Source organism: Perna viridis, chromosome 10 (genome assembly GCF_037379345.1).
Source record: "Perna viridis isolate PV_CMFRI_1.1 ecotype Kerala chromosome 10, ASM3737934v1, whole genome shotgun sequence".
Taxonomy (NCBI): Eukaryota; Metazoa; Mollusca; class Bivalvia; order Mytilida; family Mytilidae; genus Perna; species Perna viridis.
In genome coordinates, this window is record NC_142454.1 from 5,263,722 (window position 1) to 5,335,810 (window position 72,089).

Genomic DNA, 72,089 nt, shown 5'->3' on the forward strand with positions numbered 1-72,089 from the left:
ATACCGTTCATCCATATTGGTATTTGTGTACCACAACGGAATCCTCCATATACGCATTGAGTAGGCATTCTCTCTCCTGATTTGCTTATAAATCTAACCCAGCCACCAGCAAGGGTATTATCACAATTTTGTCCGCCGCCATTAGCAACTGATCGTGTAAAATCATTCGGTGAATCCAAAATCTTGTAATTATTACATGGTGACCCTTTTGCAAAAAACAAAAATCTTGCAGATTTTATTTTTATTTAATAAGAAAGGAAAAACATAGCAACACCCACCAGACAATTTATCAGAATCAAAGACCCCAAGCCAAATTAAAGTCAAGTAAACAAACAAGACACTGTTCATATACTGAGATATAAAATAGGAAAAATACATATGCCATGTTTGCATGGATTACTGGAGAAGAGAAGTATCGAATCATTATATAGAGTAAATAAAGGACCTCGGATATATATTTGACAGTGTATCATTGTATTAAACTTGAGTTAGAGGCAAATAAGTGTCAAGCTCTAATTAGGGCACAGTTATCTCTTTCAGTAATAAAAAAAAAACACTTTAACGCTAACGATACATAACGAAGGAAAACCAACCAAACAAACATTCTTTTGCGACATTAAAGCTTAAAAACACATTTCATAGTAAGCAATAAGAGTGCTGGAATATAATTGACTACTTGTATTTTACTAGACAACAGTGTCAAAACTTTGTCAGGGATGACATTTGCTATTGCTTGAAATTGCTCTCTTTTCTATTATTATCATCATTATTCCAATAATTTTAACCAGACTCTTAACATATTACAGAAAAAAAAGAATTGCATCTAAGAAGGTTCACATTGAGAAAGGTGCACAGTACTTTTGTTTCGTTGGGTGTAAGATTTAAACTCATTATTGAATTTTTTTTAAAGTGTTGAAACAAATAGGCTTCTGGAACAAGGTTATGTTGCTACAAGATTGAAGTCATCACTACAGACGTTTTATGGTCGTCATCATGATCGTTATGGTGTGTCCATCAGCACCATGAAAACTGATTTATTCAATGGGTCATGGTTTTCCTTTCCTCGTTTATCTGCCCCGGACTTGACTTTTTATGAACAACTCGGCGGGTGTTTCTAGAAAAGCAGAGGACGCTTACCCTACCGGTGCACCTGGTCCATGCTCCCAGTTTTTAGTGGAGTCCGAGTTGCTCATTTACTTTTGTTACTTTGTATGTATGATTTTAGTTACTTTGTGTTCTTTGTTGTGTGTGTCTGTTTTACATGTCTGGTCTTAGTCCCTGGATTGCATTCTTTTGGTTGCTGCTGTAGCCTTGGTTCCCGTGGTTGCTCTTTCATTCCCTTACATTTTATTCTTGAGTTTTAGGAAGAAATTAGGTTATCATACTTTTCCAAAATTTAGTAAAATAAAAACAAATATATGACATAATTCATGAAAAACAAGTAAATGAAAATCATATGATTTACATCTCTCTTAAATTAAAAATTAATCACATAAGAATTATCCAATAGAAAACTCACCGTATAACAGTCTTCCCAAACTTAAAGTCAGGAACAAGGCATGTACACGTACATCCATATCAGTACGAACAAAGCTTGCGATAGAAGTAAATGGACCAACATAACGGAAGCATGTTCAAGTGCTGTGAAAATATCAATAATTTCTACCTAAAATACCTTTGTTATCAACGACAAAATATCAATAAATATTAGATTTGTTTTTAGATTTCGGCTTATCATGATGTGCGCTATCTGATCGCGACAAAAAGTAGAACGCGTTAGTTCCTTATTTATTTCCTTGAAACAAGGCTATAAATTTAAATTTTCGTTGTAGCTAGATAAAAATAAGAGGGTCAATATTACTAAAATGATATATGTCGTTAGAATAAACAAATAACCTATCATTTTCTTTCTGTAGATAAACTTCGTTGAATCTTTACCAAAATACAAAGAAAAAGAATCAAAGTAATAGACCGGAATGAGGTAATCCTGGTTGGGTTAAATGGGGAATGAGGCAAAAGATAAAAAAGACAGGGTAGACAACGAATACAGCAGGAAGCAGAGGTGATCAGCACACATGTTTTCATGCTTTAATTACGCAAATGAGATCAAATGAGATAATTATAATTATCACAAATTAATTAATTATTAAAAGCGACGTAAAAGTTGGTTGACAGATAAAAAATATTAGGCTCATGAACACCTGAAAAACAATTATTTGTCGATTAACGATCAACCTCTTTTGTAACCATGTTTACGAAGAACGATACTGTTTTAGCGCCGAGAAAAATCAAATTGAAAATATAAACATAAACAATCAATGAGATAGACTTTTCATGATTTAAAAAAAAAGGAAAACAGTTCGTTACTGGTATAAAAATATGTGATCAAAAATTAACATATGACCTCATTAGCATTGCCCTTGCTTTCAGCCCGAGATATTAATATCGGCCTCGTCGGGTTTTAAACAATCATGAATTAATATATAAGTACTATATGAAATAATCAGTTTGAATTATATCTTTATTGAAGTTTCACCATTAGTTGCTGAAGTACCAGTCCATATAAAATTAAGAAACTACTTATGATAAGGTAATTCATGTTGTAGAAAATCCATTGATTAGACGATGTTTTGTTTGTCTACATTTGCTATATTTTTAAGTGAAACTAGTTCTTTTTGTATTTTAATCTGTACCTTTGAGAAGACTACAGTTTAATATCCCACTTAAACAAACCAAATCAAGAACGATAACTCTTTTAAAGTGCTTATTTCATATACAATCGATATAAATTTAATCTCAAAAGCGGAATCCCCAAATGAAAAAACATGGCTTGTTGTGTGATCTATAACGGTTTCCGAACAAGAAATATAACTTAATTCGGTGGGTTTTTGACATGCATGAATCAAATCCAGTCTGAATTTTATAAAGACAAAATAAAATATTAAATGTCAATTTTAATATTACACAAATTGTGCATTAAAGTTAAAAAACCAAATTCAATTATTTAAAAAAATAAACATGAAGAGATACATATTCAAGGACACTGCTTGAATGTGTTTTCTAATTTAAAAGCTTTGAAAAAAGCTTGATTGATTGATTGTTTGTTGGTGTTAAATGCCCAAGCAACAATATTTCAGCGATGAACATGAAAAAGATGATGAAATAAAAAATGAGATAGGACTCCAGGATAATAAAATGAACTAATTTTAATTGCCACTGTATATAGGGATAGGGGGTAGGGTAGGAATATTCAGCCTCATGCGGCGGAGCGCAAACGTCTCTTCGTCTCTTCTCCAGTCGAATGTCACAGTAGGGTTCTTTCACGTGCGTGGAACGTGGCATTTTTCCCAACACGATGCACCACTATGGTTTGCGGTCAGGTTTTCCGTATAATAGCCTAACGACTCCAGCATGTAATATGCCAGTAGTACCCCCATTTCACCACCTCGGGCACACAACCCAGTTGCTCGTTGGCAGAGCGAGCTAGTCCCTGGTCAAGGTTCTAAGCAATATTTAGTCGCCCTTTACCACAACCTTAGCGCTGCTGTAGTCCTATTCTTTTTATAACAGGAACCGCGCGGGGCTCTTGAATACAGAACAATCTCTTATGATGATTAAGCACATTATATATATTAATTGGTTTGTAGGTTCAAGCTAGTTTATAACTGGCTCGTCAGTAAACAGTTGTTAGTCATTGTTTATGCACTTGTTAAACTTATATTCATTTTCTCTATTTCTCTTATAATAAGGGACTTAACTGTGTATTTTTTTCCACAGTGGCCAGATTTTTTAGAGGGGTTGTGATCACGCCAATATACCTTATTGCGCTGCATTTTGCGCCTGTCCCAAATCAGGAATTTCTTGCCTTTGTATGAGTTGTTTCGTTTTCAGTTTCAATTTACATTTGTTATGCTGGAGTCCAATAGGGCATACCTTTTGTTTTTCCTTTGTATTATGTGTTTTAGGACTTGCTGCACCCTGCCATGAGGTGTTAGGGTTTCTTCGTTGCACATCACGGTAGTGTTAAAGTCTCTTTGCCATATTCAACATATCCATTATCGTTATATTACAATATACATGTGCCTCTCAAACCCAAGAACAACGAGGTAACGAGCACGTAGATAATGTATTCTCAGAATGCACTGTAAAGCAGTGTTGAGTCACGCTTTACTTCCTAAGAGCAGAAAGACATAGACAACCCAATATTGTCGTATTCATTTGTTTGATTTGTTCTCTCTGTCTAATCTAGTCTTGTCTATCTTTTATTAACTTACTCTGTAAAGCATTGTTGAGTCATGCTTTACTTCTTTATAGAAAATATAATTTGAAGGTTTTCATTTCTATTTGTTCGGTTTGATATATATATCCTTTTATCAATTATTTGAACGAACGACGGAGACAAGATAAAACAGACAAAACCAAGGTAATTCCTATTAACTGATTTTTGCCTTATCGGACAAGTACATGCGACAAATATATTTACTTTAAAATTTTATCCACTTCTCACATCAAACTGATCAATCGAGGTTTATTGCCCATTAAACCAATACCGCTAATACATTTTTGAAAACAGATTTATTATTAAACTATTGAAAGAGTAATCAAGGCAACCAAGTTTCTAGAGGCAATCGGAAGAATGTTAACCAGGGACAACAGGTAAACAAAACATAGAACATAAAATAACCAAAATGATACGTACAAAGAAGAAAAATAAATGCGCACCAAATCACTCCACAAAATTTGGAGCATGGACCAGGTGCACCGATAAGGTCATCGTCCTCTGCTTTTCTAGAAACACCCGCGGAGTTGCTCATAAAAAGTCATGTCCGGGGTAGACGAAAGAGGAAAGGAAAACTATGACACGTTGAACAAATCAGTTTTCATGGCGCAAATGAATACACCGTAGGGTTCTACGAGTACATGATGACGACCATAATGACGAAATTTATACCAATTATTTATTATTCAATAACTATTCCAAGAACTTTACTTTTGATATAATTTGCACGAACTGTCTTATCTGAAATTTAAAAATAGACTTAATAAAGTACTAAGTGCTTCCTCGTCAACTTGACCACAAAATCAATAAAGATAAATAAATTCTATAAATTGTGCCCTTGTCAGATATTGAATGTATTTCTACACTCTATTGCAACATGCAACAGTTAACTAACTATGCTAAATCGTACAATATACTTATATTGTCTTTTCTATTCATAACTGTTGAGGCTGGTGCGACAGGTAAGACACGTAAAATACCATTTATTCTGAGACAATGATTTGTTGTCAAAATATGATTATTGCACAGACGGCGTCTGTCTTTGCATGATAAATGCAAGCCAGGCATATACGCAAAACAATAAGAGAACACAAAACACTTTTCTTTATGATTTGTTTGAAAAATAATTTGCAATTTTTAAATTTGAATTGAATATTAATGAATTTACGTTTTTTTCTTAGTAATGTTGTTTGCTTGCTTTTGCTATTGCCGTCAAATAATCTTTTGATTTCGTTTCAATTTCCTAAATATTTATTTCTTTTTGATAAAAGTTATATTGAAGTTTATTTTTCTATTACTAACACTTCTTACTACAGTTGGTGTCATTTAGTCAAATCCATAAAGCAGAAGGGCCTTTCTTTTCGCAATAAAATGTTTAACATTTTTTTTTACGGTTCAAACATTGACGCATGCATTTTCCTTTTGTCATTTGAAATGCATTCTTTCGGTTTTAATTCAAATGTATATTAAAACTCGAAAGCAAACTTTTATTTGCAACTACGTTCTTTGTAAAGACTAAAAACTATGGATTTAAATGTGTACATCACGATGATTTTTTAACAACATAATAACAATGTACAAGGCTGTGAGTTTTTTTTAAGATTTGTTTCTCATGTTGCTTGTTATAATTTAGATCCATGTGAATCAGAAAATTATGGTATCATTGATGACTGGAAAAGGTCGGTGGCATATGGTTCAAACAACAACATGACATTATGTGATAATATACTGACACCTGGTTGGTTCAGAATAACAAGTGGTGCAGGAGAGAAAATGCCAACACAATGTCCAACTGGCGGTTTTCGATGTGGCACGGAAAGATCAATATACTTATCCCGGGGTGAGTTTAAAATGAGTTTGCTTTAAAAACTTTCGTTCTGTCATATTTTAATCGTTACAAATAAACGTTATCAAATTTGACGAAATGCCCATTGCGCTGAACCAGTATATTTGTGGTTCAAAGGACCAAACTCCGGTATAGGGAATATCACATCAAACAATTCCAAACTTATAAAGCTATAACAGGCAAACCTGCGACCTATATAATATAGTTCGCGCAAATAGATATGTAGAGACAAAATCTTGGCAACATTATGAGGGAAATCTTTCAATGATATTATAGCCTCAATTTGTTTCCTGCTGCAATATAAGATACCCCATGTAAATTTCTTTACATAGCTCAAGACCAACACGGTCAGTCATACTTACTCAGTAACCTCTTCAATTACACCTTATATATTTGAAAAGTTTTTAGGTTTGCGATCGTGCGGAATCGCAACCATAACATGATATCCGATAGAAAGTCCTATCAACTTTTGTGAATCTGGTCCATTAATTTGCTTGATGTTCTGGTTATTACTCGTTTTCGTGCATTTACAATATAATCTGTGTTTTACACAGTCTGTTTTCTTGTGTAACTAAAATTAGACTTATATGTATTCACATCAAGCAGTTACTTAGTAGTATGATTGATATGTCACTATTTTAAAAGTTGTGATATTCATTGAAAATGTCGGTTTACAAAATATTTTCTTTGAATTTATGCTGTTTTTTTTTACCCTTTTATCGTGGTAACATAATTTTCAATTCCCACGATAATAACTATATATGATTCGCTTTAGGTGGATTTTCTGATATTTAGCATTGATTACAACAACAAAAAATACAACATAACCACATGTATATGAATGCATATATCAGGATTTTATATGTTTATACAGATGGTCTCAAGACTAGTGAGACAACATTTCCTACTAATCCAGGTCAGGAAGTTGACAGGTTTGCTTATTCAGCTAACTACGATGGAAATTGTAAAAATGAAAAACTAAGCATAAAAATTAAGAAATGTAAAGATTTTTTGCTGTACCACCTTCAACCAGTGTCTACCTGTCCATCCGCATATTGTTTTGGTATGTTAACATTTTTGAAAAATATAACCAACTAAAAATAGTATTTAAAATAACCAATAGAAGCAAATATTTCCTTTCAAGCGTTTATGTTTATCAGTGTTCTAGCTAGGAATTGAAAATAGGGGACCTGAGGAATAGAACACTCAGTCAGCAATATCGTCCTTATTATTATTTTTTTTTTTATGTTTGTTTTCCTATTGCATAGGTCATATTTTGCAAACTGAATAAGTTTAATGTATTTATTTTGGGCCTAAAAAGTCATAAAACTTGCGTTGTTTAAAACAAAAAAAATAATGTGTTTTTTATTATCTGCATTAAAATCTCCTCAGCATTTGCTCTTTAATTATTTAAGGTGATCAGCTACCATGCCCCGATGGGAAGTCTTCAGATACAGGATTTGGACCAAACTGTTTCGGTAAAATAAATTTCATCAGATTGTATCTTGTGACTTTCTACTTAGTGAATTTTAGATTCGATATAGATAAATGAAAAAAACATTATCATTTGATTAATCATGGATCTTATCACCATTATTTGTATCACCATTATTTGTTGAGGTATGAAAGTATATGGCTCACATCGGTCATCATGATCACTTATACATGACAGACAGTCCAGCTTAAAGCTTTACTAGAATGCGTGTTAATGCAAGTACATTGAATAAAAAACTGTAATCGCTAAATGAAACAATGTGATTAATTAATGATCAATATACTACAGTGTAGTTATCGTAAGAATGAATATATATATTTGATTAATTAAGGTGTTTTTAAGGAAAGTATTTCAGGTCAATTAATTCTACTCTTTGTTCAACAAACATGTATTATTGTTGCTATCTGTTACATAACGTGAAGAAGGAATGCAATTTTCTTCCTTATAAGTTGACAATCAATAATTCACTAAACTAATATTATATTCCTGCTAGCCTTTCCGGATATAAAAGTAATGCCAAAGGCGAGTGTCTCTGCAGATCTTGTACAAAATGAACAACGAAACCAATTTAATTTGGAAATGGTCTATAGCAAAGTAGGCTTCCACTGTAATCTGGACAGTTTGGACAACAAATACACTTATATTTTTTCATGGTTTATAAACGACGAATTGATTCCCCAGGCGAAAACAAAAGAATTGACAAAACTTGAAATTAAAAACGGCGACAACATATTACGTTACGAACATTGGGAAACAAAGTATCGCCCGAATATGCTTGTAAAATGTGGAGTACAAATAAAAGAGGTTGGATTTAAAGCCCCAACACCAATCAAGTACTCTGAACAATTCTTTGCCGGAATAAAGGTATGATATTACTTATTACTGAAAACAACCAATAAATTACTGGTTAAATGAAGTAAACAACAAATAAAGCACAACCAAGACAAACACACAAACAAAACAAAAAACAACAAAACAACAAAAACAACAACAAATTCAGGAACAATAAAAACAAAAAAATATATACATGCAGTAAATGAAAATCAAAATAGATTTTATTTTATAATTTTATTATAGTCAAATGCTATGTACCTTTTTACTTATAGGTTGAACAAACGAACGATAGACAATTCTATGTTACAGAGGGCAAGTCAACAACAATTCCCGTTACCATTACAATGCCTGTTGCCTGTAGCTGGCCAAAAAATAGGTAGCTTAATGGTTTAGCAAAATAGCGCATTTTATGAAAGGAAATGGAATAATTATTACACCACATGACAGGCTAACGCTGGCCCGAAAACTTAGTTTTATACAGGTAGAGCAAAAAATTTGCGCCTATTTACCTATTTAAGTAAGTTAAAAACAAACTAAAGGTGAAAGCGAAACAAGAAATACAAAGGCGACAGACTTGGGATAGACGCAAACAATGCGGCGGGGCTAAAGTTCTTTGACGTTATCACAACCCTCCCCTTTTGAAATGTTTCCACCGTTGAAAAAATAACCACCCCTAAAATCAGTTCAAAAAGGTGTAAGTCCCTTATTACAACGGAAATAAAGACAATAAATATAAATTACACACATGTAAAAACTAAGGATTACTAGTAGTTAATTGATATACCAATTCCAGATCAGCAAACAAAACATCATGTCCCCATCGTATACGTATTTCCTGTCCAAAAACTGCTCTTTAAGAGGTAGACGTAGAAAATATTAGCAGTGATAAGACATATACTGCCACCATACTCTTTAAAGAAGAGATTGTGGAAAACCAAAAAATCCTCATTTTGGTCTCTCTAACAGAGACGATGATTATGATTCATCGTCTATGTACTGGATTCCTAAACTCCACAAGAATCCATACAAAAACCGTTTCATGGCTGAATCTTCAGAATGTACCACCATAACATAAACTTTTAATTTCTATACTCACAGCAGTCAAAGAGGGTCTACAGTCCTACCATATTTGTTACTCCCGTGATGGTATAAATTCAATGTGGACCCTGAACAATTCGAAAGATCTTCTGGAGAGTATCTGTTCAAGATTATTATAAGAATATAATAGCATCAAAATCTATGATTTTTCAACATTGTATACGTCCATTCCTTATACTCAGTTAAAATTCCGACTTAAAAATAGTTTAAATCTTTTTTTTCTTTCAAAAAAAGATGGTACACCTAGATACAAATATATAGTTCTTGGTAGAGATTCCTCATAGTTTGTGAAAAATAATTCCAAATCATCTTCCAATTATACAGAGAAAGATGTTTACAATATGCTGGAATTTTTAATCAAAAACATATTTGTCCAATGTGGTGGACGTGTTTTTTTCCAACAAACAGTCAGCATTACAATGGGCACAAATTTTGTTCCTGTACTTGCTGACCTATTTCTTCAATCTTATCAGGCTAATTTTATAGCTGATCTGATCCAGAAGAAAGAATATCGTTTAGCTAGATCCTTTAATCTCACTTTTCGCTATATAGATAACGTATCATCTTTAAACAATCCTTATTTCGGGGATTTGCTACATCGCATCTACCCCAAAAACACTTTAGATAAATGATGCTACAAACTCGGTGAAGTCATATTTTGACCTGCACTTAGAAATCTATGCTTAGGGAAAATTATTGAACAAATTATGCGACAAAGACGATGACTTTTAATTCCGTATTTTCAACTTCCCTTTCATATGTGGCAACATCCCTTCGGCACCACTTATGAAATATTCATATCACAATACATACGTAATGCTAAAGCTTGCAAAAACTACACAGACTTTCTGTATCGCGCTAGATTTCTATAAAATGAAAACTATGACCCGTTGAATAAATCAGTTTTCATGGTGCTGATGGATACACCATAACGATCCACGACCATAAAACTTCTGTAGTGATGACTTCAATCTTGTAGCAACATAACCCTGTTCCAGAAGCCTATTTGTTAGAGTTCTAGCGCGATAAAAAAAATGAACACTCCATACGCAGGAGCCGAAGGGATGTTGCCACAGATGAAAGGAAAGTTGGCAATTCTGAAGGAAAAGCCATCACGTTTGTCGTAGTTTGGTCAATAGTTTTCCTTTATCATTGATTTCTAAGTGTAGGTCAAGATATGAGGCTGACTTCACAGTGTCTATAGTATCCTTTATTTCAAGTTCTTTGCGATGTACCAAATCCCCAAAATTAGGATTGTGTAAAGATAATACGTCATCTATATAGCGGAGACTGAGATTGAAGGATCTAGTCCAACGATATTCTTTCTTTCTGATCAGATCAGCTATAAAGCCAGCCTCATAAAAGTGAGGGAATAGGTCAGCAAGTAAAGGAGCACAATTTGCTCCCATTGGAATGCCGACCGTTTGTTGAAATACACGTCCACCATACTGGACAAATATGTTGTTGATTAAAAATTCCAGGAATTTGTATACATCTTCCTCTGTATATTTGGAAGATGATTTGGAATTATTTCTTACAAATTATGAGGAATCTCTACCAAGAACTATATATTTGTATCTAGGTGTACCATCTTCTTTGGAAAAAGAACGATGTATAATGTTTTTAAGTCGGGATTTTACCTGAGTATGGGGAATAGAAGTATACAGTGTTGAAAAATCATAGGTTTTAATGCTATTATATTCAGATAATAGTCTGAACTGATTGTCTCCAAAAGATCTTTCGAATTTTTCAGGATCTACATTGAATTAATACCACTACGTGAGTAACAAGTGTTGTGGTAGGACTGCAGACCCTCTTTGGCAGTTGGTATAGAAGTTAAAAGTGTTAAAAGAGGTTTGGTGGTACATTTTGCAGATCCAGCTGTGAAACATTGTTTGTATTGATTCTTGTGAAGTTTAGGAATCCAGTACATAGACGGTAAGGCACAATCATCGTCCTAGGTAGAGAGACCAAAAGAGGATATCACAGATTTATGGTTTTCCACAATCTTTTCTTTGCACAGAGTGGTAGCAGTGTAGGTCTTATCACTGGTATTATTTTCTACGTCTACCTCTGATAATAAACATTGGATATAAAACGTTTTGCAGACAACAACAATGTTGTTTTTGGCTTTGTCTGCTGGTACGACAACATATTTGTCATGTATAGTAGACAATGTTTTTGCTACATCGGGGTCTTTGAAAACTGATGTAGCTGTGGCACTCATTGATCTACTTAAAACTTTCATTCGTTTCAAAATTAAAGACCTCACGGCCGTTAACCACTCTGACAGAGAATCAATGTCTTCTTGTTCTTGTTTTATCCATTTTCTTTCATAGTCCTCGACAGCATCCATAAGAACTTTAATGTTATAAATCCAATTTATGGAGCGTGGTTCACAGTACTTGGGACCTTTAGAAAGGATATTACGCAGAGATTCGTTTTCGATATTGGTTAAATCTCCCGTAACGATGTCACCAGAAGGACCATATTTTAATGGAGAGGTTTTGCAAGAACAGTCAGATGGTTTAGCCTTGAAATCCTCAATCTCGAGGTTCTGCAATAGACTTTTATGTAGTAGAGTGAGAGGTATAGAATAAAGTTTGGTTCTAATGTGATGAAGTCCAAGAGGTTTTTGTATGAAAGGAAGGAGACCATCTATGGAGACATCTTGTAACTTAGGTGACATATAGTGGCGATGACCATGACTTGACTCCTTTCCCGTCTTTAAGTCAAATAAATTCATCACATTTATGCTATTGTTATATTGGCTTGAAAGGTTTCCTATAAAGAATGCATTCGATTTTAAAGATATCTAGATGTTTGTGAATCATTATAGTACAAACTTTAATTTTAATTAGTTGCACAATTTTAAGTTGAGGGTTAATTTCATTTATTAAGGTTAGATTTGAAAAAAAAACGTTTTTTTGTTAACCTAAATAACACGTACAAAGAAACAAACGTAAATAAGTGATATGGACTCGTTACATTTAAACTTGGAATATGGACAAAGTGTACCGTTTGGGTAAGTGTCTGCTTCTCTTAAAACAACCACCGTGTTGCTGATAAAATTCTTTGCCCGGGCTAGATTAATAAATTAATGAAAACCAAGACACTGCGAACAATTAAACTCTCATGAGGAAGATTGATACACCATAACGATACACGAAGTCATGATGACGACCATAAAAAATTTGGAGCAATTAATTTAATCTTGCAGCCACACAAGCAAAATTATAAAAAGACTAGCACGGTTCAAAAAGTCCTCATATTTCGGCAAGCTCTGGCATAACGCGTGCGTTTCAATATAAAAAAAACTCCATGTGTAGCTACTGATGGGGAGTTGCCACAGGCGAAACGAAAGGAAAACTTTTTTGCTTTTGTCGTATAGCTTGTTCATGAGTATTGTGTCCTTCGACTTTTAAGAGAAGGTCTAGATGTGAGACCGATTTCATTCTGTCTGTATATTGTCCCATGTTATTTATAAGGATAGATGTGCTGTATAAACTTCTAAAACTAGTTGCTTAAATAGAACAGGTCATCTAAATATCGGGAACTGAGATTTAAGTATTGAATCCTAATTTGATCAATCACTTTTTTACCTAGTCATTTGAAAAACGCAATTCAGAGTGGCTGCATGGTTAGTTTACTGACCGGTATTCCTCATTATCAAAAAGATCCCAAAATGTGCAACAATGAGTTGAAGAAAACAAGTTTGGAGTTCTCCCCACAGACCTGTGGAGTTCATTTCTCCCATACCGAATGGATTGCTGGAAAAAGGCGAAAAGAAATTGAAATACATGGCAAATCGGACGGCCAGATAAATATGAAAAATAGATTTACAGTTTTGCGTTTGTATAACTCAGACAACGTTCAGCCCAAGGAAGATCTCAAAGTTTGGACAAACATACAGCTTCCTGAAATAAGGGTAAGGTGTAATATACAATTGAAGTCATTCTAAACCGCCTTTTTTCATATTTAGCACAATTTGGAAACAAAACATCAGTTTTAAGTTGGTGTGTACCCAATAACCACCAACAATAGGAAATATATTATCTTAGCGAAATCAGATTTAGGCGTGTTTTTTTCTCTTGAGTGATTAATTCTTAAACGTATTATTAATATCAAAACTAATTTTTTTTCTGCATTAATATGGAGCCTTTAAAAGGGTTCACAATAATTAAGGGAAATAAATATCAGCAAAACGTTTTATTTTGTGACATTCTGATGTCAAACCCATAGCATCGAAATGATAAAGAAAAAATCTGTTAATGATGCTTCTGTATATTCATTGATATTAGTGCCATGAAATATGTGATTTAAATGTCTTGACAATTATATATTTTGCTTCTTTCGTGTAACTAAACGATAAATAAGATTTCAAGAGATTTAAAAGAGCAAACTCTTACAAAAATAAATGTTAGGTTCCCATTATGTAAACGGTGAAACAATTTAAAAGATTGTATGTCCCAAAAGGTATTCACAAACCTAGTAATTAGTTCTGTCTGACCCTGATTCATATCAAATGTGCCCATTGAATAAATGAAATACCTCAACATTGTTGCTTCATCCCTAGTATTGCGGATGGAAGAACCTCTAAGTGACGGATTTGGCTTCCTATTTCGAAAGTTTTAGTTTAGAGTACGTGTACACAATTAATGTTTTAGTTAAGATCTTTTTCCTAATCCAATTATAATAACAGCTGATAAGTAGCTACTCCTTGAAATAAATATCCAACATACTAAAACTTTCTATATTTCTATATGATTGTTTTGTACTAACAAATTTAAAGTAATTTTCCTTTGTAACGAAAAAGATTGCAATCAACATATCTATCGTTGATTGTTGTTTTCTCAGTACAAAAGCTTACAGCGCAGATAGAAGTTTTTACATCCATCATGTTTAAAACTCATGTTTTATTTTAATTAAGGTACAGGTAATTGATGATGATCAAGCAACAAGAGGAAGAGCCTGTAGGTCAGAAAATGATCCTCATATGAGAACATTTGATGGGAAGTAAGTTTGTGTACATTACTCGCATCAAATAAAATTCAGAAAAAAAAATAATAAATTGCAAGTATGAGGGTTCGAACGGGAATTGTATATAACACTTTGAATGTGGTATTTTTAAAATTGGACACTATCATCATATGAATTCAGTATCCTAAGCATGCGTTTATTTTATTGTCATACCCATATGGTTTCGTTTTTCGATTTGGCTGTGTTGCAAAGTACTTTAATATATATAAAATATTTATAACGTACATTTTTATTCACATGTACGTACTTCTTTTTCTCTGTATATAGTCCCTCAAGCCTATTTTTATTACGTTGCTCATCAATTAATGCTTGTCTGGTTTGCCTTATAATTCAATTTCTTTTAATTGTGCAAAAAGTATGCATTTAAGAACAAAAGTGAAAATGAGGTAAAATGATATGATGTAACACAACATTTAGTTAGTATTTAAACATTTAATTACCCACTTTGTATTTCTAAAGAAATCCGTCAATGCATTAATGAATGACATGTGTCGAATTAGTATGATTAATTTATATAAACATTCGTATAAATAAAAAGACAAAACTGTTCTATACAGGACATACGAATTGCAAAGACGAAATGGCCAGATAGAAGGTGAATATATTTTATTTCACCATGACAGATTACCAATTCAGGTATTTTCTTTATTTTAAAATTACATGTAAATGCTATATATGTTTACAGAAAAATCGTGCTCCAAAACCAAACCGTGATTGACATTGTCTATACCAATCATATTGTTACGTCCCTTCTTTACATTTTCCTAAGCTGTGCTATCAGAACACACTAGTTTAGTTAAGAAATTTGTTGCCTTATATTGCTTGGTTGATGAATCTGCACGGAAACATTATTTGAACTTTATAATTACCTTTTTGAAACATCATGAGTGCAGTATTTGCATGCCACATGGTAATCGGATACGCATGTATAACTAAAACATTACATTTGTAGTGGTAATCTTACGTTGAAATTGTCATAATTGCCCTGCTAACAAATTTAGAAGGAACAAGATACGTCTAGGGAATATAATCCTTTCTTGTTATTTTATTTTTGTTTGATTTGATAAATATATATGTTATTATTACATATCTTAGGTTCACGCTTACTATCGGGCATGTTATTCTGGTGTTTTGTGTAACTGTGGTGTTGCGGTTCGGAGTGGAGATAGTACTTTCGTTGCTAACTTCTGCAAAACAACTTACAGGAGCAGTACTCGAGTTAATCGATATATAGTACAACGATTATGCGACGACCACAGTCTGGTTGTAACAGAATCTGGAAACTCATACACGGTTACTTAAATTATGCTTTTTACATTTACATTGAATATAAAATAAGAGACTTTTCGAAAGAAATTTTCAACATTTACTAAAGTACGACGGTTCACTATTTATACCCTGTGATAAATCAAAATTATAAGTTTTATACCTCATTCTTATTTGCTTTTTCTATTTTCTTTCATACCAAAATTTAGTAAAACTACTTCACAAGGATACTAAGACAAGTGTGTAAATGCGTCCTTCCTTTGCCTTAGGACAGATTAAGAAGTGTCCATATAGAGACCACGCACTTTTTATGATATGAATGGCACATGGTAAATTGTATCAAATTCGTTACTATGTAAATGTATATGTCAACAAATTATTGACCCCTCTTCAGAATTTCATTTACAGTACTCAAACTTTTCGTAACTCTCCTGCGTTAACGGTGAACAGATTGTAGATTTAAATGAAGTACCAAATGTAGAAAAACATACTATTATAAACATATTTTTTTTATATTTTTTTTTTTTTTGATGAATTCTCTCCCGTTAGAGACGTGGCCAATGAATGTAGTTATAAGATAATCAAAAATGTCCGCTTAACGAAGGTGTCCGTTTTCTCATGTTCGAATGCACGCTGAAAAGTGTATTTTATTTCCTTTGTTAGATTGAATTGCCAACAAAAGCAACAGTAACATTTTCTCATGGACGGGTTGACAGTTTTTATGGAATAAATGGTATAAATATTGTTCCATCCATTCTTGATCGTGGTCATGTTACAGGTTTATGCGGCATATACAATAATGACATTCATGACGATTTAACTCCAAGAAATGACAACCAGCCAAGAGATGAGAGACAATTTGCTTCATCGTGGCTGTAAGATTACTTTTATAACAGAATTTATAAGTTTAAATGCCATTGAATACAATACATAAACCTCCTGATATTTATAAATATTTACATAATCAAAAGGGTAATCAAAGGAACCAAGGTTATAGCTGTAATCAAAAGAATGCAATCCAGGGACAAACACCAGACATGGAAAACAGACATTCACAACAAAGAACATAAAGTAACTAATATCATACATACAAAATAACAAAAGCAAATGACCATCTCGGACTCCACTAAAAACATGAACCAGTAGGGTAAGCGTCCTCTGCTTTTCTAGAATTACCCGCCGAGTTGCTCATAAAAAGTTATGTCCGGGGTAGACGAAAGAGGAAAGGAAAACTTTGACACGTTGAACAAATCAGTTTTTATGGCGCAGATGGATACACTATAACGATCCACGAGTTTATGATGACGACCATAAAACTTCCGTAGTGATGACTTCAATCTTGTAGCAACATAACCCTGCTCCAAAAGCCTATTTGTTAGAATTCTAGCGCGATACAAAAAGTCTGTGTAGTCACGGCAATGTCTAGCATAACGTATGAGTTGTGACATGAACACTCCATACGCAGGTGCTGAAGGAATGTTGCTACAGATGAAAGGATTTTGAATGAAAAGCCATCATGTTTGTCGTAAAGATTGGTCAATAGTTTTCCTTTACCATCTATTTCTAAGTGTAGGTCAAGATACGTGGCTGACTTTACAGTGTCTGTAGTATCCTTTATCTCAAGTTCGTTTTGGGTAGATGCGATATCAAATCCCTGAAATTAGGATTGTTTAAAGATAATACGAAACTATGATTGGTGAAAGATAACAGCGGAAACTGAGATTGAAGGACCTAGCTAAACGATATTCCTTCTTTCGGATCGGATCAGCTATAAAGTCAGCCTCACAAGAGTGGAGGAATATGTCAGCAAGTAGAGGAGCACAATTTGTTCCCATTTGGAATGCCGACCGTTTGTTGAAAAAACGCGTCCACCTCACTGGACAAATATGTTGTCGATTAAAAATTCCAGCATTTTGTAAATATCTGCTTCTGTATATTTGGAAGATGATTCGGAATTATTTCTTACAAAGTATGAGGAATCTCTACCAAGAACTTTATATTTGTATGTAGGTGTACCATCTTTTTTTGGAAAAAGAACGATGTATAATGTTTTTAAGTCGGGATTTCAATTAAGTATCTGGAATAGAAGTAAATAGTGTTGAAAAATAATAGGTTTTAATGCTATTATATTCAGATAGTAGTCTTGAACTGATTGTCTCCATAAGATCTTTCGAATTTTTCAGGATCCATATTGAATTAATACCACTACGGGAGTAATAAGTGTTGTGGTAGGACTGCAAACCCTCTTTGTCAGCTGTGAGTATAGAAGTTACAAGTTTTGATAGAGGCTTGGTGTTACATTTTGCAGATCCAGCTATGTAACGTTGTTTGTATGGATTCTTTAAGTTAAGGAATCCAGTACATAGACGGTAAATCACAGTCATCGTCCCTTGTAGAACCACCAAAAGAGGATATCACAGATTTATGGTTTTCCACAATTTCGTCTTTGGAGATTGTGGTAGCAGTATAGGCTTTATCACTGCTATTCTTTTCTACATCTATCTCTGATAATAAATATTGAATGTAAAACGTTTTGCAGACAAATACAATGTTGCTTTGGGCTTTGTCTGCTGGTACGACAACATAATTGTCATGTATAGTAGACAATGTTTTTGTTACATCATGGTCCTTGAAAACTGATATAGCCTTGGCACTCATTGACATATTTAGAACTTTCATTCGTTTCAAAATTAAGGACATCACGACCTTTAACCACTCTTACGGAGAATCAATGTCTTCTTGTTCTCGTTTGATCCATTTTCTTGCGTAGTCCTCCACGACATCCATAAGACCTTTAAAGTTATAATTTCAATTTATGAAGCGTGGTTCACGGTACTTGGGACCTTTCGAAAGGATATAAGGCAAAGATTCGTTTTCGATGATGGACAATCTCCCGTAACGACGTGACTAGAAGGACCTCAACCTCGAGGTTTTGCAATAGTCTTTTATAATTGAAAATTTTGGATGCAATGAATGAAGTATAGGAATATGAAATAATTGGTGTGGATTTGTCTTTGAAATATGGTGGAAATTTGTTGGTGACGTTTTTGTGATGGAGAGTGTCAGCTAAATTAATTGCATCTATACCTTTGTTGACAAACGGTAGTGGAAGAAATGATCGTTTGTCTTCATTCTTCATCTTAAAAAAACGTCAACCGTTTCATTAGAAGTACCTGTGTTAGTCTCTCTAGGGCAGTGGGTGAACAAAAAAACAAATAAAAAACCTTTTTTTTTTTATTACGTGACAGTAATTTGACTTCTTGTATCGATAGAGTAGTTTATCTCGTTGGACCTTCAAAGAAACATAAAATGCAAGTAGTCTCATTAAAACAAACTGTAAAATGAAAATATTTTTGGGGGGCTTCGTTCTTACACTTTTCTTGAACTTTCTTCCGATATAGGAAAATTCGTTTGTGATATGCTAGCATAGTCGTTTTCGAATGTGTTTGCCTTATGAATGAATAAAAAAATCAATATACACGTAGATGATAATATCTCTTCGAGGAAAAGAAAGATTTAAATGCCACAATTGAAAACACAATAGCTTAGTCTGAAGCAAATCAGATCGTTTTTTTCGCCCCATTTTCGTTAACTTTGTGCTTCCTTAGATTCCACCATTGATAAAATATGACAATCATAAAAAAAACTCTGCATTGACATTGCGTTTAGAAATTGATTTGTGTTTATATTATTCATTCAACTTAACACATTTTTATTCAGATGAATGAAACAATGTATAACTACAAATGTTTGCGTTAACAAGACAGAGTTTTTGTCAAGGTTGCAATGCACGGCCGCATGTATAGATATTAAAATTTATAACCAAGCGTCAAATGTCTTATGGGACTCTATATTTTTATATTAAAAGTACATTGTGAATACTTTATCCCTTGACAAAGCAATTACAAAATCACCAACGAAACATTAAGAAAACAGTAATACTATAATACCAATTAAATTAACAATCAATTATCAAAACGTTTGGTTTTTTTTTTTCAGCGCCAAGAAAGAGGAAAGTTTATTTGGCAATACTTTACCACCACCAATCTACCTTGGACAAGAATACTGCACTTGCACGACACCGGTTGAAAAGTTCCCTCACGGTGAACCAGAGTATAATTGTGGATGGACAGTTGGTATGGAAGGATGCAGACAACAAAAGACGCAAACAGCAATGGTGACCGCATCTTGTAAAAATCAGAGGAGGATAAAACGTTCTTTAATGAATGACAGATATACACGATCTGTAGACGAAGAAATTTCTGACGAGGATGAACAGCCGCCACTATTTGAAATGATCGACGAAGCCAATGTACCAATAACTGTCAGTATAATTAATGTTTTAACTTCGTCCATTGATAAATAAATCTTGCATAAGGAAAGAGTTAACAAAATGCAATATTTACCTAAGGTATTAAAAGAAAAATTTAATAATCTGAAAGCTGAAAAGTGTGCGTCTTATAAAAATCATTATTGTTTTTTAGATTTCTCATCACATTCGCATCCTGTTTTGTAATTCATATAATTCTTTATTTAGTCAAATTATTTGATTGGGTTTATTGTGAGTAGTCACAAATCGCCATTGACTATGTAAGTTTTACAATATGCTTTATTTTCATTAATCAATCAGAACAAAATCATATTTTAATGTGGGTTGTCATCTTTGATTAAGATGAACTATGTTGTTCGCGGAATACAAAGATGGTCTAACATAATAATCCGTGAACGGAAAAAACCTAAACGTCTAACCCAATATGCTTGAATGATGCGTTTGTGTCCAGTGTTTTGGTATAGCATTGAAATTTGAAACAAAACAACTTACTGCGTAATAAAAGTCTGAAAAGTATATATGTCCTTTTCTGTTAATATAAAGTAACTCTGTATTTTTCTTCATATGTCTGAAAATTCTCGTATTGTATTAACTGATTTTGTCCAATAAATTCTAGTCTCAACTAGTCTCTACATAACCTGTCCTAATCCAGTCTTGAATTGTCCTATCTAGTCCTTACTTTCACACGTTACAACATGTCTTGACCACACTATTTCGGTCCTTATTTAGCTTCCACCTGAATCATGGCAAAATAAATGGACAGAAGACACTGCAAGAAAACACTGTACGGACAAGGTGACGGGGTCTCCAGCGTTCGGACCATGTTCGTCAAATGTTCCAATCAACGCTACCGATTATATTGAATCGTGTGTATTAGATATAAAGGTATGTGCATTGTGAACATATGGTTTGATAACCTGATTAAAATATTATAATACAAATTTAAGCATTTTATTTTAAGGTATTTTATTTTCACAATCTGTATGGACTTCATTGGCCAATATTTTTATTTCATTAAATTAATTTTCCTAGTGATACTCAATTTTTAACGTTTTTATAGTTTTTTAATTAGTTAATAAAATGTTTTATAAATTTTGCGTACTAAATGTTCAAATAAAGCGTTAACTCGACGTTCACTTCCACAATAATTTGTGTCAATGTGTCTTATGAAGGCTTCCGGAAGTGATGTCTGGTTAAAGGCAACGTTACAGAATTTTGGACAGGCATGCAAACAGGAAGCAGGACGAACAGAAGTTCTTATGATCACTAACAGCACCAACTCAACAGGAGTAGAAAAATCAATTTTTGCAATAATTGAAGAATCAACCTGCCCAGATAACTGTTCTGGCCATGGATTATGTGTCGACGGTGAGTAGTAAATTCATTCATTTGCAATAAAATACGTGGTCACATAATGTTAACATTGAACATTGAAACCAGGGTATATCTATTACAGGTACCTGTGAATGTTATGATGGTTATTTTGGTGACGACTGTAACTTAAGTAAACAAACACTTCCTGTTCTAGAAAAAGATGCATTTGTTGGAGAATGTGACAATAGACTTAAACCATGTAAAAAGTTCATTATACCAGGATATGATTTTATCCGAAACAACCTTACTTGCAAATTTCATCCGTTTGTGGTAAGTGATTTTGGTGAATTTGTCCAAATATTGATTTAAGATCGAAGCAACAAATTTCGTCAGTTTTAACAATTTCTTTTCTATATCAAGATAACGTTAATTTTAACAACATATATTGTTTTCACAAGGAATAGTTTGCATTGATATTATATTTTTCACTTTTATTAACGTAGACTATGCTGCTTAAATTATTTTTTATAATGTGCTTCTGAAACACACTTTGTCCTCAAAGTTTGACAATGTAAAGAACATACACGCCGAATATTTATAATTCATCATAATATTTTGTGTTTTATGTAGATAAAGAAGAATGAAACTGGTGCATCAATAACGGTTGAAGAAGAAACTTTCATTGCAAGTGGTATTTATAGGAGTTCGTTCTTCATGCTTTGCGAACTTCCACCATCCAGACGAAGGCGCTCTTCGAGTTTCAAAATCCTGGCATCAGGCTATCATATATCAATTTCAAATGACGGCCATAAATTTACAGATAATGTTACGATGCTAGTTGTCGACTCACTGTGTGTTAAATGTAATATATCAACTCATAAATGTGAAGAACTGGTAAGTTTAAGCAAAACATATCGTTATATCCTCCATGTCTCACGTATCCATTGTTAGCATCGAATGAAAGTCATTAAAACTTAATCATTTTTACTCATGCCAATATTTACCTGTATCATATCGCTTAAAATGGTTGAAAAAAGTTAATGGAACAAGGAAGAATGTTCTCTTTCTTTCGAGATCTGCGTTACAATAGAACAACTTACAGATATAATGTCACTACACAAAAGAAAGCAAGAACGACATAAATATGAAGCAAGAAAGACAAAAAGTAAGGTATTTTCAAAAAGGTACATGTACGCCAAAATAATTGTATGATTGCAGAAATATAAAGTGTGTACGTACGTGTTTAAAGTTACGACTACTACTGTGTTTAATTTTGTTTCAGACAACCTGTCCAAAAAAGATAGGTAAGTTACATGTTATCGTTTAATATTTTTGATGTTTTGTGAAGATTGATGGAACTTAATTTTTTGTTGGAATTTCATGAAGAAAAAATACCTGCAGACTATTACAAGTATAAGTCATGAAATGAGTTCGATTATGTAAATTAGTTTATTTTTCAAAATAAAAGAGTAACCAAAGGAACCAAGGTTATAGCGGTAATGAAAAGAATGTAAACCAGGGACAAAGACCATACATGAAAAACAGACATATACAACAAAGAACATAAAGTAACTAGTAACTAAAATAATACAGGTTTTTTTTAAAGAAAAATCAGAAAAGAGTAATAGTATACTGATTATATGTGTGGGGATTGCATCAGCAGTTATAGCCGCAGTATTGTTCATCATAATTGGCTGTGTTGTCATAAAAAGACAATCTAAAAGGTATATATATTTTTTTTCAATTTTATGGGTGGAAGAAAACTTCAAAAATAAAGCAAAAATTAAATGGAAGAATATCTCCACCGAAGTTTGCTGATTTAATTTTGCTTACAACTATACCCTAATTTCACAAAATATTTAACGAGTTCGTCACAGGCATGTAAGGTAGGCCTTTTCCTCATTTGAGTCAAATGCAGTGTAGAAAGGAAGAATAATGGTAACAACTCACTGGAAAATTCAGCAATTGTTTTCATATGTTAATAAAACAACATAATACATACGTTAGGACCACATATTCACCTTTAAACGCACACGAACAATATATTTACAGGATTAACAAGTTCATTGATGGTAATTGTATGTTTTTAATAGAGTTTCATTATGAAAATTGTGTATTATTTTTATTTAATTTGGGAACAGTTAAACTTAGTATAATTATACACGATTCCAATATTGCCATATCTATGTTTTCATACCTTTTTTTATATCTTAAATCATTTTGCTATTTGATGAAAATAATTGTTTATATAATCTACTTTTAGGAACAGAAAAATCTACGATTCTTCACCATCATTAAAAGATCTTAAACATTAACCATTGTGCGGACGTCTTGTTTAATAGAATAAGCAAATAACTATATATGTACTTGATATGTCCGTCCTAAAATGAACCGATATTTATTTTCTAACTCTGTAACTATTTATTTCTTTCATTATTTAAAAACAATAATGTGAAATACATGTATCTAAAATTTGTGTTTTGCTGTTGTTTAAGTGTAATTGGTCAAGTTTGAACATAATTCGAACAGAAATAAATCTAAAAAAAATATTCACAAATCATACAAGACTAGCAAATTGAAACGTTATTGTCATGAGTTTTTTGTGATTTATTACATGTATTAGCCTGTGGTCAAGCTCATGATGTCTGTAAAAAATATTTCCAAAGGAAAAATAAATGTTTGCTGTATTAGCTGGGTCTTGTATACTTATGACCAGAAAAAAACATGAAATCGGGAGCTTAAAAAATACATCAAGGTAGCTTCATTCTCGTATAGTTTTTAAATGCGACTGAGAACCACACCAGTCTCAATAAATATTATGTATCTTCGAAAATTAAATGCAAATCGAGTCTTTCCGAGATATGGGGTGGTCAAACCCTGGCACCCTAATGTTAACGAAAATGCCGTAAGCAGTTAATCAATACCGGATAATTCCACCAAAAGACATATCAGACCATGGCAACAGATAGTACCTAAAGAATACCGGACACTTCGGCTCATAGACATTTATACCATGACAAGTTTAAGAATGCATTAGAACAATAAAAAGTGTATATCATAACAAACTTTACCATTTTAAAAGTTTATAAGGATGATGTTTAATACAAGTCATATGAGGGCTGACAAAATTCATTAAATGTGTTTTGAATTCATGATTTTTTCGAGAGCGTTTAAGGTTTCTCCTGCCTCATATTATGAATTGAATATGTTTAATTTTACTTGACTTTTTATGAGAAACTCGGTGGGTGTTTCTAGAAAAGCAGAGGACATTTACCCTACGGGTGCACCTGGTCCATGTTCCCAGTTTTTTTGCTTTTGTTACTTTGTATGTATGATTTTAGTTACTTTATGTTCAGTGTTGTGTATGTCTGTTTTCCATGTCTGGTATTTGTCCGTGGATTACATTCTTTTGATTACTGCAATTAAATTGGTTCCCTTGATTACTCTCTCAAAGGGAAAAAACAAACTCTGGAAGTGGTCATTAAACAACCCGGTCAATCTCATATAAAATTTGAAAATACACGTAAAATTATGGAATTGCATTAAATTAAAAAACTACAAACAACTACTCCTCCATAGAGGATATCTACAATTTTTTGATATCGTGTCCGCATTGTAAACTTCACAGGTGGTCGCTGCAGAGTGTCCGTATGGAATTGCAGTTCATTACTCCTTGAAAAACTTGCTTGTTGGAAATGAACATTTTATATTTTAAAAAATATGAAGATTATGCTGGCAGTAGAAGATTTTATAAAAAAAAAGTATCAACATATTTCAGTAGTACATATTGATTTATTTATTTAAAGCGGATGGAAGTTTAAATGTGTTGACATACTTAAATATGTATATTTTTTGCATTTATATAAATTTAGAATAATTCCAAGTGATACTGCTATATAACAGTTAGAAAGAGACGGAAATAAAATTCAGTTTCCTATGCACTTTTTCAAAAGTGATGAAATACACATAAACATTTTTTAGATTTCTTAAAAACTTGGCTCAAATTTCATTACAATCGATATTTTCTTGTTGAAAGGTGTAATAATAAAGTATATTTGATACGATCTGACAAACATATATTTTCTCACAACTGAAATAAACATGATATTACGACTTCTCACTAAAACAAAAAATATTAAAAAAATATATAAAATTGTTTTTGTTTTCAAAATAGATTACAGTAAATATCTTTGATAAGAACACAAAAGATATTATTTTTTTTTGCGTTGATGTCATCTTTCTAAGAATATTATAGAGTTATCCTTCTTTATATGTTTATGTATTTCTTAATTCCTTTGTTGTGTAGGTTAGTTACTTTATGTTCTTTGTTGTGTATGTCTGTTTTCCATGTCTGGTCTTTGTCCCTGGATTGCATTCTTTTGATTACCGCTATAACCTTGGTTCCCTTGATTACTCTTACATATTAACTAATTGTATGTTGCCTTGTATGGAGAGGTCATATATAAGCTTTAAGCTTGCTATCCAATCAAATCCATTTTGTTGAATGTAATATGTTAAAAAAACTAATCCTTTCGGTCTTAATGATAATATCACGGGTAAAGGGAACGTATATCAGACATAACCTAATAGAGTTGGTAAAAAACTCTCCTAGTCGTGATCATAGTCATACTCCCAATTCAAACTGGAAATGTATTTTTTTATAGGGGCGTCTCAAAATTGAAAACATATGAAAACTAAATCGGGCACCACCTGAATTTTGATTGACAAGGTACACAGCCTTATACATTTATTATATGATTTCCTGCTAATTTAAGATACACATGTAGTGATCGAAACAATAAATTTCGGTACAGACGACTTGAACAATATGAAAACAAGCATGGGTGCAATAAAGGGCCTGTCAGTCGACTCCCACCTGCACCACAAAATAAGATTTTTCGAAAAGATACAATACAAAAAATATCTACCTTGACACTGGAACCCCGTCTGAGAAGCGGAACCAAGAAAATCTTTCTATTAGAGAAAAATGGTAATTTCGTACAACATTTATGCAAAAATGAGGAAATAATAGACTTAAAATCTATGTTAATGTCGTCATTATGAACTCGTGAATCGTTCCGGTGTACACATCTGCAACATGAAAACTTATATGTTCAACGTGTTATAGTTTTTCTTTCCTCTTCTGTCTACTCTGGACTTGACTTTTTATAAAAGAGTAATCAAGGGAACCAAGGTTATAGCGGTAATCAAAAGAATGTAATCCAGGGACAAAGACCAGACATGGAAAACAGACATACACAACAAAGAACATAAAGTAACTAAAATCATACATACAAAGTAACAAAAATAAATGAGCAACTCGGACTCCACTAAAAACTGGGAGCATGGACCAGGTTCACCGGTAGAGTAAGCGTCATAAGGAATTCGGCGGGTATTTATAGAAAAGCTCCCAGTTTTTAGTAGATTCCGAGTTGCTAAGTTACTTTTATTACTTTATATGTGTTAGTTTTCCTATTTTGCGTTCTTTGTTGTGTGAGTCTGTTTTACATGCCTGGCTTTTGTTCTAGATAACATTTTTGTTTAATTTCTAATAGACTCTTGGTTCCCTAGTTCAACGGTTCCCTATTTCAACATCTCGTGATCTGCCCCCTCTGTCTACAAATGATTAAGTAATAAGTGCTTCTCCAGACTTGATGGTGTAAATTTAATCAGCAATTTTCACTCAATTCTAGTTTATTTTCTTTTTTGAAAAAAAAAAATAATATGTACAATAAATACGTTGCGTTCAATTTGTGAATACCATTGCACGAATATATCGTCCAATTACAGGTTCAAATTCAGACCCCGCCACGCCCATATAGTGTGGATGACTTTTTATGTATAAACTCGTTACTTATTTTAAATAAATTCTACCCCTAAAATTGTCCTACCACGCTTCGCTGGACCTTTAATTATATGCATATATATGTATATCCCAAATCTAAAATAATGAATCATCCAATGAATTTTTTTTAGAAAATGTTCAAGCTTAGATCGGCATTGCGTACACCCGTCTTTCTAGCCGCAACGTATAATAGAATATATTTGTCTGTTTGTCTGTCCAACGCTCTTACTTAGCGAAATTTAAAAACACTCTCATAAATTTCCCGCTCTGTTAGTTTGATTCAATGATTGAGCTCCCGATATATATTAAAATTTCCGACAATAAAATCACATTTTTGGATACTACTACGTTTGTAAAAGACGGGAAAATATCAATTGATCTTCACAGCAAACCAACTGATAGTCACCAAAACTTATCTCCCAATAGTTGTCATCCAAAACATTGTACTAAAAGCATGCCATACAGCCAGGCACTTCGAATTCGGCGCATTTGCTCATCTGACGATACTATCAACAAACGTCTAGATAAACTCCATGGTCATTTGTTATCGCGTATATATATATAACCTCTATGTTTTTAGTTATTTCTAAATATAAAAAAATGAAGAAAATGATATTGAGAAAACTGATAAATTAATTCTCCAAAGCTTTCGTATTCTTTGTCTCAAAAAGAAGAGTCATTTTATTTATTTATTTATTTATTTTTTGCGTTCCGTTTTTTTTTTTTATAATTTTTTTTATATTTTTTGTTTTATTTTTTAATGTTGTTTTAGCGTCTTATCCTATAAATTATGAATAGGGATAATGAATAATGGATAGTTTGAGCTCAGCTTGTCCTTTTTCGTGTACCACCTGCCAAGTCCGGGACCCTTAAAAACAATAATACCAACTTCCATTGAACTATGTGTAGTAGTTTCCGAGAAGAAGATTTTTTCACGTAATAACATCAAAAACAGCTTAAAATGTCCAAAAAGGCAATAACTCCAACATATGTAAAAAAGTCGTCAACAAAATCACATCACAGATAGATCTCATCATGTTTAACACTTGTACCCAGACGGAGTTTGATTTAACTTAACAGTTTTGGAGATGTATGAAAAAAAATGCTGTCTGACCCCTATGTTTTATTTTTAGTAACGGCGGCCATGTTTTTTTCACCGTTCATAAGTCGAAACAGGCATTTTGTTAAGGATACCCTAAAATACCATAATTGTTTTTATTGAATTCTGAATAGTAGTTTCTGGGAAGATTTATAAAAGTAATAACATCGTGCGTTTAAACGTACGCTTCTAGCGCTTGTTTAAACGAACGCTCCCATCGTGCATTTATCGTGCGTTTAAATGAACGCTTCCATCGTGCATTTATCGTGCGTTTAAACTAACGCAAAACGATGTATAAACGCACCATAAACGATGCACGAACGCTAAAATGGGAAACGTCATCGTCTCAAGGAGGGTAACTAGTCGTTTGTATTTTTGCTTTGTTATCATTACATTATTGATGCACGAGTAGAACACAAGTTTATTTTCACACATTGAATGATATGATCTGATTCGTTGGCAGACCAATTTTGACGTACTAATTATTTCTTTTTAAATTAAAAAAAAACAAATCCTTGATTGAATTGTCGTATTTCACATGTTTAACAATTATGATTGATACACTTGAATCCGTGTTTTTATGAGTTCTCACATGTCATGTCAAGGTACTATGCTTTTGTAGCATAGCGTGCTGAGAAGGATCAAATTAAAATCATCTTCTCCGTCCGTTTGTACGTCCGTCCGTCCCTTGCATTTATCCGTAGAGATATATCTGCTTCTTTTGACGGTTTGGGAATGTTGAGGTGCTTTGCAGATTTCTTTTGCATAATAACTTGTACCGTATCTCTTTTTAACTTCACATTCCACTTCATTTCTCAGTAGATGTCCACGAAAAATATTGAGAATTAACCAGTTGATGCGTAAAATGTTTGTTCTCTGGCTGTACCTGTTTATGGCATTGGCAAAGTCATACCTATAATTTCATGTTTTACATATAAAATGATTTTAGGTTCATGTAAACGTTTTCTTATATATGTAGACTATAGTATCTATATTTTACATCATTTATTCATATATACGACATAAGACATTAATATTGCTCGGCTGTCTTGAATATTATAAGTTAACTTATAGTTCTTTCTCGGTCTTTGCAAACAAAGACAACAAAACAGTTTTTTTTCACTTAACATTGTGAATCGAATTCCCCCCAAACAAATGACATAATTGACATCGTTCTGGATATTGAAAAACATGTAACTGGAATGGCTGAGACTGGTACGGAAAAGTACAGGAACAATTTCTGTATTTCTGTGCAATTACTTATCAGTTACTTCCTGAATAACCATGCACTTGCACAAATTAATAAACAATACTAAATAAAACAAAGTTCTTTACACAATGTATATCAACTACCAAGCTGTCTGATTCATTGATACTTTTGCCATGAATTATTAACAACGAGGATAATTCGTTTGTCAATTACTAGGATGAAAATTTTCATTTCGCTTCCAAAAGGATTTTAAAGTTATTTTGCATGACATGTTGCCAATATTACTTTCTAATTTAGTACATGGATTTCGTCATTCGTGGAAAGAAAGGAGAGAGTTGTCTCTGCAATTAGCATCCAAAAGCACTTTATATGTATGCAGAAGCTTTAATTTGCATTTCTCTAAATGACAAACAAAAAATGTCATAATTTACTTTCAAATTGTTAACGTCTTAATGGCAATCACCAAACGTCTTCAACTTCTGTTACTGTTACTTTTGGGCTCATGATCTTCACACACATCATTTTCGGGATTGGTTGATTTTAATCCAATCTCTGTATACTATTGCCGACTTCAGATTTGCATGACATATCAGACGCGATCAATTTTATTTCCAGACAGAAATAAAATTTTTGGGAATAACGTTTCATAGAAATAGTCATATGAACCGAACACTCATTGAAAAATAGAATTGTGCATCAATGGATAACCCATAATCTATAAATTTTATGATATACCATAGTGTCGCGTTTTATGTGAATTAATAGCATTTATTGCAATTATTAATTAAGACGGAGTAATACCTTGAGCTATAGGACAATGAATCAAGTAAGCGTAGGACAGAGTCTGAGAATTCGGCCGTTAACGCAACTGAAACAGGCGAGTTTTTAATCGACTTTTATGAGGTTAGGCAGGAAACAAGTGACTTGGGTAAAATAACACCCCAAGCATTTAATCGAATAGGGTTTTTTTGCAAAACGAACCAAATTTAACAGAAAGCATATACGATCCAATCTGTAATATCATATCCCGTAAACTAAATACAATAGTCTGGAATAATAAATTAGTCGATCTTAACGTACTAATTTAATCACCAAGAGATTAGTAAATTTTAACTTACTAGGTTTTAGAGTGTACAATCAATTTTTATTTTTTTAATGTACTTAAGACTTTGGAAAGACCATTCATAAAAGCAATACTATACATAGTTGGCATGTCTTCATCGCTTGAAATTTGAAGCGGGAACATACTTGTAAAATGAATGGTTAATGAGATATTTTAAGTTTGTTTTATTACCTGGTTGCGATGGAAAGAATAAAGCATGGGAATTTCAGGCAATCTTACACAATCTATAATTTGTATATAAATGAGCTGTCCCGTACTACCATACATCATGTGCTAAAATACAGCCCTAGATTAATCCTCCGAGGATCAGCAAAAGCTATACTTTGTGCATGCGGTGTTGCTATAGATGTCACAGCGGAAAGAGTTTGAGTCCCGCAGAGGGAACGACCAAGAATTGAAACATTTCAAACCCTTTAAGTTAACATTATCGTCCATGTATCAATTTGATCCGATGGAATAATGTACCGAATAGAGTTGTCAAATTCTGAGACGTTTGTGATATGTTAGAGCTGTTAAATGTATCTATATATATAAATCTGAGACGTATATATATATTAGACCTCTCTATATATATATATATATATACAACGTCTCAGAATGTGACGACTCTATTCGCTACGCTGCTCCATCGGATCAAATTGATACGATTCATATATATATATATATATGGGCCCATCAGTTCTACTTGATTTGAAAAAAGACACATCAATTTAGACAATTGAAATAGTGTACTTATAACTGAAGCACAGATGTTCTTTACAAAAGAAATCTTCAATCAGTACGTTTACTATGTTTATTATAGGTTTAGTGACTGAGTTCAAAAGCCACATGCATACTCAGTATATGACTAAATTTTGTTTTGTATGAAAAAGGCTATATTTTAAGTTCTATGCAAAGTTAGTATTTTCGCATATAAATCCAAAGGAATCGTCACATCTTCTGTCATACCATTTTGGCTCCATGCTTTCCTTAAAGTGATATCTCAAACAATCAGTGCTGCCATCTTTGTTGTCTGGTTGACCGAGTTCCCAGTTACTATAAGTTAAGGCCTTACCATCAACCCACTTAAAGATGTTGTCTTCGTCTTCTGTACATCCCAACCAAAAGGAATTACATTCAGTCTTCACTGTGTGACAATAAAAAAAATTAATTAAATGTTATATAAATCAAATAAATCAATCATTACGCCATCGGTCATAATGCAGGGAAATGTAAATAGTACACATCATTATTTTCACTGTGAAGATGTTGTGCATTTCCAATTTCCAATAGAAAAGTCCATGTAAATAGGCATCTAGCATTGTTCATCTCATATTCCTTCGCCGCCCGAAATACAGCTATTGATTCACTATGTTAATAATCATCATATTAAAGGGATAGCGTTGTGGTTAACGTGCCGGGCGGTGGTGGGCAGGGGGAGCCGTAATAGATGAGTTCGAGTCTTATTATTTTTACACATAATCAATTTCCAATATTAATTTGGAAAGATGTTGTACATTTGTAGAAAAATCTATGTATGATTTGTTGTCAAAATAGAATACCTTATATTCAAGACACACTTGTAAACCTAATCAGTAATTCATTTGATATTAAATTTATGACATGTACAGTATCGTTAATTTATAAATAGCCTTACAGTATGTTTTTAATTATAATAACCCAACTCTTGTTTAGCTGTAGAAGATGTATTCAACACATGTTTAAAAGTAAGAAGTTTTGTTTTTACCGGTCATCCGTCCACTCATCTTTGCAAAGACACATAGAATAAAAAAAACAATTTGATGAAATAGTGTTTGATATAAAACTTTATGTCTAATTTATTTTTAATTTTCATTCCAATCTTGTAAGGGGTGATAATTGATGGAATCCTATATAGAAAAGAGTGGTAACTATTTTTTTTAAATAACAAGAAAAGAAACTTCTTAAATAAAAGAATATCAGATGTGTTTATTCTTTTTTTTTAATTTCAAAGACCATTGTCTGCAAACTGAACCAAGATATCTTCAAATTAAATGAAAGTAAGATCGTAGATGACAATTTTAATCTATATATTCCTATATCGTCTCAATGTACAGTTAAAAAAATCTAAACAAAGACTTGATGATACCTTTACCCTTCCTCCCTAAAGTATATCTTAAATCCTTTAAGTCACTCAGATGGGAAAACAATAAAATGTGGTGCATGGGATTGGGGCATCATATGATAATGAATGTGTAAAGGTTTCATCAACTCGATTAAGCAGTTTTGGCCAAATTGAAGAGAAGAAGAGCCTCATTGTCATCTAATGACAAAGTCTATGTTATGCATCAGGAAACCCTAAAAGTCATTCAGATGGAAATCAATATAGAAGGTACACAATGTCATGTAACAGATATGCGTTGAAATCTCATTAAATTATACTCATTGGCTTTGAATCATGGCGTATTAGAAGGGGGACCTCTTGGAACGGACGAAACGGACAGAATGATCACTGTATAATCTACTTTACAGAGGATAAAATTTAATTTGTATGATCTACCTTGGAAACTAGGGCGTTAATCAAATGTTAACAAGTATGTTTATGTGTTTTGAGAAATATTTATGTTTTTTGTTATATTTTTTTATATTTGTATTTGTATTTATGTTTCGTGCTATTTTCAAGTCCTTTATTCGAACAAAAATTGTCCGTTTTTGCAACGTATTTGTATGAATCAAAATATTTAAAAAAAAAAAGCGTTTCTGTATATTCAAAGGGATATTACCATATGCTTCAACGACAAGTGGTTTCAAAACTGACTCCTTCCCTGCACTGTCCAATATCAGCAAGTTTCCCTCTTCGAATTCACAAAATTCCTTTGCAGTTGTCCAATTATACCGCGGATATGTTACTATTTTAATACAGGCATCTGCCTGCCACACATATGTGTATTCTTGGAGTTTACATTCTGAAATTTCAAAAATATATTTATCAATACTGTAAAGAATTTGAAATATGTTCGAATGTACATTCTAAAAATGAATAAGTTTGTAAATAATATACAAAAATGAACAAATATTTAACTATTAGGTGGAGGTCATCTGTTTGACTTGATAAAGAACAAAGTGTTTTTCAAGTGTAAAGAAGGATAACTGTCACAGTATCAGCCGATAATTGTTGAATTTAGATTTGTCCGAGAATTTTTTTTTCAGGTCTGAGAAAACGTAAGTCTAAAATTTCATCAAAAAATTGTGCATTCATGTAGGCGAAAAAACGTTGGAATATCCAGTATTTCTAACTTCCTACGTCGCTGTTGAAAAACTATTACCGTAAAACTTAAATTATTCATAGAAATCGAAATGAAGTATAAATTAATACATATGTTTGAATCTTTCTTATGAAATAATAATTCAATTCTTTTTGCTACATGCTTCATCATTTTATATATTTTTATATTTAACATAAACCTTTATTTCTCCTGTATAAATTCCTAGGATGATCTACGTTAATGGTAATATTATCATTTCGAACGACGACTTTGCATATTAGGTCTGTATCATTATATGTCATCCCGATGCATGCTGTATCATGCTGGCAAATTCGTGCACATCGTAGAATATCATTGGCGATATATAAAGTCTGAACACTACCAATAAGTACTTCAGGGTAGGTACTTAGTCTTTGCAGTTCTAAAATAAATATTGTCTTGAATTAAAACAGAACTCCTTCTCATTTTTTTTACAAATAACCAAACAGCAATATTGATATTTTAATTGAAATTGCATTGTTTCTGATTTTGTAAATAATATGATTATATAAGTAGTCGAAAACTGCTAGACCAATTAGACCCAAACTTAGTATAAATGTTCCATAGGATATTTTGCGTAGAACTGATGTGGGAATTTTTTATCTGTCGGAAATCATGGCCTCCGTTACTAAAAATAGGACATAGGGTGTCATGACGTAGCGTACGGTGTTGGTGTCATTTTGGCAACGTCGAAATTGGCAAAATATGACGTCTTTTTGTATTGCGACGTACATCGTTCTATAATTGTTATATCTAAAAAGAAGTGTGCTTATTCAATTTTTTACATACAATAACACACACGACATGTTTATCATTTAATTACCCAATTCGATATTCATTTTTCGTACGTTTTGGTCAATTGAAATGATCAGATTGCATCCAGATATGGTAAATAGTTTGGCATCAACCATTTAAAAATGATTTGAAGAAATTTTATCCTATGAGAAAAATGTTCGGAATTATGAAAACAAATTTCGTGATACGCTAAAACAAAGGTAAGCCCCCCTCATTAAAACAGAAAGCCAACAAACCTTAAAGCAAAAAAGACAGTAGCCCCCACCCCTCGAAATCATATTGTGAAAGCGTATAAAGTGAGTCTCTTCTATTTGGTCTCTAATGTAGATGTATGTTGATATTTCCGAATACATGTATTCGTTCCGGACCTTTATAAGTCTGTTGCTAAATATAAAACATTGCTAAACATTTTGAGAAAACGAAACCTTGGCAAACCTCCCTCTTTGAGAAAATCTGAGAGAGCAATATCCCGTTTTTATTATACGATGAAAAAATTTGCGGTCGCATAGTATGTTATGGCGGAGTCGTCGTCCGCGTCGTCGTCGTCTGGGGACACCTCGTTTCCGTGCGATAACTTTAGTTGTGGTTGGCAGATTGTTCTTAAATGTTGATATGATTTTACAAACAACTAAGAAGATTCCTATTTAATTGTGAATTTGTTGCCCCTGCCGCTTTAGAAAAAAGGGCCAAAAAGGAAAACAATACGTATTTTATTGAAGCTCATGTAGTTTTTTTTCGTTTTTAAATATCCTACTTTCAATGTGTTCTTTATTTAATTCGGCTAAACAAATGCACAGCAGATTGTAAGTGTTTTGGACCGTTTTCAAGTTATAGGGGTTCAGATCTAGGATATCTCTTACGGTTTTCGAGTTATAAGGGGTCAAAAAGGCCACATCAGAATAAATATTTTTAGTGTTTTGTTTTTGATCCGAAATGAAAATAAAATTCAAAATATGTATTTTTGCAATATTTGTACAGCTTATTATATCATATAGCTAAAATAGTTGTTATTTAACAATATTTCACTAGCAAATGTGCAAGCGTGTCCACATTTCAAAATACTTTGATGCTTAAAATTGACGTTAAAAGAGTTTTTACGTCGCAAAACAGAACGTTACTTTGGAAACGTCAAATATGCGCTTTGTGACATTTTTGTTAGACACGGTTTTATATATATATATATATATATATATATATATATATATAGAAAGGTCTGAAAAATTCCCAACGATGTTAGAACTGTCAAATTTGCGATGCAAATTTTTTGTCGTTCCCTCCGCGGGACTCGAACTCTTACCGCTTTGACATCTATGGCAACACTGCCCAGCGCCCTAGACCACTCGACAAGCTAGGCTATATAAAAAATATAGCTTTCGCTGGCCGGGTCATTCCTTCTCGTAGGATTAATCTAGGGCTGTAACTTAGTACACGATGTATGGTAGTACGAGACAGTTCATTTAGATGTTATTATGTAGGATAGAGGATCAAATTAATGATGCATGTCACAACAAATCAATATTATACAACGTCTCAGAATGTGACGACTCTATTCGCTACACTGCTCCATCGGATCAAATTGATACAGGGAAGATATGTAAACGTATAGAAAGGTCTGAAAAATTTCCAATGATGTTAGAACTGTCAAATTTTCGATGCAAATTTTTGGTCGTTCCCTCCGCGGGACTCGAACTCGTACCGCTGTGACATCTATAGCAAAACCGCCTGCACTAAGTCCAGCGCCCTAGATCACTCGACAAGCTAGGCTATATAAAAAATGTAGCTTTCGCTGGCCCGGTCATTCCTCCTCGTAGGATTAATCTAGGGCTGTAACTTAGTACACGATGTATGGTAGTACGGGACAGGTAGGTATGGTAGGGCGCTGGACTTAGTGCAGGCGGTGTTGCCATAGATGTCACAGATCATAGATGCCATAGATGGCAACGCAAATTTGACAGTTCTAACATCGTTGGGAATTGTTCAGACCTTTCTATACGCTTACATAGCTTCCCTGTATCAATTTGATCAAATTGATACAGGGAAGCTATGTAAGCGTATAGAAAGGTCTGAACAATTCCCAACGATGTTATATATATATATATATATATCATCCATTTGTTAAGCCAGAAGAAAAAATGAAATGATAAAAAAAACCGGTGGCGGGGGTTGAATACATTTTTAATTATATATAGAAATCGACTCAACACCATTTGCCTTTTTGAACAATTCCTTCGAATTTCGCATGGTGTACGCGTGAATGAACAAACTATACAAATTTTAGATGTTGTGACCTTTTGGTTACACACAGGCAAAATGCTGCGCTTAGATACATGTTCAACCAAGTAACATTATGTTTAGAATGTGCTATCTGCAGCACATATACATGTAAAATACAAAATTTCATAGTTATTAGTTCACTCAAAGCTAACGAAAAATGCTTTCGATAAAGACTTGGTAGCACAAACTGCGTAAAACGTCGGGAAAAAGACAACGTGACACCACAACATACGGACGTATTTATCTACTATTATTTTTTAGAGTAAACATAATGTTCTGAATATGAATACAGTCCTTTAAGCGTGAATATACTTTGATGAAAATACTATTCGTTGTTATATTTTACAACCGTAAGGAAGGAAGTAGCCAATGGCCAAAATGGAAAAAAATAAGATTTGCGACATAGTGGAAATACGGACAAAAAGGCTTTTAACAAAATGTCTGATTGAATATTTTATGTATATTTTCATTGGGGTTATGTAATAAATTTCCAATATAGTTAATAAAAGTCCCGATTTAAAAAAAGTTGTACGCATATTTTAAAAAATGTGTGTAACATTTTGTCGTCGAATCGGTTTCTTTCCATTTTTACAATGTCCACATCAAAGGGGAGACATTTGTGATATTGTAATATGCTTTGATCTTATCATAACGTCATGACAAATATGATATCGTCTGCAGCAAAAACTGTTCTTTCAAAAAACGTTTCTTGTATCAATGAGTAATCAAGGGAACCAAGGTTATAGCGGTAATCAAAAGAATGTAATCCAGGGACAAAGACCAGACAAGGAAAATAGACATACACAACAAAGAACATAAAGTAACCAAAAGCATACATACAAAGTAACAAAAGTAAATGAGCAACTCGGACTCCACTAAAAACTGGGAGCATGGACCAGCTGCATCGGTATGGTAAGCGTCCTCTGCTTATCTAGAAACACCCGCCGAGTTGCTCATAAAAAGTCAAGTCCGGGGTAGACAAACGAGGAAAGGAAAACTATGACCCGTTGAATAAATCAGTTTTCATGGTGCTGATGGATACACCATAACGATCCACGAGTTCATGATGACGACCATAAAACTTCTGTAGTGATGACTTCAATCTTGTAGCAATATAACCCTGTTCCAGAAGCCTATTTTATTAGAGTTCTAGCGCGATACAAAAAGTCTGCGTAGATTCGGCAAGCTCTGGCATAACGTATGAGTTGTGATATGAACACTCCATACGCAGGAGCCGAAGGGATGTTGCCACAGATGAAAGGAAAGTTAACATTTCTGAATGAAAAGTTATCAAATCATCATCAAAATACGCAAAGAAACAATTTAGATATATTGGTGAAATGGGAAGCAAGCATTTCTTAATGTTACCCATCCACATATGAAAATGGACGTTCTTGTGTTTGAATAATGCTTTCCCTCCACAATTAACGGCATCTTTCAAAGGTTTATGATTGTAATCCTAAAACAACAACCATTGTCGAACATTTTAATATCTGTATTGCCTTTGATAACTCAAAAGCAATATTTCGGTTTTCGTAACCAGCCCCGGTTCAATCGAATGTGACACCAACAACGTACGCAACGTCCATACAGAAGTTTTTCCCATATTTCGCCAAAACCATTAGGTTAGGCAAAATTCTGAAAGCGTAAAGGTGTTCAACATATTCAACAGCATTTCACAAATCCGAAATTAATAGCAACTTTTCACTGGTAGAGTTTGTAATTGACGAAACCAAATTGATTTTTTCAACTGTTGAGTATATATTTGTGACTATTGAATCATTAAAAATAAGAAACTGTAAGTATTTCTGAATATGTTCGTACAAAATCATCAGTAAGAAAAGAAATACTTACCAAAGTTAATGCAAAATTTCAATATCAAATCAAGCAGAAATAGTCTCAACAGCATAGTGATATATAATTGTGGCATTTGAGTAGGAATGTTTAAACATGTTCTATGTTCGATAAATGGAAAAAGGATTCCGTTGACTATGACTAAAAGCATATACTCTGTACAATACACACGGTAATAAACTGTATTTGCATTGTCAAAAGGGATTCAGTAAACAGAACCCAATATACACTTAAATGGATGGTCAATGTTTGTACTACAATTGTTTTAGAACGAAAAAATCAATTCATAGACTTCTGTCATTGAAATAGCTGTATTCAGATTTTTACCCGAGGAAACATTATATTTTTTCTACTGTTCCATTCTTCCAATATTGTATTTCATATTTAGAAGAAAAAATTCATAATTGAAATGTTACTAAGATAAATAATAATTGTAAAGCAATAAATTAAATGTAAGATGCGGTGGTTTAAAATCAAAGAAAATATTTAGAAGTATATCTAAGTTTTAAAAAGCATTAACAAACAAAAAATACAAAATAATCTCAGCAATCTGTAACCCTCCCAAAAGAAAACCGCTTAAATACAAGCAGCATGTTTATGTAGACTGAGACGGCAGTGTAAACAGTATGTCATTTTTCAGTCGACATTGCTGCCATATACCTATTTCAAAACATGTACGACCAAAGAATTTCATGTTTACAGAGTACGCTTACCCTACCAGTGCATCTGGTCAATGCTCCCTGGTTTTAGTGCAATTTGGATTGCTCATTTACTATTGTTACATTATATGTATAATTTTGGTTATTTAATGTTCTTTGTTGTGTGTGACTACTTACCATGTCAGGTCTTTGTTCCTGAATTATTTTCTTTTGACTTCCGCTAGAAACCTGGTTCTTTTAATTACTCTTTCCTCAAATAAAAAGAGCTCTCAAGTAAATTTACTATATGACGGACCATTGTTGAATATTTGTAAAGAGCTTCCTTACATCATACTTAAATGATTTGGAACAGATCTAAGAAGGTATTTTAACAATTGCATTAAATGTAATTATGAGACTGCTGACATGGGGGCACTGGCTTCAATTAATGAGGATAATTTACAGTGTCTTCAAACTCTAAGTAATCTTAACTTCAAGCTAAAACATGAAGGTAAAATTGTCACACACTTTATCCTCAATAAGTTTCTGAAAATTGCAGACAAAATGTGAAGAAAAACAGTGTTTTGTACATACAGATTAATTTAAAACAACAAAATGTCTATTCATCAGAAGAAGAATAGATAAATTAGAGTTATGTATTAAAAAGCACTAATGGTGATATTGGATATTAGTTAAAGATAATGTGTTTGTATCAGAAATATCGATTATATATTGTTCAGATGCTCAATTAGACCCAAAAAGAATCAGTGGTTTTCATTATCATCAAATCAGCATTGCAATCGATTTAAAAGTCTTAATGACACCCAAATGAAACCCTTGACCAACATTCCCCCTTTTTTCTTTTGTTTATCGTGAAAAGAATTTCAGTTATAGGAGCAAACAAAGCGATTGCATAAGTTGTGGAATTAGTGACTTCCTTATCAATGATTTAATTGATTTTTAATCTACAATATTTTTTATATATTTTTTATTTCTTACAAAATTATCCTTATATTACAAGCACAACAAAACAACAAATGGAGTCACGTATATAAATGTGGTTCGTAAGTAGACATCAGTTACTTTACATCTTTAAAACAAGTTACAAGTGAACAACGTAAAGACAATAAAATAAACATTTGCCTTCTAATTCTGTAGCTGTTTATATTATTTTGTGTATAGATAATCATCTAATTATCACATCAACATGTTTTTCTTAATCGAGATTTATTGTGAATTACGTGCAATCATTAACGGAAATCGTAGTACGCAAATTTTGGCACACAGATTCGCCTTATCACGTTCCAAACTTTTTAAATTGCGAACAATCAATACTGCTTAAATGCTTACAGTACAGAATTTGTGCGAATTCATGCCGCATATCTTGTTACTGTTTCTATCAAAAAGAAATAAAAGTATTTTTTTCAACATTAATTTTATGTTATTGTATATTTTTTTCTAAAAGAAATTCAGTAGAGCTATTGTGATTGCTGATCAAAGATACATTGCAATCCGACACAACTTAAACAGTAGGATATTATATAAAAAACTAGGGTGATATATGTAACAAGAAGCGACTTGTGTTTTGATACAAAGTATACCTAGAAAGTCTTGGCTGTCAACTCATTTCTTTTATTTTGTTTGTTGTATGATGATAGCTGTACAGTTCATTTATATCTTCAATTTTAATTTATTTAAATTTTCTGTTTTCACACATAAATCCATATTCAGATGTACAGGAACGATCAAACCATGTAGCCGTATCAGTCCCGAAATAATAACGAACACAATCCGCATTTCTATTCCCATTATTATCCGGTTGCCCTGGTGACCATTTATTGTAGGTAAGTGCACTTCCATCAACCCATTTGAAATAGCCTTCCTCTTCTCTGTCGGATCCACCTATCCAGTAGTTGTACACTTTGTTTTCCTCTGCATGAAATAATTTATATTTTTTTTCTAAGAAAAAAGCGCGGATATTTAGAACAATAGTTACTTTTGATTTTGATGCTGACAATATCATATGAAAATTTCTTGACAAGCTCGAGTTGAGATGTTCCACATGATATTGTCAGTATCGAAATCGAAAGTAACTATTACTCTATCATTATTCTTATAGTTGCACTTTTGATCATTTTAATGTACTGTTTAAAAAAATCTAGTAGCGCGACTACAAACTGTTGGTGCGTAACGCCATTTTTATTCAAGACTTGAAAGAAGGTCTATTGATGTTACAAACATTCCACGTGTTTTAAGGAATGATTGTTATATTTTTGGTCTATAAAGAAATAATCTCAATCACGTGGTGCACACTAAATAATTTGCTACGCATATTATTTCCAAGTGGCCACCGTGGGTATTGAGAATATTTCAAATAGACTGAAAAACAATCATTCCATATAATTTAATTATAGTATCAAAATTTTCAATGTAAATCCTCAAAAAATGATGAAGACGTTATAGTCACACAACAAATTTGGTCTTTGAGATGATGGACAAAATTGTGTGTCCAATCATCTAGCGCGTTATTTCTGAAACTAAATTATTAATATATATTTTTGAATTTCTGGTCATGTTCCAGAGATGGAAAAAAACTGTCAACAAGATCAAAGACAAAAAGAAAGGATTACCGATAATTGTTTAGAAATCTTAAATATCACATATATATCAACGGCAAGGCCATGCAGCCCTTTTTGAAAGATAAACTTTAATAGACAAATAATGAAATCTTAAAATGGTGGAGCGTTAGTGCCATACGTACTTTATATGTTGAAGCTCTGATATATGAGTGGCATAAAATTTTGTCGGAGGTGACGTAGGCATTAGGAGTACAGTTGATTGCACTTTTAACACAGACGCAAGGCGTGTTTTAAAGGAAGTATCACATAATTCCGTTTGCAGATATATCATCGTTTAAATAACTAGAGTTATAACATCGACATAGCCGAATAGTTTTGTTTTTAGAACAAATAGCTCCGTCCCTTATAGCCAAAGCTTCAAATTATATCAATTTCAAAAAAGTTAAAAAGTAACTTCAACAAAAATTACATTCGCCTGGAAATGTCCCTTACTCATAAACTATGTTAAATATCTATTTAGCTATTGAACATTATTGGTTGCTGAAAAAAGCCTCACATATTGAATTCTTTACCATGTAAGTCAGTTATTATTTTTAGCAACAGCATATCTTTGTCGTCAGTATCAATGATAATTAGATGTCCTTCCTCATGTTCACATAACTGCTTCGCGTCTGTCCAATTATAATAAAGTCTTTGTTCTATTTTGATACACGTATCTATCTCCCAAACATACATATATCCTTTAAACTTGCATTCTACAATTTTACAAAACATTATTTAATTAAATGAAGTTTGACCAATATTATCAGTTGACAATAAGGTCAGACACCTTATGAATGTAGTTCTTGTATGTTAAATCATTATTTCGTTTTCAGTATACATAAGTTTCTGAAAGGTGTGCAAAAAATAAAATTAAGTTATGGTGCTTTAAATGATGCGAACGTTTTCACAGCAGTGGATACATTAGACATGTACGAAGTCCAAAAACTTTAATATGCGATTGTGTTCATGTATGAAATATTACCTTTTACTTTTACCTGTTCAATCATTCTTTATGACGTTGCATACAAGAAAAAAGGCATTAAAACTGTCATTTTATGTGCATCTAATATAAATACTTGGATTTCAAATGCAGCTTGCACTACGCTCAATTTAAAAAGCTTAATAAATTGTGTAAGTTTTTATTTAAGCGTAATCAAGACAACTCGTGCTACATATCCTATTTATCATTTACTGTTGATACTTGATTTTGATGGAAGCGATGGTGAAATCATAATATTATTTTTTCAATTAATGAGGAACTGTATGTACTCAATAATTTCTTTTATAAGGAAACCCATTTCATCTTACCTTTATTAATTTTATATATATCTACTGAGAAACTTGTCAGTGGTTGTTTGTCTTTGTGTCCAATGAGAAGTGAACATAGTGTTTCATTATATGTCATACCCATACATTCGGTTTTCTGGAGGCAAACACGTGCACATTCTAATATATTCCTGACCTCCTGTTGTTCCTCAATTGTGCCAAACATTTCAATCGTGTTTGATGTTGTTTTATGAAAGTCTAGCCCTGTACATTCTAAAACATACGTTGAGATATTTATTGTTTTTTACATCTTTACTATGTACATTAAAATGGTTGGGATTTGTTTTATAATCCACACCAGACTTCGACTATATTATAGTGCAATATGACACATATTTATAATGCGAACATATACTAGGGTTTTGTTTTGTAAACCAAACCAATGCAAAAACACGAAGAGTGTTGTCAGACCAATTCATCTTTTCTTTACTATCAAAAAGCCAATATATTTATGACTGCTGATTCAAAAATAATATTACGCCATCCCAACAAGAAAATACGGTATTGCATTATATTTCATAACTTATCTTATACTATTTTATAAGCAACTCGGCCGCGAATGTCTCAAAAACCAAGCAGGGGGCACTTAACTTTCCGGTACATCTGCTCCATGCTCCCAGTTGAGTCCGAGTTGCTCATTTGTCTTTCTTTCTTTGTACGTGCTATAATGGTTTCAGCATGCTCTTGTTGTTTTTGTTTGTTCTCCTTATTTAATTTTATCCTTGTTTTATTATGTTTTTTTTTTTTTATTTCTTCTCGAATCTTAGTTGCCTTCATAACTCCTGTACATATGGTATATATGTATTGAAATTTAAATTATCGTTCGTATTATCATTTTAATTATTGCTCATTAATGAAGTTGTTATGCAACTCACATTCAGTGCACATTGATTTACCTAAATGTGAATTGTAAAAATGCAATCTTGACTTTCATGAATTTTATTATTTCATTACCATTTTAAACTCAATCAGCAAATTTGAAGCATCTTTTAAACGTTTAAAATATTGAAATACGAGGCCTTGCTGAACATCACGTGTTTCTAAACTTATTTCACGACTTTTCTAAATCAATGGGATCTCACAGCAAAGCGCGATAGAACGAGTGAAAAGTAAATAAATGTTTGTCATAAGTCGAAAAATGCAATTTCATTGTTCAACCACTCGTTTAAATGGGTTGTAATTACAAAATAAAGCATATAAAATACGCATTTTTTTTTAGTTTTGTTTTGTTTTGTTTTGTTTTGTTTTTTTTTTTTTGTTATTTCACGTTTGGTGTTGTGTATGTGTGTTTTCCTTGCATTTCCTATGAATATGGTCTTTTGATTTCCGCTCATATCTTGGTTCCTTTGATTTCTCTTCCTAATTACAAAGTTTAAAGAAAGTTTCACGTATTTATATACGGTAAATTGAGCTGTATAACAATTTTGTGTAATCTGAGCTGAAAATCAAAGGTTAAGGGCAGAAAACAGTTTTTCCCCTCACCTTTGATTTTCAACTCAGGTTTATGTGTTGTGTTGATCAGCTAAGAACTATTACTATGTGTTACTATACGAAAAAGCTAGGAAAATGGTCGTACCAAAAAGGCATTTATAATTCTAAAAGTGCTAATTTTGTCAACGATCTCAACATGAACAAAAAATGCATTATACAGGTGACACATATCATTCACGAACTACAACACAAACTCTTACTAGTTAAATTATGAATGCAATCATAAATAAATTTATGTCTACTTACCAATGCAAAAAGTATAAGTAACAACTAATACCATTGAGAATATAGTGTGCACGACCATCCTGCTTAATCAGAATTATACGTATGATATGAAGAATAAAAACAATTGTGAACATATTTTTCTCTATGTTTTAAACAACACATAACATATCGACTTTTCGATAATCAAACACAATACTTAACATTAATGAATGAAGCTTTAATTAACAATCCGTAACATTTCTATAATAAAAAATGTAAAAAATCAAAGAGTTTTGTTAAACAAAATAAAGATTTAATTGAAAACAAAATAAAATAATCAGACGATTATATGCTATAACGTAATAACCCATCATTAATTTATTTGTTTCAAATAAATTCGGTTCAGAAGAAATGCGTGTTTATTTTGTGATCTATTTCAATTTCTAATTTTTAGTTAAGAGTACACGATGAATGGTAATACATGTAGGCTCATCTAGGTGTTGTTTTGCAGGATAGACGATCAAAATAACGACATGTATCATATCTAATACATAGCATGCATAGGCGTAGAATGTGACGATTCACTCTATACGTATCAATTAACCATCGGGATATGTTTGACAGAGTAAGATGACGTTGCAAATAAGGGTCAGAAAAAAAAAAAGAACAATGGTTAGAATATTGTGTGGATTGTACGGTAGAGCAAGAAAGTTATTGACTTATGTTAACAGATGCAAACCAAAGCGCTGCCTATTCCAAGTCGGTTTTGATCTGCAATAACTATTGCTATCCGAACATAACACGAATAAAAAAAAACACTCATTATATGGATGTGTAATTCAACATGTAAGTTTATTGTTGGTATCATCATGCAAATACAAACTACATAAAATTATTTTACTTTAATTTATTTTGAAAATGCTTCTCTCAAAATCGTTTATTTGACTTTGGTGTACTTTGTACAGTATTTATGTTTTAATTACACGCATCACTCTGTCTTTTGCATATATTTCTCTGTTATATTACTTGATGAAGTCTGGTGTTTTAAAAGATATTTCAATTTTTATTTATACTTCAAATTGTCTGAATTCTACAGGCATTTGTAAGCTCAGGCATATTACAAAATTCCCAAATTTAAAAAAAATGCCTTTGACCTATATATAGCTTCGCCTTTTTAATACACCCCGTAGGTAATTGTGACGGACAAATTTATTCAACACATACCTTACCATGGCTAATATAAAGTTTCAAGTAGTAACTGTTCCAACATTTTCTTGATCATTCATCTTTAATGATTTCTTTAAAGAAATATTATAAAACGTGGGCATGGTATACTTCCTTTAAACGAAATCGAGCTCAATATACAATGAATGAAAACTTTAACCACCAAAAAGGGGTAAAATGTTATTATGTTTTAGAGGGAGTAATCAAGGGAACCCAGGTTATAGCGGTAATCAAAAGAACGCAATCCAGGGACAAAGACCAGAGATGGAAAACAGACATACACAACAAAGAACACAAAGTAACTAAAATCATACATACAAAGTAACAAAAGTAAATGAGCAACTCGGACTCCTCTAAAAACTGGGAGCATGGACCACATAAAGCCTATGCGATTTCGATTGTCTGTTAGGCATGTAAAAAGTCTGTGTAGGAAGATAGTTTTCGCAAAGCAGCTATTATCCAACTTGCAAAGTTTGCCGAAGAAATAAAGTTTGCGTTTTTCGATTTCACTTGTTATGCTGCGTAACCCAACCATACTTTCGCTAATGTCCGATTGTGTGAGTGTGCTGAGCTTTTGTGCATGTCTGACAACAAAATGTTGAAATCTATTTAGAAGTGCTAGCTCGGTATTCGTTAAATTGTTCCATACTTCACAACCGTATAGAACGGTGGGTATAACAACAGATCTATATAATTTTATAAGCACTGAGTAATTTGTATTTCCACATCTGATATTGGCAATTGCAAAATAAGTGTTTCTACCTTTCCTACAAACGTTCGTTGTCCTTGAGAGAGACTTAAATTTACCATTGAGTTCAATCCCTAAATGCACATGGCTTTCTAAAATAATTGGAATTATTTCCTAGCTAACTGTCCATTGTAAGTCTGATTTTACGAACGATGTAGAAAATTGTATCACACACGATTTCTTGCCATTGAACTGAAACCGCCGCTTATTCGCATAGTCGGTGCACACATCAAGCATTCAGCAATGCATGTAATAACGTCAGCAAGCGAAGGGGTACAACATTTTATACTATTTACACCTGTTACCTGATTAGAATTACAAAGCTCATTGATTAAATCATTAATAAACACAAGGTATAAAAAACCAGATAACACATCACCTTGCCTTACACCTTCATTTACTTCAAGATACTTCGATTTGCATTGATTTACAATAACCGAACTTTGTGTATTACTATATAACATATTTATACAGTACCAAGCTTTACCTTTAACATCTAAGTTACACAGTTTGACCATACGTGCTTTGCGCCATACCGTATCAAAGGCTTTTCTACTGTCTAGGAATGCGGCAAATACTTTACTGTGTTGTTCAATGTTATTATAAATTGTTTCAAGAAGACAAAATGACGCAGTCAGACAACCAAGACCTTTCTGAAACCCGTGTTGAAGTGGATTTGGAAACGTTCCTGGTATTATCACGAATGTTCGTATACGTTGGAGTAGGAGTTTTTCAAACGTTTTCAACACACTGGACAAGAGACAAACGGTTCGGTAACTGTCAGGGTGTGACTTAGGCTTACCACCACCTTTAAATAACGGAACCAAAAGACCCTTTCGCCAATCTCTGGGTACTTCACATTTAGATATCATGGTATTTAGAAAAACTGTGAGGCATTCAATTAGTTTCGGTCCGCCAAAAATTAAATGTTCATTTTGAACTAAGTCATTTCCACTAGCTTTTCTACGTTTTAATTGTTTGATAACCGCCGCAACATCTTCGTCAGTTATGATACCATTGGGTAAGTATTGTTCTTTAACAACGTCACACACAGTTTAAATGTCGTCATACATTTTATTCACTTCACGGAATGTTGATTCGTCAAACATAGAGGTATCGGACGGTGTATATAAGTCTTTGAAGTAAAGGGCAAACGCGATTCGGGGGTATTATGAACAGTGTTATTAAAGTTTATCTCATGGCACACCTTTGACTGCTTTGGTTTCTGTCGCTTTATAAGTTTCCAAAACAACCGTATATCACATTCAGCTGTATTTTTTATATCATCGTATGTCTCTTCCATATATTGATCATGAGTAAGTTGCTGTATATTCCTAAAATTACGTTTCGCTCGTTTATAATTTAAGTAAGACGGATATTGCATACATCTTGGTCTACCATCCTGCAACCATATTTTACGCATTTCATGTTCTTTACGATGCGCTGTTTTAACGTCTGCATTCCAATACGGTTTCGTATATGGAATGAATGTGTTACATGGTATTGATTATTTTGCCGCATCAAGTATTGTAGTCACCAAATCCGAATAAAAGGAATCTATGTCTTTGTCGTTGTGTTGAAGATCGTGTATATGTCTATTTAACGGTTCACAAAGACTGTCTTGGTATTTACGCACATGCTGATCGGTGACTTTGTGCCACGATGGCAACTTCGAAAATTTGTTTGACTCAATATGAATATTTCTAGCACAACGGATGCAATAATGGGCAGATGATCCGATGTCGAACTGAACGTTCCTTCTTCGAGAATTTCGCATTGTCTTAATTGTCTGACTAGCGTCTCTTCAAGTAAAATATAGTGTAACATGGTGTTCTGTAAGGGAAATGTAAAGTCTGGACCTTTCCGCAAAGCTTGAAAGGAATCAGTAAACGGGTGATATAGAAAATGTCTTTTTACGAAATTTTGTATTTCTTTTTATTTTACTGTGTTTGTAAGATTCATGTGTTTACTGATGCAACTAGCGTTTAAGTCTCCTGCAACAACAATTTTACCATAATTAGTGTAAAACGAACACAGGTCATCAAGGGCATTTAGCTTTTGCTTATAATTAAAAACTGAACGATCTTCAGGTAAGTACACGCCAAAAATAAAAATTGATCTAGAATTTTTGCATTTCACTTCAATACCTACAATTCTATCAGAGTTTGTATCTAAAATTTCTTTAACTGAGAATTGTAAAGTAGATTTATACATGAAAGAGATACCACCTTTTCCATGTGTATAGTAGTATGGTTCATGTACTTGTCAGTTTTTGATATACTACGATGCCATTTATCAATACTTTCCATATACGAAAGAAAGTTTGGTTTAAGTTTATGCTCACATATAATTGCAATATCACAATTTGTATGATTAAGTAAATTTGCCAAGTACACAGTGGATGACATTATACCTCTCACATTCCATGTTCACATGTTAAGGCTCATTATAGCAAAAGCAATACAACAAATATTAAAAATAAACATTATGAACAACATGGGGACTAGTTTATTGTATATACCCGACTAATGTTCTGAACTTTCGCTCCATGTCTGTTGACAGTCGCGGTTGCTTAACCATCTTCTACATCACTACAGAAGTTTTATGGCCGTCATCATGAACTCGTGGATCGTTATGGTGTGTCCATCAGCACCATGAAAACTGATGTATTCAGCGGGTCATAGTTTTCCTTTCCTCGTTAGTCTACGCCGGACTTGACTTTTTATGAGCAACTCGGCGGGTGTCTAGAAAATCAAAGGACGCTTACCCTACCGGTGCACCTGGTCCATGCTCCCAGTTTTTAGTGGAGTCCGAGTTGCTCATTTACTTTTGTTACTTTGTATGTATGATTTTTGTTACTTTATGTTCTTTGTTGTGTATGTCTGTTTTACATGTCTGGTCTTTGTCCCTGGATTCCATTCTTTTGATTAACGCTATAACCTTGGTTCCCTTGATTACTCTTTCTACATCGTATACCGGACGGCCAATGAGTATTGTTTTCAATAAAACAGCAAAATCTTCTGATTCGTTCAATTTTGCGGAAATACGAGACGATCCATATTTGCCATGGAAGAGTTGTAAAAATGTAGGTTTTATTCCTTTTAATTCGAGAAATCGTAGAATACCAGACCTCGTGGAGTTATTGTCAATTCCAGATAAATAGAACCTTGCCGAACGTTTTCTAGGAGACACACTAACGAATACATCAGAGTTGGTCGGTTTTGTATCCTCGGTATTTCCATGCACACGAACAGGAATTCTAAAATTTACTTGGTCTTTATTTGTATCAGTTATATTTATATTGTTCGATTCGGAGTTTAACAAAGTTTGTTTAACACCACTTGATTCTGATGGTAGCATGCCATCGCTATAACTCGATTCGTACCGTTACTTTCGCCGGAAGATATTCTTGTGTCTAACTGTTTATTGATCTGCGGCGAAACTGTACTCACGTTTTCGTGTGTATTTGCCGACGTGTTTTTGACATTTAAATCCGTAGGGGCTCGCTCCGGGGACAACTTCGAAGCATACGACGGCTTGTTCAACACTTTTAACTCGTTTAATGTTTTTGCATCATAGCTTGTAGCTTGACATGTCTATCCAGATCTGAGTTTATAAGATCTATGTCCGTTTTAAATTTGTTTAAATCAAAATCATCCAGTGGTTTGATTTGTTGTGAGATTAATTTAAATTTTGTGTCATTTTGTATTGACTTTCTTTCACATTCACTCAAATGTGTATTGAATCAATCTTTTAGATCGCACAATTCTGAACGTAGCTTACTGTTTAACAACTGTAGATTCTTAATTGTTTATTCTTTCAATTGCTCGGATTTGTCTAGTTCAGACACTCTTTCCAAAAGAGCATGTAAACTATTGAAAGATTGGGATTTCGTGTTATAGTGCTCGTAAGCATATTGCATTTGTACCTTACATGAGCAAGTTAGTAGCTGCATAACCTCTACAAAATAAATAGTGTGGTGAAACACAAATAAATATATCAAAAACAAATTGATAATTTGATTTCACATTATGACCACGTATATTTGTCTGTTTAAGATAAACTATTGGTAATTAAATTGTTTCTAATTAAGTGAACACTTGTTTTATATTGTATCCAATACCCCATTATTCTTCATAGTCTGAAACTTGAATAATTGTTAAAGTTACATTATCCTATAATATACCCCAACACGTTTTCTGGACGAATTTCAAAATCTTATTCATAATTCGTAACATTCATCGACATACTTCTAAACATAGGAATTAGCTCTGAAACTGAGGTTTTGCTTCATCTTCATTCAATCGTAAACAAATTTTCATTTTTGTGACTATGACGTCTCCTATGATCTTGAAAAAAATATTTACTTCTTCTGACGTAGAATACAGAATGTTGCTTTCCTAACCACTGATCGACTGGCAACAAATATTTTGCAGGTCGAATAGCAAACGTTTGACCAATTTCAAGGCAATCTTTATTACAGGAGTTATCTCAAAACGAGAACATGAGGCCCATCTAAATTTTTTAAGTAAGTATTCTGCTTTGGATGAACATTGACGCCTTTGGGGATATTCTTGCATGTACCCCTCCGTAGGTAAGTATTCTGGCTTGGATGAACATTGACGCCTTTGGGGATATTATTGCATTAACCCTCCTTATGTAAGTATTCTGGTTTGGATGAACATTGACGCCTTTGGGGATATTCTTGCATTACCCCTCTATGTTTAAGTATTACAGTTTGGATGAACATTGACGCCTTTGGGGATATTCTTGCATTACCCCTCTATGTTTAAGTATTACAGTTTGGATGAACATTGACGCCTTGGGGGATATTCTTGCATGCACCCTTTTGTGTGTATGTCAACAGTGAAAATAAGTTCTGAACTCGTGGATCGTTATGGTGTGTATCCATCAGCACCATAAAAACTGATTTATTCAACGGGTCATGGTTTCCCTTTCCTCGTTTGTCTACCCCGGACTTGACTTTTTATGAGCAACTCGGCAGGTGTTTCTAGAAAAGCAGAGGACGCTTACCCTACCGGTGGACCTGGTCCATACTCCCAGTTTTTAGTGGAGTCCGAGTTGCTCATTTACTTTTGTTAGTTTGTATGTATGATTTTAGTTACTTTACGTTCTTTGTTGTGTATGTCTGTTTTCCATGTCTGGTCTTTGTCCCTGGATTAAATTCTTTTGATTACCGCTATAACCTTGGTTCCCTTGATTACTCTTTTACATGTCATAAAGATTCTAATTGTCCTGCAGCCTACAATTATATCGAAAACCTTCAGTTTGCAGCTTAAAAAGAAATAGTTACTGACCATTCTACTTTTAGTATAACCTGTAGAATTATAAAACGAGTCAAATATTTACAGATAGAATAATCGATGGTGTTTATACCTTTACTTCTTTTACTAAAGACTCATGACTAAGCTGTACACCAAACACGATGACTTCTTGTTTTTTTTTCAACAATTTTCAAATCACAACGTCACGCTTAAGTTTGTCGAGACGAAGCGGTATTTTTGTACTGTTCTAGAGTTTTTACAATTAGACGTCTTGAACCATGTTATGTTGTTACAAAATTAAAGCTATCACTACAGAAGATTTATGGTCGTCACCATGAACTCGTTAATGTTTTATTTACAACATATTATTGTTTTGTATATCTATGTTTCTTGTTTGATTATTGCTCCTGGGTCGTGTTCGTTTGATCAACGTCCTATGCCTGGTTCCCATGATTTACATAAGAATAATTTCTTTACAATATTTTTCGTTTTTAGTTCAAGGATTGTCACTTATTGGAGTGAATTTTTAGGCGCTTAAAGATTATTTTTCCTAATTACTTCTACAACGTCAATTTCCGCCAAATAGGAACTTGAATACCAATGTTTTATACATGGTCAAATTAACTGTGTTACATGTTAACAAACCAACTGTTGTATGTATGATTTTAGTTACTTTATGTTCTTTGTTGTGTATGTCTGTTTTCCATGGTTGGTCTTTGTCACTGTATTACATTATTTTGATTACCGCTTTAACTTTGGTTCCAATTATTACTCTTACAGGTATAAACATATCTCCCGTATTAGGAAAAAACTCTAAAATTTGTCGATACGCCAAATTTTAATTTTCTTTGTCCAAAATTTTTGAGGTCTTTGAACTAAAGTGTACAAAGCAACAGTACGTTTATGTAATATTGAGTCTAATAATTCTGCCTTTAGACACAATTGCACTTTTACGATTCTACAATTTCATGATTGTACCATTACCTAAGTCTTCTAACCATCTGGCGATTCTAGAATCGCTAAATTAGAACTCTTACTTGTTTTACATTAATTTCACTCAAGGTTAACAGAACGTTTCAGATGAAATATTGAAGAAAGAAAACAGACATGAGAAATTCCGGTATCATCTTTTGGAATGCTAAATCTAATTAGTGCATATAAAACAAAGCACTCGATTTGTCCATACAATTATGTCATTCCTATAACAACTTTGTTATTTTCTGTGAGCTTTGTTCTTTGGATTAGCTGCAGTAACATTTGTGACGAAAGTTATATTTGTGTTTTTAGAAATTTATTTGTATTTGCATTATAAATGTTTATGGAAGATTCCTCTATAAACAAGTAGGGTTGTCACGGCTAGTTAAACGTCCTATATTGGCAATGAGGTAAAATTGTCATAGCTTTGAACAAATTTACTTTCTTCAAAGCGCTGACTTAAACAGAATCCTTCATGTTTTGTTTTGATATCTTGAGACCTGAATTTCGTTTTTTTTATCGTCAAATCCTTCTGTTCACAGCGAACCTCTTGTACGGATCTTACGCAAATGTTTACTTTAATGGCTTAGTAAAATTTATTCTTAACTAGTACATGATAAGTTATATACTTAAAAAATTACTTCATCGAAAACAGAAACAAAATAACAGTTTTATCATCAAAAAGCTATTCTGAAACAATGTAATTCGGTCATTTTATTTGTTGCTGCCATGTTTAGTTCTCAAAATGCAGTATTTTGTATTAAAAAGGACGTAAACAATCCGGACTTCATTACAAACTGGGAGCATGTTCGAGATGCAAAGTACTGTTGCTGTACTGTATATATGAGATAGGAATCCAAGAAATTACAAGTCACTAATAGCCAAATTCAAAATCTGCTACTTTACTGTCCTATGATTAAAACCAATACTTAATGGGATGTTCTGTAAAATAGTGAGTATCGCCTTTTTTTCCTTATTTCATTTTTCATTTGAAATTAGTCATAGGCCAAGAAAAATAACCTCGCCTTTGTGCGACATTTTGTTGGGAAAGGGTCTTCAATGTATATTTTAAGATGCTTTCAAACGGAATATAAAACATTATTTTTTTCTTTTCCATTATTTTGACGTTTTATGGCACGATACCAACATTAAAGAGTCGATACATCAGATTTAAATTTGATATTCTTCAAATTGTTAATGTTTTTGGATTCTCTTTTTGGTATAATCCTACCTTTGTACCTCACTGGGTCTAAAAGTCTATTTTTTTCTGAGTCCATTGTTTGAGCGTCTGAGTCATCTAGGGACAACAATGAAGATTTAACTTATATCTATCTATCGATAGATAGATAGATAGATAGATAGATAGATAGATATATATATAATCATGTAGCCCAAAGTCTCAGCTTTCCAATGGAGTAAAGAACGTTGTTGTAATACTTACGGTAATTAACTTGTATGTACAATATATATTCTGGGATTCTTCATATGACATATACCAATTATTGTAAGTCGAACAAGTCTCAAGTTTGTATCATTTCACAGATAATTCAATTTTCTACATCATGAAACCATCAAAAGCTAATTTCCTTGACGAATTATTTTTGAATTCTAGTGAATTTTCTTTTTAAAGGATAATTTTATTTTGTTTGAAGTGACTTGGAAAACAAATTCCTTGCAGAAAAATAATACTATCTACAAGTAGAATAAAGGAACAAAAGTCACTTACCATTAAGAATGTAAGTATTAGAAATAAAACCAATACGGAATTTTTGAATGCATAACCATCTTGTCAATGTTATGCCGGAATATGCATCATATTTCAAAATTGAGAAATGTCATATTGTGCGTTCACGGTATCGATTTGTTCAATGTTTTTTTATGTGAATAAGTGATATTTTAATTAACAATCTTGGACCGTTCCATTAAACATCATTGCCTTTTGTTTACGAAATTATCGATTCTTGAGTACATCATTATCTATTCGTCAAAGATACAATTGAATCAAGAATCAATCGTTAGTGTTATCATCGGCTTCATCAGGTACTTATAAATTACTCTCCTATTACGTACTGAAAGGCTTTTAATTTTCTTTTCAGAATTAACATGTAAACGTATAGCATGTGATGTCTGACATTTAAAATTTCTCAGTTAATTGGTTAAATATGTTCGTCAATACATCATAATAATTGCTGTAAAACAATTAATATATTCAAAATTTTATCATTTGCAATAATACGATATTGGAGCCGAATAATGAAAGGAACATTTTCAATTTCACCATGTCATCAATACGCCGCAAATGCACAGTCCTTCGGCCAATCCGTGGAACTACTCATCGGTCCTTGCATTGATTGCTTTGGAAAGCACGACCTTTGAAATAACACATTTAGATAATAAAAACAAGACTATTAAAATATTTCATTGAATTAAACATAAAGGAGCATAATTTTCTTGGTTTCTCATTAATGCCAAACCTTATAATGCACAGCCAATATGGTTATATACCATATATGCCGTGTTTCGACAACTACGTATATTTCACTATATCTGTTCCTTTTAGATTCAACGTCTTACCGGATTGACTACCCACAGAACATAAAACATTCCTGCCTCAATATAGTAACTTCTTTGACGCTAGTAAAAGTCATAGGATTACCTACGCTTCTCTATAACAATATTTAATCGGTTTCATGAAGGTGCGATTTAATCACTTACGTTTTTATTAAAGTCCTTGGAACGTAATATTTATTCTCTATCGAAAATGGATGTGTTTGGTAGTGATTGTTTTCCAATCAGAATACATTTCAGTATTTTATTACTTTGCTCTTGAATTTATTCCGTGGCTTGACATGTTATTATTAAGTTTTAGTCTGTATTTAGTTAAATAAAATTCTCTTAAATTATGTTATGTATTAAATCTGTATACGCTTGCTTGTTTTACATACATATTGAAATGTAATAACGTAGCATTCTAGTGTGAAAGATTTATTTCAAAATACAACGCTAATACTTCGATACAAATACGTGTCAAGACGTCATTAGATATATATGTGTACATGTTTTTTTAATATATCAATTTGATATCAGATGAAACATTCTACAGGATGAAGCCAAAATGTTGCAAAATCCATAAAAAATATGAAGGAGTCGTATAAATTATGTTAATGTGTGTATAACAAAAATAGGCAAATTATGTCTTAATCTGACAAAATATCGTTGCATAGGTGTTTTTTAATCACTATCATTTATGAAAAAAATGGCACGTCGTATTCATCTGAAGGTAAAAAGAACACAAATGCAAAATATGAAATTTTGTCCAGTTGGGCAACATTTCCTATGTAGTATGATAGGCGTTATGGTATGGTTTTATCGACCTAGAACATTGCAACAGAATCTCTTAAATCTAGTACCCTATTGGAGAAAAAAAAAATTTTCACCATTTCTATTATGAAATGAAATTGGCAAAATAAATTATTTTACTAAATATGTCAATCATGTATAATTCAAGCAAATAATTTATTTTCACATATGTAAGGAAATACATTAGAACAATCCCGATCATACCATTGGCCGCCATTATTGTTTATCAAATATCTTATACAATCTCCAGTTGGCAAGTTTCCGCTTCTATCATCCGGTTGATTATATGCCCAATTTGTATGTGTTAAGCTTTTGCCATCTATCCACTTAAAGTTTCCTTCATCATGCGAATCTGTACCTCCGATCCACCATGCGTTAAAATTGGTTCTTTCTGTAAAATAGACGCAGACAAATGCGATCATGATTTCGAAAGCATTAAAACGAAACAACAAATAGAACGTTCTAAAGGACAGAGATTTTGACACGTCTACAATCTTATAACAAGTATTCAATATAACGCACAGTTCCTTTACTCTGAATATAAATACTTAAGGTCTACCTTGATTAATGTGCATTTATGCAAATAACTAGGTTAAAAAACAAGTAGTATTGTAAATATTGTTAAATCGACTTAGAATGAAATTAGGACCAAAACAAAATGCGTTAATTGAAATTAAATGGCAAATCTAACACAATTGTAATGTTAGTCATAAATGTGTGTTCGTGTCGTTTTTTAAGTTTATTTTGAACCAGTGTCATCGTTCTGTTATTGTGGATTTCATTAAATTTGCGGTCGGGGCCTTTCAGAGCTTATTTTCAGGTGCGCTAATACTCACTTATTAAACACATTTTGGTGATATTTGTAAGTATTTACTATTTTTATAAAGGTTATACGATGGTTCATTATTTGCGGCATATCTTCTTTGTCTATAACTGTTTTGTTTTTTGTTTTTGTGTTTTAATCCGTATGAAGTAGAGTATTCTTCTATCTTTCAAATTATAGTAAAGCTATTTCAAGCTAGTTTTAATATTTTGAGACTTTTGGTTTTTGTTTTAAATCAAGTTCTAAGTTACCCATTATTTCTAAAGTAAGTGAATCACTTGTGTTATATAAAGTTTATCAATCAATATTTTCTTTGTTGTTGTCCTTTGATCTTGATTTCACGTTTACTATGGTTGCATCTTATTTCATTTAAATTAGTCAAAGATAGGTATATCTAGAGGAAAGAAATTCGAATGGGAATCAAAAAGAAAAAAAGCATGGGACAACGATTAGAAAATAGACGCATACTACAGCGAATATCAATTACCAAATTGATACGTATATCAACACATAAGTCAATGAGCAATCCGAAATCCACTAAATAGGTTTAACCATTTGACACGTCACTTTGTTTTATAATAATCTCTTAGTAAACAAAACTGCACATCAGTTCGAAAAAAAGTTTCAATCTCCTTTAAGGTTGGAGTTGAAAAGGATTTTTTTCTTCAGTGAAATGTGCAAAAAAAAACATGCCTCTGACACTTTTCATCTGCTGATAAATTAATAACATTTTCTTATTTATAACGTACCGTATTCTTGAACCAAAAGTGGTATTATATATTTTTCTTTTGTTGCAGTACTAGCAGCCAGCAAGTTTCCCCCATCGTTTTTACAACCTGCGACGGAGTTATTCCAATTTGATTTCGATGTAACAAACTTGATGCATAGATTTAGCTGCCAGATGTACTGATAATCGATCAGAAGACAGTCTAAAATACAGAGAAAAATAATAGCAGTAAGTATTACAATAAAACCTGCCTTCACTGGACATGTATCTTAATGAAATATCCCCTGAAGACAATGAGAGGTGGACATGTATCTTAATGAAATATCCCCTGAAGACAATGAGAGGTGGACATGTATCTTAATGAAATATACCCTGAAGACAATAAGACGTTATTTGAAAATTACCGAACTGTTGAACACTAAGCAATAGTAAAAGTGAATAAACAAAAAGAAAAACATATAGCATTATGGAGGAAAAACCGGAAAATTGGAAATTCAACAAATCATATCAATTTTAATGATTTAATATTTTTTACTATTATTAAATGAACGACTCCTAAAATATTGAGCGTACTAGTAAGGCTACTAACAGCAATCGGTTTCGTACAACTGAAGCGCTAATTCTTAATTTTGGAAAAGCTTTCTTATAAGTAAATACTACCTTGGAGTTGTATTGAGTGTGTTTTTTGTTTCTGTTTATGTTTTTGTTTATCTTATTTTTATGTATTTATTATATTTTTGTGTTTGTATGTTTGTTTGTTTGTTTGTTTTTTGCGTTTTGGTTTTTGCTATGTTTGGTTTATATAACACCAAATTAATACAAAAGCATTAACACAGAAGTGAAAACATCTGTACCCAGGTACATGATCAAGACATGAAAACATGAAAACAAAAAAAAGACGATGTAGTCTTGTAACTATCTTTATGATGATCCTGTTTGTATTTATGTTTGTTTAGTCATCTTTGCAATTAAATCTATGAAATAAATTTAAATATACTTTCACTTTAAATTATTTAGTTTGTCATTAATGAAGAAAAATCAATTAACACTTTATTAATGAATTGTAGGATTGGCGATATATTAAATTTCATTAAATAAATTAGTACTTAAATCAGTTACATGCAATAGTTACAAATACAGGAAACAGAACGATCAATAATAACAAATACCCATAGACCTTATGCGATATATATATTTATGAGAATCAACTTTCCTAATCACCATATTTGAACATGTATATTCTAGTTCATTTTTTTAATGGCCAAAATAATATAAATAGTAGGTTTTTTTGTTAATTGGAGACAACAGACGACATAGTAAATCACCAGACACTTTATAACATTGTTTGAATAATAATAATGATAATATGTTTTTCTCATAATAAATAATACCATATTACATTCCTTCTGGGTAAAGATATTAAATGAAAGATCAAGTTGTCAACAGGTAACATGATTATTATATTCGACAGAAAATAATATATACACTTCAGTCGTTTTCAAGGGAAACAAGATTCGAGAGAAAATCAAAAGAATACTTTCCAAAGGTAAAGACCAGACAGGTACACACAAACATAAATCAATCAACTCATAAAAAATGAATGAGCAACCTGGACTCCAATAAGTACTGGAAGCATGGATCAGAGGCACCAGTAAAGTATGCGACTAGTGGTTTTACATATGAATCAGACATTCAACTACTTTATTTTTTTTATTTTGTGTATTATTAGCTTTTTTTTCACTTTTCTATCTTATCGATATATATTACGGTTAAAAAAATGTTGAATTCAGCTTTAGGACAGTTAAATAATTGTATAAGCTAAGAGTTAAAGACTTGTTCAGAATTGTTTTGAACCGATTTGTTCGTAATTCATGTTATTATATAGGCCTTTTATAAACAACAAATGTAGTAAAGGAAGATAAAAAAAAACATTGTTATGGAATTACTCGTACTAAAATTATTATTCAACGAATATATTCATTTTTAGGCAACATACTTTCTTCTTCTTTTAAAATTGGATCAGTTGGATCAGAAGTAAATGAATGAGAAAGAATATGTTATGCTCCCATTGATCCGCATCGGGTCATATAATGAACTTTAATATTATTATTCAGTTCTCCTCTACCAAGCAGTTGGTTTGTAGTCTAAGTAATAATTTGGGTTACTTGCTGACCAGAATACCAATGAGTTCTTTTTTACTAGCTTGTGTGAGCTAGCAAATATAACTTCTGCGATTGAGCAAAAAATACATGAAATATCTGCAATAGTACATAACACCTCAATTGATCAATCAATAAATAATTTGTTCAATTTAGACCTAATTTCACTAGTTTCAGTACGCAATAATTAGTTCAATTTAGACATAATCATATTTCAAAGACAAATCCATACCAATTTATTCATATTCCTTTACTTCACCCACCGTATCCAAAATTTTCAATTATAAACAATTATAAAAGGCTATTGCAGAACCTCGAAATTGAAGACTTCAAGGCTCAACCACCTGACTGTTCTTACAAAAACTCTCCGTTCAAATAAATTCCTTCCGGTTACGTCGTTACGGGAGATTTGTCCATCATCGAAAACGAATATCTGTGTAATATCCTTTCTGAAGGTCCCAAGTACCGTGAACCGCGCTCCATAAATTGGAATTATAACTTTAAATTTCTTATGGATGCCGTGGAGGACTATGCAAGATAATGGATAAACGAGAACAAGAAGACATTGATTCTCTATCAGAGTGGTTAAAAGCTGTGAGGTCCTTAATTTTGAAACGAATGAAAGTGGGTCAATGAGTGCCAAAGCTACATCAGTTTTCAAAGACCCCAATGTAGCAAAAACATTGTCTACTATACATGACAAATATGTTGTCGTATCAGCAGACAAAAAAAACCAGCCCAAACAACATTGTTTTTGTCTGCAAAACGTTTTACATCCAATGTTCATTATCAGAGGTAGACCTAGAAAATAATAGCAGTGATAAGAGCTATACTGCTACCACACTCTCCAAAGAAGATATTGTGGAAAACCATAAATCTGTGCTATCCTCCTTTGGTTTCTCTACCAAGGACGGTGACTGCGATTTACCGTCTATATACTGGATTCCTAAACTCCACAAGAATCAATACAAACAACCTTACATAGCTGGATCTGCAAAATGTACCACCAAACCTCTTTCAAAACTTTTGACTTCTATACTCACATCAAAATAATTAAAAAATAAGGCAGCCTTTGCTATTTTTGCAGACGTCGTATATATGCAACTGTTAAGTAAATAAGCGTCCGTAATTTTATTTCTTAGCATGTTGTCATCTGGATAGCACTAAGATTTACTTCGAACTTTGGTAGCTTAGCAATATAAAGCATATCTAAGATGGGATTCATTTGAGACATATTCCTTCAAACTAGGGTTAATGGTTTCTAGCAAAATATGCTTAAATAAAATTGATTTCCAAATATTCAACTGATGAGAAAATTATAACTTAGAAAATAGATCAATTTTTTATAACTAAGTGTTTAACACTATAGGGTCTGAATAGCAATTGATTCAGCAATAAAAAAAAATATGGGGAAACATTTCTTTCTGGACAGATGATGCATTAATCAAACTAGAAAAAAACTATGATTTCCATTTTATAAATATATTTAAATATGTATGATGTTCAATGTCTCATTAATTATTATTTCTCATTTTCAGGAAATGAAGAATAGTGAATTTGCCAACAGATTGACAAATACAGAATGACCAAAGAAATTGTTAAAAGGACAATAGTGAAATTTTCGTGTTTTGTGAGGGTTGATTATGTGATGGTGAATTCATGCTAAAACAACATAACATAACATAAAACTGAACGTATCAGTTTTTTTCAAAATCTTGAATTTAGCAACAACAACAATCTCAAGTTTTCTGTGATTTTATGACAGATTTAAGGATTTTTTTTTATTGAACCAGGGTAATTTCAATAAGAAAGGAGCGAAGTTCTATGAAATATATACGCTTTCAAACTGAGTGGAAATCACCATCAATCCATGAAGTCTTTTTAATTATTGATAAAAAATACCTATGAACATGTTAATGAAATAAATAATTTGGTTCATAGATTACTAATTTCACCAAAAGCAAATGTGAGAATTATTTATATTGCATATTTTAAAAAATCTCAATTCAACCGAATTTCAGGTGAAACCCTTCACGTGAACATCACGTGAAGACTCATTTCATCCGAAATTAACGTGAAGTTCATGTGAATAACGTCACGTGGATTTCATGTTAGAGTTCGATTCAGGCTAAATTCACATGAAAATCTTCACGTGAAGTTCATGTAAAATTTACGTGAATATCAAGTGAAGAAAATTTCCCTAAGTACTTTTTATGCAAGGATAATTTTATGAGATTACAAACATTGTTTTTCATTTACTTTAATTGTCTCATTTTATTGTATCGGCAGTGATACCATGTATTAAAAGATGGACTACTAATTAAATACGGACACGTGGTAGTTCCTGATAATATTATTCTACCGTTTCACATTTGATAAACCAGATACTTTTTTTTTAAAATGATCACATGTTGAAATAATCACCGTCACTTGATTTTTACAATTAGTTAGTGATGAGTATGTTTGTTTTGTCCTCTAGTAAACGGTTATCTTGCCCTGTAATGATGTGTCGGCATTTTCTTTTCATTTGGCATGAACGGTATTTTATGATAAAAAAAGTCGCAAAACTGATTCATGTGTGCAAAATGAACGAATGAACAACTAGCATAGAACATTTTGTCGTAAAACTGAGTTGAGGACATTCTTCTTAAAATTTAGATTTTCAAGAAACGTGACAGACAAAAATGAAATAGACTTTTTTTTGTTTCAAGTGAGTCTTAAAACTCGAATTCTAGGTGCCTTTCTTCATGTCCTTAATCCCAATATTTACAGTGAATAACTAACTACTAATATCTTAAATGTATGAATATTCCTTAGCTTCTTCTATAGTCGATTTTAACATAAAACTTGGAAATGTATTGATTGTATATGAATTATATTGTATTGAGCTGATTTGAGTCATACATTCCATTATATAAATGTAATTATATTTTCGTATTAATTAAAGATTCCCGTATAATCTATTCAAGTCTTTCGTCCAAAGTAAAACAAAATATATGAATATTGGTTTTTTTTTCTTCAAAATATACTGTAGAAAAACCATCCAAACCCAATGAATGGTTATACAATTACCAGCAATGTAATAATGAGTAATCTAATTAAATCTTTTTAATTAAATGGCAAACAATACATAAAATTCATGTTTAAATATTGACCATATAATCAGTGTTAACTTAAAATGCAATGATGATCATTTATTTCTAACATCAGCCAAAAAAGGAGGTATAAACAACACTACACAAACTATATAGAACGTTTACAATTTTAATTCAGAATATTAATTCATTTAAATAGCATGAGAGAACTTGTCTCTTTCAGTATACAAATGTTATTTAATATTTCAAAATCAGTTTTTAAATGTAATGTGTATTCGTTATAGCAAAAACTGGTTTACTTCAGGAGTCTTTGGTGTGTCCAGGATATCAGATTGCACTATGATGTTTTTTCGTTCAATGAAAATCGTTGACTTACTTTAAGAATTTGGTTTTATAAAAAAGTACTACTCGACTAGCATAAAATATAAACGAAGGATTTTTTTTTTCGTTTTTCTCTTGTCATTTTATATTTAAGGACAAATAATTCAACAATATATTTATTTATCTAACTTTTAAAATGTTCCTTGATATTTAATTTTCCCTTTGATTGCTTTTACATTTTTTTTTCAGTATAATAGATCTAAAGTGAATACATTTTAAGTGTTAAAAGTTAACATCATGCAAGATATTAATCGGTCTTCAAACAAAACAATAACTGTTTTGTTTGTTTGCTAATTGAAACAACTCATGTTTTACTATTCGAGAGCATGAAATTATCACATAAGGGTTGAAGACATGTTCAACCTATTTGGCCAACATCACCAGTAAAGTTTCATGTTCGACCACACAATTTGATTTACTGGTACGAGATTTCTATCTCACAGAATGGATTTTATACTACAGTCCGATGTCACGTTATACAGGATTGCTGGATTGATAACACTTTGCATTTATTGCTTAACCGATGTTACTCACTAGAAAAGTACGGGTACTGCGAGCGGAGCAGGATATGCTTTTAGTTACTTTTCTTCTTTCTTACGCTGTCTTGTTTGCTTAATGTGTCACATGTCGATGTATTACTCTTTGTCTACATTTCGATCGTCTCTGTTTCTGATGTGTGTAGAATCTGCTATATTTTTAAAGCGGCCTTCTGAAATGATTGTTTGGTTGATATGCCAAGGTCTTGTATATTCCTGCTACTTCGATGGCAGTTTGTGTAATGACATAGTACTAAATGACTGCATCTTGATAAGGTTGTTGCGCTATTCTTTTTTTTTAAGTTTCCGTAGCAGCGAATGATATCTTTTCACAAAACACGATTATTCAGTCTGTATCAGTTAATCTAGCATAGTAATAAAATTAATTTCATTTCATTAATAGCATCCAATATCAACTTATTTAGAACTATTTTTTGTGCACTTTTATCACTAAATCTAGCATATTGATAAAATTGAATTTCATTAAATTAATAGCATTTAATATCAACTTATTCAGAATTATTTTGTTTACTTTTGCACTCAAATCAAACGTATTGGGTACTTTACGTTGACATTAGTTTTATTCAAATAGTTGTCTGCTGAAGCCGTAATGTTTCAAACGTTAAATACACTGGTGCCGAGAAAGAATTGTTGGATTTTAGGGCTTAAGGGTTTTCATATAAACCGTGCTGGCCAGAAATATTTGTTGTGAAGGCTAAATTATGTCATTTTCATAGGTCGTCGCCTCCGGGACAGCGGATATCTTAACTAATTTTGACCCCTATCAAATGGCATTTAGAAATCATAAACAATAATTGTGTGTCTTGTGGGCGGAGGCACCCAAGAGTTGCAAAACTGTTCTAAAAAGTGTTCAGCTTCGGCATGTTTTGTAGAAGTTTCGCAATTTTGTAAAAATTTGGACAACATATTTTCAAAAAGAAGATGTGCTTATAAATGTGGTTGAACATTCTAGAATTTTATGAAAACATTTTTTACTCTCTCTCTCGTCTTAGCTTTGCATAATATTGAAAAATCAATGGCTGTACCTTAAAGAGATAAATGACCGGTATTTCAACTTTATTAGTGACAGGAATGTGCCATTTATTTCGATTCTCAATGTCGGTAATTGCGCTTATATAAAATTACCGGTATTGTTTTCAAATCGTTCTGTGGTTTCCAAATCACCAAATTGATTTCAATTAAGATCACAAAAAAAAATATTCTAACATTATATTTCATATAATAAAAATTAACTTCCGGTAGGTTGAAAGATAAATAACAATGTCTGGCACGTTTAAAAAGCATTTCCATGTTCTCGAAATGAGCCTTGTACCGGAACACTGATGCTTATAATCAAACATTTAATTCAAAGTATCATCCAGGCGACATACCAAAAGATACATAATTAAGAGGTCAACAGCTTTCATCAAATTTGTTTTGTTTTTTGTTTTTGTTTTTGTTTTTGTTTTGTTTGTTTTTGCTTCTTTTTTTTTCTTTTTTTTTTTTTTTGTTTCTTTGTTTTACACATTTAGAAAATTAGTCTTGATATTTGTACCAAGCAACAGCTATCACATGTACAGCTTTTTAATATATCTACAGGGTTATTATTCTCTATATTATTCTTTTACCTCACTCATTGAAGTAACTCAAAACTCGCTACAATACAGCTATGCATTTTACTAGCTAGATATTATATTTCAAACATCGTTTTATATCTTATCAGGTCATATATTTTGTTTACTACCAGAGCTTCAGGTATATGAAGGGTAATAACAAAGTGCCGAACTGATTAAATTTAGACAGTAGTCAAATGGAAAAAGCAAAAGAAATATCCGTATAACAAATGACGATATCAGTATAAAAACTGGAAAGTTGAAAACCACCGCAATGGTGCTGACTTGAGGCAGGCATTACAAAATGATAGGTGGGTTAAACCAGGTTTGACAGAGCGCTAAACCTCCAGCTTCCATTACAATTCATTATTTCCTAAATATTTCAACAAATCCAAATAATCCATATTTTATAGTAAAGTATAATATTGATGAACAGAGTTATACCCACACCTGTTTCATTTGGGAATAATTACCTTTATGATTGTAGTACATTGTACCTAGGCCAATGACACTATCTAATCCTCCGTTAGATGTTTCAAATATGTAGCACTCATTTGTCGTAGTGTTGTATACTACAGCATTACAGATATTGCTCAGAACACAGAGTCTTGAACACTGTAAAATTGTAGAAGCAGCTTCTTCGTAGTGAATAGTTCCATTGATATTACTCGCTATCCATGGATCAAATATCAAGAAAACATTTCTTGTTTCACCTGAAAAATAAATATTTCCTTCGAAAAATTAAGCTTGTTTTATTATAAATCCACTGTGGTGAAATATGATTCCCCCCCAGTTTTTGTTGCGTCATTAGTTGTTTAATAATTTGAATTTTCTTACCACATACGCCGTTTAAAAATGCCAAAAAAGAACAAATATATAAGGAGTATGAAGCTCATGACGATGTATTAACAGTAGAATTAATAACAACTGATGATACATGTATGTTTACTCCCATTAGAATAGTTTATCAAGTTTATTTAAGGTAATTCCTAATTTTCGTTCTTGTGTGTATGTCTTGCTGTTTTTGTATTGTTATGACGTTTTCTAGTTTTGTTGAATTTCTTTATGTTCTATGTTATGGTTTTGTTCACGAATTTCATCTTGACCCTTCGGTATTCATTCGTTTTATCTTTTTTGCAAAAAGAAATTAATTATAAAACGTATTTAAAGAAGGGTATTCATTAAGGGAAATTAAAGAATAACTATAGATGTACGTACCAAATACAATCGCAGTCTGCAATAACAAGAAAGTAATCCGAACAATTATGCCCTCATGGAACATCGTTTCATATTGTTATTATAGTCGTTGATAATTGGTTACATAATGCACACATCCTGTGGCATATTATTGACTAAGCAATCAAAATGAGATCCGGTGAAATAATGTAATAATATTTGAAAAATGTTAATCGTTCAATTAATTGTGAGTTCTACTGGAAACGCGACAGATAGCTAATATATTCTGAAAATGTGGTGTATATCCAATCTATTTCATAATTGTGTTCTATTGGTTTGTCATATAATCGATGAATGTAGTAAATTAAAAGTAAATTATTAAGTTAAGTATATAATGCATTTGATTTTTCATTGCCAAGGAACATAATACAAGTAGCGAATTGAAGTCCAGCGCAAATGGTTCATGAATCCAAGTTCATTATTATATATGTTTTGAAATTAGATTCCGGTTGTGGTTCGCCAATTAAATATGGTTTTGGTCAGAAATCAGTTTGTAATATAACTTCATTGCTGGTCATAAACCAAACTATTTAGTATCTGTCTGAACAATAATTTTACAAAATATTTTCATTTTCACACCTGATATCGCCTAACCAGCCCCTTTACATATTACATGGAAAACCATATGTTTTAAAGCTCAGATAACAGCAATATATTTGGAAGAGTAATCAAGGGAACCAAGGTTCTAGCGGTAATCAAATAAATGTAATCCAGGGACAAAGACCAGACATGGAAAACAGACATACACAACAAAGAACATTAAGTAAATAAAATCATACATACAAAGTAACAAAAGCAAATGAGCAACTCGTACTCCACTAAAAACTGGAAACATGGACCAGGTGCACCGGTAGGGTAAGCGTCCTCTTCTTTTCTTGAAACACTCGCCGAGTTTCTCATAAAAAGGCAAGTTCCGGGTAGACAAATGAGGAAAGGAAAACTATGACCTGTTGAATAAATCAGTTTCCATGGTGCAGATGGATACACCATAACGATCCACGAGTTCATGATGACGACCATAAAACTTCTGTAGTGATGCCTTCAATTTTGTAGCAACATAACCCTGTTCCAGAAGCCAATTTGTTAGAGTTCTAGTGCGATACAAAAATTCTGCGTAGTTTCGGTAATCTCTGGCATAACGTATGTGATATGATATAAACACTCCATACACAGGTGCTAAAGGGATGTCGCCACAGATGAAAGGAAAGTTGACAATTCTGAATGAAGTCATCACGTTTGACGTAAAGTTTGGTCTATAATTTTCCTTTACCATCGATTTCTAAGTAAAATTAGACCTATCAGTCGTTCCATCCAATTTACTCATTATATGTAGGATTTAACAACGCCCCATTCTGCTTTCTGTTCAGACCTTTTCAGAATCTATTTTTGACGATCTCATCATTTATACCCTAATAGAGATATGATATTTGAGAGCGCTGAAATTGATTCCATAAATATCAAATTTATAGTTGAATGTTAATTGAACTCTTGCACTTGTCCAACTTAAGCTTAGAACTGCATGATTAAGTTGACAGGAATCTTTCTTTTATTTCCATGTTTTTCATCGTGCGACTTTTAAAACTAGCCACCAAGACTTAAGTAGCAGTCCGCCTAAGAATCATGCAATTTTCACTGAAAGTGATTTATTGATGTCAGATATTTTATCCAAATTGACTTTAAATCAGTTGGATATATAAGAAAAACAATGAATAAAATGAAAAAAATGAAAAATGTTTTCACCGTTGCCATAGCAACAACCACTCCTTAGCAACCACCAATTTAGGGCCTAATAATCACAAAATTGTTACAATTTGAATGTATTGTTTATATATAATGGTAGAAATTTACCAAACTAAATAATTATATTAATAAAGTGTATCTTATGGAAAACAATTTACAATAAAGTACAAAGCAATCTGATTGGTTTAGATCTGGATACCATAGCAACCAAAATTCTTAATTTTTGACAATTTGAAATATACAAATATAGGCTATGTTCAGACCCGTTTTGCTAACAAGAGCAAGAAGATATTATCCAAATGTATGCATGGAAGTGTAGTCAATGCTCTCCACTGAAACATATCAAAAATAAAAATATGTAGCATATTTTTTTTTCTCATTTTGACCTTAAATCCCCCTGTAATGACTTTTCTTCTTCTTAACACTTTTCATACAAACTTTGTCCAGACCATAACTTTTTTGTCTTTTGACCTAGACTTCTAATATTTGGTATGTTGGTATATCCTCTCAAGGCAAAGTGTCTTGTACCGGTGTGGTTGCCCTATGATCTTGACCTTTAACCTCAAGATCAAATAACATACAAATGTTGGCAAAATATGATACACAATTTTATCTGTGCCATTACCTTTTGGTCTTTTTACTTAGATATCTGACCTGTTTGACTTTTAAGTAAATTACACAAAGTTAGAGTGTAATGTTGTAGATTAGATGACCTCTGACCTTGGCCTTTGACTCCAAGGTCAAATGATATACAAAATTTTGTCCGGGCTCTAATTTTCTTTTGTCTTTTTACTTAGACATCTGATATTTGCTATGGGATTATGTTTTCTCATGGCGAGGCGCCTCGTACTAGATTGGTTGACATTTGAACTTGACCTTTAACATCATGGTCAAATACAAATAACATATCAACTTTTGACTTGCTTTATTTCCATTAACTGATCTTATATGGTTTTTGAGAAGAAGATTTTCAAAATTGCACATGTACATGTGGAAACATTTAGAACTGTTTCAGGAGCCATAACTCCTACATTAGTAGACGAATTGTTTCGAAAATGTCGGTATTGGTCAATCTTATGATGCTAAACTATATAACCCTCCACAAAAAGGGCAACAACCTTTGCGTTGTTTGCAAAAAAGTGCATTCTGACCCTTATGTTCTATTTTTAGTGACAGCGGTTATGTTTTTGTCAAGGATCAAGAATCCCAACATCTATTTTGTGTGGAATACCATACAAAACAATTGTTTTTGTGGAGTATATTTTCAAAGTTGTACATACGAGGAATGCCAAAAAACTTTTATAGGGGTCATAACTCCTACATCAGTTGTAAATATCGTTTGCAGAATTTCGGCACAGGTTTTCTCTTAATCCTGGACAATATTATCTCCTGCCAGAATTACGCTAAAGGCAACAGGAGGAGAATTTCGAAAATTTATCAATGAGGAGGGACGCCAAGTGATGGCATAAGCTTACTTGGCCTTCAGCAAGGAGAGCTAAAAATAACAAATGTTTGTTTATTGGCCTGTTACCCTACATCTATTACTTGTAGCTGTCTAGAAACTATGTGAGAACCAAACATGAGTAACCTTAAATTATACATTTCATCTTGTCGTGGCATTTAAGAATAAATTGCATTATTGTAAAATGCGAACTACTTCAATTTATAGTCAACAAGTTTCTACTTATTATTGCCCATAAATGAGATAAGAAGTAAACTATAGGTTGCAGACCCTAATGTATCCGTATATTACTTCAGTTATATAATCCTGCCTTTTATATTTAATGAGGTATGATACCAAAAGCACTAAATTGTGATGTTTTTACAAAACATTAAGTTTTTTTTTTTTTTTTTTTTTTGTCTTTTATGGTATTTTCCTTTATGTATTATTCCCTATAATCAACTATGCTGGAACACAGACATAAACATGTAGGTAGATTTAGAAGAGAAATCCATTTAGAAGGACCTTGATAACTAGAGGCTCAAGAGAGCCTGAATCGCTCACCCGGTTAACCATTTGCTTATTTGAAAAACTTGGGAAATCAGACAGCCTAAGTTAAAATCAACCAAATTGTCAAATTCAGGAAATGCTTTTCATAGCACTTTTATGACCTGAACCAGAATTTTGCTAGTTCCATTTTTAGTATAGGCAGCCATATCTATCGACGGATTAAAAATCACAACAGTCATTTTAAGCACAATACACTAAAGAACTATTATGCTTATTTTCATCCAATGATCTTAAATGGTTTTAGAGAAAAAGATTTTCAAAGTTGCACATGTGAAAAAACAAAAAAAAACTGTTTCAGGGGTCGCAACTCCTACATTAGTCAATGAATGGTTTTGAAAATTTCGGCATAGGTCTTTCTCATGATGCTTAACAATTTTACCCATGACAGAAATTTAGTAAAGGCAACGGTTTTTGAGTTATTTACAAGAAACGGCCACCTGACCTCTATGTTCTATTTTTAGTAATGGCGGTCATGTTTTTTCATGAATCAATAATCCCAACGATCAATTTGTTTGGGATTCCCTAAAGCACATATATGCCAACTTTCATTGCATTCTGTTTAGTAGATTTTGAGAAGATTTTGTTGCACATAGGAAAATGCAAAAAAAAACTGTTTCAGGGGCCGTAACTCCTACACCAGTCGACCAATCGTTTTGACAATTTTGGCATAGCATAGTCCGTCTAATGATGCTGAACAATATTACTTAGCCAGAAATTTGCTAAAGGCAACGGTCTTTGGGTTATTTGCAAAAAAACTGCCATCTGACTCCTGTGTTCTATTTTTAGTAACGGCGGCAATGTTTTTTTTTTTTTTTTTCATGGATCAAACATCCCAACCGTCTTGTTGTGCAGAACACCCTAAGGAACAATCATGCCAAGTTTAAAACCTGTCAATCCAGTAGTTTCAGAGGAGAAGATTTTAAAAAATTTG

The 72,089-nt window shown here is 32.5% G+C and overlaps 5 protein-coding genes across 8 annotated transcripts in view; 1 reads left to right on the forward strand and 4 right to left on the reverse strand.

Annotated features, from left to right (window-relative positions):
* LOC148604256 (uncharacterized) overlaps window positions 1–1,688 on the reverse strand; it is a 9,322-nt gene extending 7,634 nt beyond the window's left edge. The window contains exons 1-2 of one of the 3 annotated variants that reach the window (XM_088549602.1): window positions 1,520–1,688; window positions 5–205 (exon numbers count right to left, since the gene is read on the reverse strand). In XM_088549602.1, the coding sequence (XP_088405728.1) occupies window positions 5–205; window positions 1,520–1,577 (259 nt within the window). In that variant the 5' untranslated portion in view covers window positions 1,578–1,688. The remainder of the gene's footprint in view (window positions 1–4; window positions 206–1,519) is intronic. The other 2 variants (XM_088549601.1, XM_088549603.1) reach the window with 2 other exon arrangements.
* A 3,417-nt stretch (window positions 1,689–5,105) lies between these two features.
* LOC148604257 (von Willebrand factor D and EGF domain-containing protein-like) lies at window positions 5,106–24,192 on the forward strand. The gene is made up of 19 exons (XM_088548749.1): window positions 5,106–5,241; window positions 5,913–6,119; window positions 7,000–7,188; window positions 7,541–7,603; window positions 8,114–8,484; window positions 8,727–8,830; window positions 13,159–13,480; window positions 14,483–14,568; window positions 15,150–15,228; window positions 15,688–15,885; window positions 16,522–16,733; window positions 19,858–20,182; window positions 20,918–21,073; window positions 21,361–21,556; window positions 21,645–21,832; window positions 22,133–22,396; window positions 22,785–22,806; window positions 23,109–23,226; window positions 23,766–24,192. The coding sequence occupies exons 1-19, from the start codon at window positions 5,157–5,159 to the stop codon at window positions 23,815–23,817; spliced, it is 3,237 nt and encodes a 1,078-aa protein (XP_088404875.1). The 5' UTR covers window positions 5,106–5,156; the 3' UTR covers window positions 23,818–24,192.
* A 7,388-nt stretch (window positions 24,193–31,580) lies between these two features.
* LOC148604258 (C-type lectin mosGCTL-1-like) lies at window positions 31,581–34,398 on the reverse strand. The gene is made up of 3 exons (XM_088550898.1): window positions 34,203–34,398; window positions 33,521–33,703; window positions 31,581–31,905 (listed from the first exon to the last, which is right to left on the reverse strand). Exons 1-3 carry the CDS (start codon window positions 34,303–34,305, stop codon window positions 31,667–31,669), a joined length of 525 nt encoding a protein of 174 aa, XP_088407024.1. The 5' UTR covers window positions 34,306–34,398; the 3' UTR covers window positions 31,581–31,666.
* A 6,348-nt stretch (window positions 34,399–40,746) lies between these two features.
* On the reverse strand, window positions 40,747–45,393 carry LOC148604259 (macrophage mannose receptor 1-like). 2 transcript variants are annotated; one of them, XM_088550723.1, is made up of 4 exons: window positions 45,288–45,393; window positions 43,533–43,763; window positions 42,755–42,937; window positions 40,747–41,535 (listed from the first exon to the last, which is right to left on the reverse strand). In XM_088550723.1, exons 1-4 carry the CDS (start codon window positions 45,343–45,345, stop codon window positions 41,294–41,296), a joined length of 714 nt encoding a protein of 237 aa, XP_088406849.1. In that variant the 5' UTR covers window positions 45,346–45,393; the 3' UTR covers window positions 40,747–41,293. The 2 variants fall into 2 exon arrangements, with proteins under 2 accessions (XP_088406849.1, XP_088406848.1); XM_088550722.1 differs by having other exon boundaries at window positions 40,747–41,562.
* Window positions 45,394–56,446: 11,053 nt separating this feature from the next.
* On the reverse strand, window positions 56,447–67,599 carry LOC148604260 (uncharacterized). Its single transcript, XM_088549303.1, has 4 exons — window positions 67,390–67,599; window positions 66,645–66,884; window positions 58,410–58,589; window positions 56,447–57,228 (listed from the first exon to the last, which is right to left on the reverse strand). Exons 1-4 carry the CDS (start codon window positions 67,451–67,453, stop codon window positions 56,981–56,983), a joined length of 732 nt encoding a protein of 243 aa, XP_088405429.1. The 5' UTR covers window positions 67,454–67,599; the 3' UTR covers window positions 56,447–56,980.
* Between the last annotated feature and the right edge of the window lie 4,490 nt (window positions 67,600–72,089).

Coding starts and splice junctions, on each gene's coding strand:
- LOC148604257 (XM_088548749.1), top strand. CDS start 5,157: ATGCAACAGTTAACTAACTATGCTAAATCGTACAATATACTTATATTG. Junction 6,120..6,999: donor ATCAATATACTTATCCCGGG/GTGAGTTTAAAA, acceptor ATGTTTATACAG/ATGGTCTCAAGACTAGTGAG. Junction 15,886..16,521: donor AATCTGGAAACTCATACACG/GTTACTTAAATT, acceptor TTCCTTTGTTAG/ATTGAATTGCCAACAAAAGC.
- LOC148604258 (XM_088550898.1), bottom strand. CDS start 34,305: ATGACATATAATGATACAGACCTAATATGCAAAGTCGTCGTTCGAAAT. Junction 33,704..34,202: donor TTTATACAGGAGAAATAAAG/GTTTATGTTAAA, acceptor TTGAAATTTCAG/AATGTAAACTCCAAGAATAC. Junction 31,906..33,520: donor ACTTGTCGTTGAAGCATATG/GTAATATCCCTT, acceptor ATTGTCACACAG/TGAAGACTGAATGTAATTCC.
- LOC148604259 (XM_088550722.1), bottom strand. CDS start 45,345: ATGGTCGTGCACACTATATTCTCAATGGTATTAGTTGTTACTTATACT. Junction 42,938..43,532: donor TATATATAAAATTAATAAAG/GTAAGATGAAAT, acceptor GTAAAATTGTAG/AATGCAAGTTTAAAGGATAT. Junction 41,563..42,754: donor AATAATAACTGACTTACATG/GTAAAGAATTCA, acceptor CTTTTTTCTTAG/AAAAAAAATATAAATTATTT.
- LOC148604260 (XM_088549303.1), bottom strand. CDS start 67,453: ATGTTCCATGAGGGCATAATTGTTCGGATTACTTTCTTGTTATTGCAG. Junction 66,885..67,389: donor GCAGACTGCGATTGTATTTG/GTACGTACATCT, acceptor TTTATTTTTCAG/GTGAAACAAGAAATGTTTTC. Junction 57,229..58,409: donor ACTTTTGGTTCAAGAATACG/GTACGTTATAAA, acceptor TCTATTTTACAG/AAAGAACCAATTTTAACGCA.